This window comes from Papaver somniferum, chromosome 3, assembly GCF_003573695.1.
Source record: "Papaver somniferum cultivar HN1 chromosome 3, ASM357369v1, whole genome shotgun sequence".
NCBI classification, from domain to species: Eukaryota; Viridiplantae; Streptophyta; class Magnoliopsida; order Ranunculales; family Papaveraceae; genus Papaver; species Papaver somniferum.
Genome location: NC_039360.1, coordinates 131144151 through 131216239, shown reverse-complemented (window position 1 = coordinate 131216239; position 72089 = coordinate 131144151). Strand labels below are relative to the sequence as shown.

The following is a 72089-nucleotide window of genomic DNA, read 5'->3' as shown; positions in this document are numbered from 1 at the left end:
AGCCAATACTCCTTCCTTTCAAATGCACTTGTTCCCTTTGATTTTGCCTCAAGAAAATGCTGCTTTGCTTTAGAAGTCATCAGCTGTCAGTAATGAAGATTTCATACAACACATTAACTTGAAAAGTTTCAATGAACTACATATTTATGAGCTCCATGGCATGAAAGTTTGAAACTACTGAATGTTAAGGGTATGGCATAAGTACTATGAACCTAATAGTGATCCAGAACGTTTAGCAATACTTGCTTTACAGAATGCCAATGAGAAGATGGTGAAGTCATTTTGATCCCAAAATGTTAAGACACTATCCAAAACTTGAAAAGAGCAATACATATTTATAATTACCTTTTTTTGGAACTTCTCAGAATTTACACGCTTCATTATTCCATTTATGCTCCAGTCAATATATGATGGCATAGGAGAAGTCACAGGAAAAAGAATCTCAACACCTCGACGATTACCGTTAGCAGCTGCAATTTCTACTGGCTTTAGTCCGCGCTGTGACAAGAAAATGTTGACTATCATAAGCCACGCAACCATAGGTAACATCAATGAATCATCTCATAGTGTACCACAGCTTTTTTACATATTCAAGAATAACATAAAAAAATGAACAGAGGATCAAGAAAGTTCAGCGTTTCTAACGCAAGGACGCACTAATCAAGACAACCCCTGGGATCATTGGCCTCAAATTGGCCTATGGAACTTTGGAAAGTCGAATGAGAGTCATCAGACGCTCATTAGGTAATACTACAAACACATTCAAGTACCATTTAATGTCAGATACTGGCTTTTAAGTAACACTACAAAAACTTACTGAATTCGTAACATTTGGATCTGCACCAGCTTCAACCAGTAGCTTGACGATTTGTGTTGCCCCTGTTAAGAAATTTAAATTTTTAAATTTTGGATCAGCAGCACCAGCATCAACCATTTCCTCGATGATTTCTGTTGTTGCCCCCACTTCAGCTGCAAGTAGCAGAGCTCTTACTCCATCTGGTCCACCATTTGGATCAGCACCTGCCTACAGAGACGGCAAAATGGTAAAACAAACATACTATTGAGGAAACCCACAAGCACACAATAAACAATATTCCTTAAATGTGCATGTATGACGAAAACACCATCGCTAGTTGTAGTTGTACACACCCTAAAGACTCATTCAAAAGAATGGAACCAAGAGAAACATAAAAAGTTCCCTAATATGCAACAGAAATCAAGAAAAAGAAACTTAGCTTGAACGATAAAAGTTCACACAAACTATACATAACTTGTAAAGTAACTTCCGATGTCATACAAACTAGTCCTAAATGATGTTAATACAGTCCAACAATAATGTAGAAAAAAATATGTCTACCTTCAGTAATTGCTCTGCACACCGCGAAGAAAGGCCTTCGATGGATGCCTGAAGTGGAGTAAATGTCTCATGGAAGACCAAATTAGGCTGCAAAGATAACACAGAAGGTAGATTTAGTGATCTCTGTGCTTAGAGAAAAAAAGGGAGAAACTGCGGAAGTAGTAAAATAAATGCTACTCACATTCGCCCCATGATCTAGAAGAACTTTAAGAGTATCGTGTTTGTCACCACCAGCAGCATATCGTAGCGCTGAGCCAAAATCATCAGTATCATCCACATTGATACCTTTTGAAAGTAACAAGGGTGTGATATCCTTATGCCCTGCAACACGAAAAAACATCAGGACCTTATTTTGGCTGCTCTACAATGTCTGAATAACACATTTGAAAAGTTACTAGATCAGTTGGAATGCAACCTACCTTGCATAGCGGCATGATGCAAAGAATTCATATTTCTCTCATTTCGTATTTCAGGATTCGCACCCATTTGAAGAAGATATTCCACGGCAGCCACGTCAACACAAAGTGTATCACAACTCAGGCTCGTACTTACTGATTTCTAAGAGTATCAACTTTAACTTCAATTAAATTGGTCTTATACTCGCACCACCTTTTCTAACCATAAAATTACGTTAAACCCACTCAGCGATGTGTTAAGGATAGACACCCACCTCATTTTCATCACAATCATAAACCAGAAGAACAACAGAACAGCACGAAATTCAAAAATAGAACATCAAGCCATTTGCTCAGATTTACTCAGTTTTATGCTTATCAACTTAAATTTCCGGTACTAAAGCTTCACAATCAACAAACGTGGTCACATGCTCATAGCGAACAAAGTACATTTACCCAAACATCAAACATCCAATCTAAAAACACACTCAGATTTTACAGCACAGTAACTTAAAGCAACAATTACATTTCAGAAAAACCCCTAAACATACAACTCCATCAACCCAAAAGCAACAATTTCCAATTCAATTTTTAAAAAACCCTAACAGAGACATGAATCAATAAACAAATTTAAAACAAAATCAAGCATGCAAGTTACAAACCAAAAGAATATTCAACACCAAGAATCATCAGATCTAATGAAATCACACCCTACCTACCTCTCCCATCTTTCACATCAACATCCAGTTTGATTTCTTCAATCAAGTACTTGAGAACATCCAGTTTTCCTCCGGAAGCAGCATGATGAATAGCTCTCCTTCCGTTTCCATCTTTAGTATTCCCAAGTATTGTTGAAATTCCATCTCCAGTTACCTCGTCTAGTTCAGATGCAAATCCTAAATCCAAAAATAAAAATAAAAAAAATCAAAGATCATCATAAACATCATCCCCAAAACCACAAGACATTCCGGAAAAAAAAAAAAAAAGCATGTGAGTTGGAGGTTTACTTACTTTTGAGTTGTTCGAGTTTGCCGTCATAAGCAGCACTGAGAAGCTGTGTCCCTGTAAAGAAGAAGAAGAAACAGATTAGCGATTAGTACCTGATAAAACAAGACGAAGAAGAATCTGAAGCAGAACTAGGGTTTTGATGCGGACTTTGTCTCGGATTCATTGTCACACAGTGAGAAAAGGAGGGATTTTTTTTTCTTGTTTGGATGAGAAGAGGGTTTTGGGGAAGATGGAAGAGTGGGTTTGATAAAAGGCGCGCCAAGGACTTGACAAGTCAGTCAAGCGGTTGGGAGTAGTGCGTTGTGGTTTGGTGTGGGAGTCTTAAATAGGTCTCCACTCACTACGTCACTCACGTCTTGCCGATATACGTTAAATGGATAGAGTTCGGAAAACAGAGAGTAAAAACTACTCCAGTTTTTGACTCTTTCGTCTTTTCTCTCCAAAACTACCAAATTCTTCGTCCACAATACTTAATATGCCCGGATTAATTTAATCTGTCAAATCTGTCGGGGGCAAATCAAGGTTAATTCTATTAGTTTTTATAATATTATCGAATAAAATAAAATTGTTGATCCAATAGTTTTATATTTAGGGTTTTTTTTTTCTTTTATTTTTAGTTTGCTTTGATCAATCTAATGACTTCTAAATGTCATCTAGATTTGTTGTATATTAGCCATCTTGGCGTTTTTTGGTGGTATTGCTGCATCTTATCAACTATATCACAGAAGACTATTATCTTCTTCGACAAACAAGATTGAGATCGATCGTGATGATATTATTTTGGGCATATTAGTTTTTTACATGGAAGCATTTAACATATACGATGTTAACGATGAAGAAAAGGATCAGGAATCAAAATGGTCTGAATTAATAACCGTTAGAAGGATATCAATTTCGTCCACAAATTGTAAATCAGTACAATTCCGATTTTTCGTTTCTTTATGTTATGAAATCTGTAAACTTAGTACTAGTTGTTTCTTTCTGTTTCCTACCAATGTAATTGATATTGTTGTTATACGATTTCTGAAATGGTGATTCTCCATCATTATGTATCCCTTCAAACCTCAATTTTAGTGAGGTAATTTAATAAATTATGAGTTGTTCAAACCAATGTTTCCTTAAAATAAAATAAAATTCCTTTACACTTATTAATAATCGGTATTATCAAAAATTGGTTTGGCTAAACATACCCTCTTATTCCTCTATGGTGCGATGCATATTTCAAATTGAAGGTTGGTTTTTATGGGTAATGGTAACATCTTGCATTTGATATATCAGGTGGCCCGCCAAATTAACTGTGCCATTACGGGATTGGTTCAGCGGTAGAGATGCTTTTGAGCGATCTTGCATACAGCGCCAGCGATAGAGTCTTTATTGACGGCGATTTCGTCTATATCGCTAACAATCGACTTCATCCTGCCTATAAAAATACATACCTTCCACCATTCCTCTTCACGCGTTCTCTTTTTTCTCCTAATTTTTCTAAACAAAAATCTTTGTGATCTCTAATTATTTCTTTCCAAATTTTTGTTGTATTAATTTTTTCCTTAAAATGAAACCAAAAATATAAAGAAACATAGAATTTTGTTTATTATAAATTTTGATGAAGATAAGGTTTTTGTAAGAAAAATTGGAGCATTTCCACAAAATAAGGGTTTTAAAATAAAGAGTTAGAGCAATCGTAGAATTGTTGCTATAAGTCATATTTGGCTAAAATACGAGGCGCAGTCTCGGTTGCCAAAGTCACCATATTTTCAAAGTAGGAATTACCAATTGGTACCATTCTTATGGGCCTGATTAGTGGCAGGTCCACCCATTAAGAGTTCAATAACCGGAGGTCCATAATTAAAAGAAAAAAGAAAAATGGACCAAAATTTTTATTCCCAGGTCCTATACACGTGCGGAACCAATATGATGTATTTTAAAAATTCCCAAAACACCCTCCAGTATATAAAAGCACAGGAACCTATCTCTTTCATTTCAATTTATTTTCTCAATTTGTGTTTCAGAGAAGAGCTCCGAAGATGAAATCTTTTGAGATTCTCGCTCGATTCGTGAATTCAAACTCATATCTTGTAATTGGTAGGTCGATTTTCTTATTGCTACTCCTCAAGTTAGTGAATTTCATATTTGATTGTGTTTTTAAATCTAAATCATCTTGATCTTTCTGCTACTCATTAATCACTTATATCATCTTGATCTTCCATAGTTGGTGATCTTTTCAATCTTCACATATATATGGTCCTTTTTGATGTTTGATTAAATTTTCAATCTCCATACTTAATTAGTTCATTTTTGTGAAAATAGTTCAGATTTAGATGGAGAATCACGTTTTTTGTTTATTTTGTTACGAGATTTGACTATACTAGTTTCTTTTTGTTAGTTTTAAATTATTTTTTTTCCAGTTTTTTATGTATGAACCATCGGTATGTATATGTCGTACTGAAAAAATACCTAATTTTTTTCTTAATATCATGTAAAATTCTTTTGATTATGTTATATACGTAGATTCATTACTAGGTTTTTGAACTCAATATTAAGATGAGATCGAGATTTAGTTATTGAGTTCGGTGATTTAATTGTTAATTTGTATTTCAAGAATTAGGTTTTTAATTAGAAGAAGGAAAAATGGTGGAAAGGGGGGAAGAAGAACAAGAATATAATAAGAAGATTCAAAGAATTGACGGTTTGTATTTTGTGTTTTTCTTTTATGTTTTTGATCCACTTCCTTATAAACTCACTCATGGTTACTTAGTTTTTTGTGTTTTTTTGTTGTTTGAGATTGTTTGATCTGCTAGTACATATATGGTATACTGAAAAGAAATGCTTTGATTTTGTTTTGCATAGATTCATCACTTATTTATATGATCCAGCAGTACATATATGGCGTACTGGGAAAAAAAAGTGTTTTGATTTAGTTATATAGATTCATCATTTGTTTTGACATGCAGTTGAATTTTAGGTTGTGAATGAGCACTATATATGTGGAGTACCGAAATAACATGATTTTTTTTGTATTTATGCAATTTTCATGCTTGATTAGATGTATTATGTAGAAATTTTTACTAGATCTGATTATTTTAGCTTCATTTTGTTGGTTTGTGTTTGTTTTCAGTTTATTACACTATATTAGCTATCAATATATATATGATGTATTGTATTAATTAAGGGTAGGTATCTTTAAGATATAGACATGTATCTCTTTTGTATATATGTTTGTCATTTGTCTTGAAATCCCTATTAATTTGTTTATTTTTTGGTATCTTTAAGATATAGACCCATATTATGTCTGTTTACAAATTTGTATTTCTTCTAAACTGCGTAATATTTTTTGACTGCGGTTTAGCTCATAAATATATGAATTTACTTTGTAGATTACTAAACCTAGTTTTAGCTATCATGCTTTCATAGTGATTGTGATCCGGTAAGGAACACGTTGCTAATTATATTCCAATAGGTTTTATCTATGAGTAGTTGTCTATTCGTTTGATGGTATGCTGTCATTTTCGTATCTGGGTATTACCATTTTTATAGAGGAGTCCTCTTGAACAAGCAAAATTGGCTGAGAGAATTGGTAATGCTATTCTCTCTTATTAATTACAGTACACCATGGTTATAGGATGGTGGTGTGAAAATGTTTTACGGACTGAGTTGAGTGCATATTCGATGTACTGAGAATATATTGAGTACATATTCAGTATAATGAAAAATCAGATGCTAGTAATCCCCACACTACCACCCAACGCAGTATGTTAGAACTAGAATAAAACATACAATACATAGCAGATGTACTGGATTTTCTGAGTAGTGCATAACAACTATATTGGATTTTCGTATTCAAGTAAAAAAAATTTACTGCATACCCGTCTTCACACTACTACCAATGCAGTATGTTCGAGACTAGAATAGAACATACAATACATAGCAGTTGTATTGGATTTTTTGAGAAGTGCATAACAATTGTACTTCAGTTTTTGAGGTTGAAGATGTTTCTGATATTGCATTTGTTTCTTTCTTTACAGGCATGGAGAGATAGTCCTTGTAGTTCCTCCCTAGATGCTTTCTACATGGATCCGAAAGTGCAGCAACAACATCTCAATGTGTACTAAAGTTGTTTTTGGCAAGCCTCCATACACAGGTTCGCCTAGAATTACAATATTTTAGAAATTTGATTAGAAATTGTTAGTAATTTTGTGAAAGAGTAATGTTATGGAGTACTATCTAGGTTTAACCTTCCAATGTTGCCACAATCCTAAATCTCGTTTAGCTTACGTTCGATGGTCACAGTGAATATATATGTGTGTTTGTGAGTGAAGCCAATATGTACTGACGATTGTGGAAGGAAGAATAACCATCTTAGCATTACGCATAGGTTTTGGATGGAATTAGTTGTGTTTTTGAATGCAATATCTGTTAGGATGCTTAAAATCCACTGAAAATATGAGTGTAGTCAATATGTACTGAAAGTGGAGAACATCCTTCTTAATATTATGAATAGGTTTTGTTTTCATTTCTTTCAATAGCTGAAATATTTTGTTTTCTATTTAATAATGTCCAGGGAACATCACCAATGATGCTAAACAAGTTAAGTTGGGGTTTGGGAAGAGCATCGGGTATTACTACAGGTTCACTTGTGAAATTATGAAGAACGGTTTTAAATACGTGGAGTTAAAAGTGAATGAAAATATTTTATGTTCGTTTTTTTCCATATGTACTCATTTTTTGTATACTTTTCTCAGTATATATTAGATGTACTCATTTTTTGTATTTGAAGTTTTTCTCATCGTATATCAGATGTACCCATTTCTTGAATGTGAATTTAATTTCTATTTAGGCAAAAACACTTGATAGCTTTTGCTCAAGTATATAAATTGTTAGTTGATATCGATATATTTTAGTTTTTAGTACAACCAATATATGATATTTATTAATGTAAAATTTGTATTTTTAAGCACAATTAATATGTAATTTCAGTACAACACATACATACTGTAGAATTATACTGTAAAAATCGACATAGTTTTTGTTTTTGTTAGCCATAACATACTAATGGAATCGAAATCTATAAAATCGTCGAATAAAATTAGTATCATTCATTGTATTACTTATGTTCTTCTACACAGTTAAACATAAGAGTAAATAAAATTAGCTTACTCCAACATTGCAGCTACATTAGCAACCAATATATACATCAAGGGTCCAAGATTATAACAAAAAAGAAGAATAGAAGATAAAAAAAAGAGGAAAAAAAATTAAACATAAAACTAGATGTTCCACTCCAGTGCTACCAATACCAAAACCACCACCAACACTGCCACTACTAAACTATGTCTCCCGGCACCAATACCTGTCACATTATAAAAGTTAGTTTCATGTCAAAATGAGTATGTAATGCACTTGTACAAGATCTAAATAACTTCCTACTGGATTTCGTGACAACCTTACCTGCAAAATTAATTAGTTTTGTTTCAGTATAGCATTTACGTACTGCACATTCATAGTTTAAGCATGAACATATAGTTCTTTTTATAAGTATGGGTGTTATGTACTGGAAACTTATAGTGCTTCACACACCTACAATTATATACAAAAGCATACTGTGATGTTCAAACATTGTTTTTTATCAGTACGAGAGATATGTACTTACTCATACTATCTAACAGGTGTATATACAATCATAAATGAAAGCATAAACAAAGTTGTTCAATGAGTAAGGGTTATGTACTACAAATTTATAATGCATGACACACTTACGAATCATATAATAGTTGCTATTTAATCAGTATGGAAGTTATGTATTGCCAGTAAATAATGTCTAAAACATACACAATCACATAGGTAATCATAAACATGATTTTTTTTATCAGTATGTGAGATATGTACTCAAATCCATATTGTCTAACAAATATACAATCATAAATGAAAGTATGTTAATGCCTATTTCATCAGTATGCGAGATATGTATTGATGGATCATTCTCTCATAAACCAAAAATATCAAGCGACAATGATTTTTTCCAACATAAATTTTTTTCACCAGTATAGAAGATATGTACTGGTAGATCATGGTCTTTGGAAGCAAAAATAACAAGCTACATGTTACTTTTTCATGATTGTTTCTAGCATAATCTATCTTTTTCACCAGTATAACAGTTATGTACTGGTGGATCATTGTCTTTGAAACCCAAAATAACAAGTTGCATGTAACTTTCATGATTTTTCACCAATATGTGAAATATGTACCGATGGATCATTGTCTCTTAAACAAAAATTACAAACAAAACTGAAATAAAACATATCTAGTACCTTTCTTATGTGAAGTCGATACTCCTTTGTTGGGTTTTTTTGTTCACGAATTTGGTTTTCCGTCTTGATGATTCTTCAAAATCACTTTCTTCTGATCTAAGAGCAGTAGTATCTTCCCGTATTTCTTCTTGTTCTCATTTTCTCTAATTTTTTTTGACCTAGATCGAATCTATGTATTTTTCTGAAACTTTTCTGACCTAGATATGAAATTAGGTATCGGAAATGATATACGAGTGATTATTGATGATTTTTTAGTTGTTTGCTTTCTATGATTCAATTAAAAACATTCAATTGAACGCTTCAATATGGATTTCATTAAATGATTTTCGGTTTTGATTTTCGTTTTATGTTGTTTTTTTAATGGGTTTTGATTTTGCGATATTGGTTATGTGGAGAGGAGAAATAGGATATCAGGAGAAGGAGGCTGCTTCACACGTTTTGTTAGAAGGGCAGGAGTGTCTTTTTGAATTTCAAAGTAATTTGGACTTCCTAATAACAATAAAATCCGATAGGACCCTATAATAAATAACTAGATGGGCTTTGGACCAAAGAAGAAATTTTCCATTTTCAAATTGTCAATTAAGGTTGTTAAATATGACAACTTAATTTGGCAATTCAGCGAGACGCGCTTAATTACTGCCTGTCTGCTTGAACGCAATTATAAAAAACGTGGGAATGTGGACGCTGTTTTCAAACACGTCTCATAGTTGGACGGTTTCTAAAATAATGCCTTACGGTGTGGGACGCTTTCTTAAACAACGTTTCATGTTTTTAAACCCCTCTGCAAAAACGTTACCATAAAGTCCGTTCCACATTTCCCTTGAGACGGATCTAATAATCGCGTTTCGTTTTGGTAACTCCTCCACTACTGTGCCTAAAACGAAAAAACCCAAAAACAAAAAATGCCAAATATGGTTTAGCAATCTGGCAATATGGCAACGCAGTTGCTCTTAGGCTGAGCTAGAGGTGAACTTTGAGGAGAAAGAAAGTGATTTCTTTGTGCGGCAAAGAAAAATAAAAAAACATGGTCTCTTTATTTTTACTTGGAAGTGGGAAATTCAAATTAGCGAGGGTTTTTTAACCTAACAGCAACACAAAAGATGATGAGCCCAATTAATCGACCTTGTAGAGTAAATCAGTTGTTTATCTGTTTTGGTCATTACAGAGTCGCAAATCAATCATGTAACAAGCGTTTAAGTAGACAAATGAACACCCTTTTCGAATTAGTCTGCATAGCTACCAAACCTATGCGCTAGCCAACTTAGCTAATAACATCGCATTTGTTTGTTATCATTAAAAATTTGGAAATGGTAAATGGGAGAACGATAGGGTACGAAGCACTACACTAACTCTTTTGTTCGACAATCTGTACGGACAGAACTTAATATAATCACAACTAGGCTAATAATAAATATTTATAGACCAAGGGCCGTATACATGATTGTGTAGAAGAGTTAGTGGAAGATCTCTAAAATGAAAAGGCAGGAATACTTATTAATCTAATATCAATCTATATATCTTGTTCTTGACCTAAGTCCGTGAACTTCAATAACTAGCAGAACAAGATCTAGATATAACAACTATCAAGTAAAAAGATAATCTGAATGGGCTTCACAAATCCCTAAGTGAAGTATTCACTATCTTAACCTAATAGTATTTTGTAAAGAAACCTACATTTTAGAGGACGATCGTAACTATGCAAACAAGACACAAGAGTACTGGAAATTAAGAAATCCAGCTGGAAGAAAATATTAGGAAGCTATAATTCCATCTCTTGAGTATCTAAAAGAGAAACATAGCTCTTTAGCTTATCACTGACTGAGTAAATTATTCATAAACTCCAAATTATAATTTAATCTTGCTTTACATTGTTTGCTTTCTAGATTCCCAGAAGATTTTGAAATTAGAATCATGCATCAAATATTTCTGGTATGAACAAGGTAAACTGAAAGGCCTAATAAGAATCATGCATTGTATTTCTTCGGCTCTTCACGACATTTTGAATGATACGTCATTATAATTCGTTTATTTACTTATTATCTAAAGATGGCACAAGGATCACCAAATGAAAATCGCACACACCATCAGCCACGTAATCTTTGCGGTAGGGATGGCCATTTGCCCCATCCAAACCCATCCTCGTGGGTACCCATCCCGTTTGGGTATGTTTTATACGCACAAATGGGGATGGGATCGGGTATGGGTAATACCCGAAACCTAAGCTACGGGGATTGAGTGGGGACGGGATTCAAGGTCCCCGCCCCATACTCGCCCGTAATTTTTATATTATAGGGGTTTAGATTTTTGTATAAAAATCTGTATCGAATTTTTATACTTCCATCACTTAGTCGAGCTTTCTTTCGTATATTATATTCTTGATTGTTCTTGTATATTCATCATTTTTTCTTCTTTGCGCTGGTCAGACACATTCTCTAAAAGTTAAAATAGAGAAAATGAAGCAGATAATGAAATGGTTAACGTGGTTAAAGATCGAATGAGAAAGGGAAATCTAGAGAAACAATAAGTCATTCAAAGATTCTTTTGTTCACCTTAAGATGAATTTCTGAATTTTGAAATTTTAAAATGCATTGTTCTTACGTTATGATTTTTGTTTGAATCATATATAATTTTTGATTATAAACAAATTAATGTATTAACTCAATATTACGGGTAATCCATGGGAAACCCGCCCCATATGGGTATTCCCCATATCCGCCCCCTCCCAATTCATATGGATAACGGGGTGGGCATGGTTTTTTTTTTTACGAACGGGACAGTGATTGGGATTGACATACCCACCCCATACCCGCACCTACTTTGCGACTTCCACTTTTCACCGGGCTTGCGGGGTAGAATCGGATGAAACATTATATGAACACATTACAGTTTGATGGTTCCATCATTGGGAGAAAGTAGAGGGGAGAAAATGGTTAGCATTTGATTTTTTTTCTTCTAATTTCTTAATTTCAGTTTCCGCAGGTTCTTCTTCATTTACTTCAACTCATGAGCGATTATCTTCTGACACATTACATTACAGTTCCTTCAGGGTGGTTATCTTCTTGTAAGTGCATCTTCCCCCCCTTTAATGGGCGCAAGCCCTACAGCAACAGCTACCCAATTTGAAATTCAGTCGTTAGATTTTATAGGATTAAATATCAACCGTCAGATCCGAGAAACTAAATTCCGTGTGAACAGTATATTGTAGCCGTAGGATTCCCATGTCGATTTTCAACGGTTAGATTTAGTTTTCACGTAAGGATTTGGGCGTAAATAATACTCCCTCCATCCTAAATTGTTAGTCCGGTTTGACTAAGTCAAGATATTAAGAAAACCGGAGGAGTATAAAAAACTACCCCTATTAAATAATATATTATTACTAAAATTAAAAGGAGTATATGGAGTATGTAAGAAAAATATATTGGTAATTATAATATTTATAGAAATATTTAAATAGAAGAAAAAAATAAAAATCTTTATAGATTGATTTAGTAGATTTGTTTCCTATCGAGGAAGATATCATTTAATATTTAGATTGGTGATATTTAAAATAATTTTATAATTGTAAAAGTTTGAAGGATATATATTTGAGAGTTTGACTAAAAAATATGACTATAAACAGAAGCTGGACAGTATTTTAGGATAGACGAAAATAGAATAGAGGACATAAATTTTAGGAAAGGGGGAGTATTAACTACGGGGTCTTTATAATATTGAACATCCTTAAATTTACAGAAACACCATTAAAAAAAATTAAAAAACTTTTGCAGTAGAATCATAGAGAATAAGACAAAGAGACAGAGAAGGAGAAGGATTTCTATTCAATAGAACAAATCCGGATACATGGATATCATATCGCTTATATATTTGTAAAGGTAAGCCCTAGGTATCTAGTTGGGTCGCACATCTATGGGCCACAAGTCCTACAACACTCATCCTTGTGCGGTCCAATAGAACTTCATATGCAGTGCTTCACATATAATGCTTAGAAATGTAGTTCTTCAAATGTCATCCCCTCGTTGATGACTTGTGCCGAAATCAATTGCCTCATTAAAACTTTGACAACGAAAATCTCAATGGGACAAAACCTTGGTACAACTATTCACAGGTAGTACTTCACATGTTATCTCGTACTTTATATGTACTTCATCACATACAATACGATCTTCAAGGACTGACTAGTCTAAGTTAATTGCCTCGTTAAAACTTCGTCGGGAAAAACTCAGAGGACAAAACCTGAACTAAAGCAGGGCCGGTCCTGATAGGCAAGCAGGGTAAGCCCCACTTGCAGGCAACACAGGACCGGGGGCAACAAAAAGCCCATTTATGATGGGGGGTTATCAATAAATAAAAATACAAATGGACTAAATTATTATTTATATAAATTTGAAGGGTTAAAACACATGTGTAAATAACTTAACTATAATAGAAACGATTTTAGTTTCTTTCTCCATATGTTTCATTTTCTTCCCAGTCATGGATCCTTCTTTTTGTTCTCCATCTGTTTCATTTTCTTTTAAATAGATTTTTTTTAAAGAAATATTATTTTTTTTGTCACTTTAATTATCTTCCATAAATTTTATAAATTTTCTTTATGATCACTTTTGATTATTGATTTTTTTTTTTCATTTTAGCTTTACTTGTTTATTTTTATAGTAGTATTATATTTGTGAATCAGAATTACAAACTAACTACGCCACTCGTTCAAAAAAATTCTTCGCGGCCTACGGGCGCCTCACACATTAGTGACATTCTATCGTACACACATAAAAAAAATCTGACTTGTATAGGGGCAAAAAAAAATTGTTCACTTCGGGGAAAATTATTTTCAGCAACGGCGCTGACTAAAGAAAAAGAGTATAATATCAAGCAAACATAGAACATAGCTGGAATCAAATATGTTCCTTCATTAAAACTTTGACAAGAAAAATCCAGTGGCAAAAAATCTTGACGGATGGAAAAGAGAACAATGTGACATATGCAAGTAAAGGTGAGCAGTTGTACATGATTACTTTACTCCGTTGAAGTTGACTAGTTGCTTCACAACTATTAGGGAAGAAAATCCTCGTGGGAAAGACAATAGTCTTAGTTGGAAAATTACTTCGTGGTGATTGTTGTTGTCTCATAAAAAAATTTTGCCGAGTAACAAAACCCTCTGGGAAAAACTATCCTCGGTCGAAGGGAAAAATAGTACAACACAACTTCAATTTCGAAGTAAAATATGTCGACATCATATCCTTGGCTCCTCCCCCTGATGTCGACATATTCCCCCGATTACTTTCAGAGTTGTTCGAGACAGTTCCTTTAGTCATGTACTTTTTGAAACTGAATATCGGTAATGACTTAGAAAATAGTCTACCACATCTCCCCCTGATTACTTTCATTGATTATTGTTCCTTCATAATCAAAAACCTTTGGACTGCATTTCCTTTAGCATTCCCTTTTTATGTCTTTGTTGGGTTAAATCAAACTCATATCAATGGTTATTTTTAAGTATATGATAATGTTCCATTATACCATTCCATTGACGTTGCATTGACGCTGAGCTATATCTAGCTAACAAGTTCACTGAGGATGTAACGTTTGGTCGAGTACATTATGTTAAGTACAATAATGAGTCTATTATACTTAGACAAGGAAATTCCATCTGATAGGCACATTTTTATGTCTTATATAATCTCAATTATATATATTATTAGTGCTCGATTTTATATTTATTATGGCTTTTTATGTCCCTGTAGGTATTTTTGGAGAAATAAGCTTTTGCGGCGAAATTGGCTAAAAAAATGATTTTTGCGCTCGTGGGAGAAAATTACTATATGGACTCTCAAGTTGGATAAGGGGTACTCAATTACTAAGGGGCACCTCAGTTGCCATTTGCTATTTACACTCCACAAACGATTAGGGGCACTTCATCTCTTTAAATTCAAAAACTTTTTTTGGCGGGAAATGAAGTTCTCAACTGTTAGAGTTTCAATCAACAAAATGAAGGTGTTTTAGGGAGATTCAATTGCTCAAACTTGGTAGGAAGATGTGATATGGCATGAGGAACACATTATGGGCAGTGGGTTCGATCAGAAGTGGCTGGAAAACACGTGATGATCCTTGAGCCCAAAACAGAGCACGTGCACTGTAAACACGAGCAAAAATGGAGTTCTTGTGTGCATGGAAGAGTCCTACTAGCGTTGGAAGAGTGTTGAGGCGTGGAGAAGACATTTGGGAGCGTGCAGGATTAAAGTTAACGCGTGCATGGGATTAAAAATGGAAATTTTCGTTATTATTGGCAGCCGAGAATATTTGGATTAAATGGAGAATATATGCAATCAATAGTCGGATTTTTGGCTCCAATTCACTATAAATACAAGGCAAAACAGTTTGGAAAAGGGTGGAGGAGTTTGGGGTCTATCCAGAGCCGAGAGGAGCGAGAAAAAAAAGTTGCAGAGCTTGTCTCTGCTGCTGCCATTAAAGGAGAACACGAAGAACAAAGCACCAACAGAGGCAGTAGTTCATGCTATAGTGAAAACGACAGGCGATTGTGGGTCGTAATATTCCGTATACTACAACACTTTTCAAGTATCGTTCTTTGTAACGGTTTTTGCAACAATTAAAAACGTTGCAAACACCCGATTTTCATTATTTTCTCCTTTTCATCATTTGTACACCTCCTTTGAGCAATAAAATCAACTTTTGAGCGTGTTTCCAATATGCGGAGCTAGAACCCATCACTGGGACAACGGAGGAAGCAACTTTTCACGATTGTGGTAAATGAATTAATTCTTTATATGATTTTTTGCATAGATTTACTTGTTTAATGATTTTTATTAATTATTTGTTATTTTGTCTGATGTTGCATGCTTGGTTTAATTTACTTTTGATGCGTCATGCTTACGACTTACAGATAATGTTTTATGAAATCTAGTTTTGGCAAAGAATTAGAGTCACAACTTCTTTTGTTTGAGCTATATTGTCTAGAGTTAATGACTAAACCACAAGAATATGAAAAAGTGTGAAATCCTGCGTCCTAGTGTCTCTTCATCCTGTTAATAAATTTTTGTATAAAATCATTTATTCATTATTTTAGAAAACTTTAATCTTTACAAGTCCGAGCAACGAACTTTTACTACCACTTTCAAAATTACAACACCATCTCCGGACACAACTTCGTCATCATCCTTTAGACGAATTGGTCATTTATGTACATTTGAAACTTGACTAATCATGTGAGTGCTATCAGGATGCATGTCTTTGTTAAATTGCCTGACAACTTTAGACATATGCAAACTGGTGGAATAATATACCACAATCTCAGTATTTGGTCGAGTTGCCCAGATTTTTCGTCTCAAATTCAGATTTCAAACAGCTTTTAAGGTCTCTTATTGTTAGAGCACTGCTCGGTCGAACTCGCATGCTTTGTTATCTCAAGCATGTTTGTCAATGTTAGTGATCAAAACTATAAGTCTTGATTTCTAGTCTACTATAGCTAAGTCTCGGACTAGGATAAAAAGTGTAGTTGAGCTGAAGAACTCCATGGCGATCATCATACAAGAGGAAGAACTATTAAAGGAACTGGTGGAACTTCATCGACTAAAAGGTATGTGGAGACTTGAACTTATCTATCACTCAAAAGTCTATCTACTCTATCTCCTATCTTGAGACAAAAGTCGTTATGATATATAGATTTTGATTATACATATTTGCTATTTCGAGCCGAGTTCATCTCGCTTATCTATTTCTCGAAATATGTGTTGGTAAGCTTTCGCTTTGGCCAAGTTCATCTTTACCTAGTGAGAAAGTCGTATTATGTTTCAATTACTTGAAAATGGCTTTGACGAAAAATAGTTTGTGAATAACAACTATATAACGTTCTCTAAGAATGTTTCAATGATTGAAATGAGAGTTTAGATTATATAACCATTGTTGGATATAAGCATTGTGTGGTAACACATATGTATAAGTCCTTACTTCTTGAACCAAAGTCCGTGTACTTTGCTACTCAGAAAACCGGAAGAGAGTCCGCGAACCCAGTCCGCGTACTGTACTCTCTTCCCGAGAAAATCTGCTGGAGTTTGTCAACTATTTACAAACTTATTCCGGGTACTTAAGTACGCGTACCTAGTCCGCGTACTTAGGTTGGTTATTTTCTAAAAACGATTATTCGTGAACTTATACTTATATTAACTAAGGAATGCAAGTTTGCAAACCGTGGCTATAAATTTCATGAATCGATTCGAGTGAATCAAATCGTTTTTGCTTCGATTATGTCTTGTATACTTCTATAAGATCTAAGCAACTGAACAACTCTCTAACTAGTTCATCTGAGTCATTTGAAATAGTTATGGTAAAGAAGAATATGGTTGATATGAAAGTGATCATATGGCTAACCTTTTGGTTAACTACTGTTCAACCAACGGATGTACATGTTTGGGTACGGTTACACAAAACTAAAACGTGTATTTCATTTGTGTGTAAAAAGCTAAGTTTTCGATCTAACACTTCAAATATATTAGCTTGAATCTAATCAGGTTTTCATCTAACGGTGAATATTGAACGCACTAGTGGAAAATAACAGTTTCGCGACCGTCAAAAAAAGTCATAGGTACGAGTTAAATGAATTGCTTTGTCGGTTGGGGAAAGGGTCGCTGTTTGAGCATCTTTTTCATCTATGACATGGTTGTGTGGGTTGTTGTGTATCTTGTATCAACGACCGGTGTCAACGGTCAATAAATTATGACTGATCCAAATCATTCATAGATATAAATCTTAATATAAAAAAGAATAAATTCAAATTGGTTGTCTGGCATGACTGCGTCTGACTAAATCTCAAATCAAAACCAAATTCAATGAAACTGAAACAAAACCTGTACTATCAGATTCAAAATGACCTTTCCATTAATCATTAACTGTTTTCATTACACAATTTATAACTAAATTCAGTTTACACTTGGATTCAAGATCATACAAAATAGAATTCAGTAAAATGATAAACTGCCTGGTGTTGAACTAACCCCCACACTTGATACACATGCTGTGAAACGAATGAACTCAACACTTCGTAATGGTACACCAGCAGCAAAGAAAGTTACACAAAATGGATTCAGTGGCACTTAAGTTGGAAAGTTACAGAAAAATTAAATCCTTAGTTCTAGATGTCTGGAAGGGTCAAAAGACTACAAGTCCAACATGGAACAACAAGCACCAAAGATTAAAAAATACCACACATACAGTTCAGTATCATATTCCAGGATATCTACACTGCTGGTCATTGATAATTCCCATACCACAGGGATTAAAAAGATCATTAATTGGAGCCTCCTCTAACCAAATAATCAACTATGGTTCTCTAGATAGAATGCACTACCTGAGGAAAAATACTCATAATCTCATCACATTCTTTCTTAATCACTTCAAATAGATCCAGCACTGCTAAACATAGACTACAATTGGATTTCATAAATTACACCATTAATGAATCACAATAAGAAAAGTGTATCATGCTAGACGATGTATATAACCATTTCTTTCGCGGAGTATTAGTAACAGACATTCCAAAAGGACTTCACAAAACCTATAAAGTCGGCACATAATTCGAGACTTCAAAATGATATCTAAATTACCCATAACAAAGCTACTAAACTAGTATAAGTTTGCAAGCCATTCAAGTTAGTTTTGGAACCAGGAACCAAGACAAGAAGATGCCACTGAAACCATCCGGGTTACACAATGCAGTTAATAATTCTGAAATATATAAAGAAAGCAATAGAGAACAATTACCTCATTTTGTTTCTTTAAGGCTTTCTATCAAGAACTTGATGCGCAGTATTTGCAGTTTCAGAAGATGAGCTTACACGATTCAAGTTGATAATTTCAAATAAGCACCTTTCTTAGGTTGAGCTCCCTGTAACAAAGAACATGATTTGATTGTTACAATATGGCATGAAACTACAACGCATAACTTGTACAACAACTACGCGAGTGTAAATTGGTAAAGAAGTAGAAGACAAATGAATGGAGTAGCTTTTACATTCTTAGGTTGTACATGAACTGAATAATTTTCTAATAAACGTGAACTCATTTGATGTTCTTAGATCTTGCATGAACAAAATAAGTTATACAATCATCTTGTCGACTAGTGAACATATTAGTTGATGAAGGAAAGATGCCTGATTTCAGATTATTTCCATCACGAATCTTCACCTGAAAGATAGATTAACGATAGCATTTTAAAAGTTAAGGTAACCCATGCAAACAGAACGCTCATAAAGAAAAATTTATTCAAAAATCTACCTCACTCACTCCCATTAAGGATATAAATTTTTGCCAAACTTGCAATCAACACAAATCTAGGAATACCACCTTTGCTTGTACCTGTGATTGGATTCTCCGAAAGCCTGATTCCTTCACATGAAAAATCACAAGGAATCAGTACAGAACATAGTTGGAGGATACCGGCTAGAGAGGAAAAAACATCTGATAGTTTAGGCATGGAGATCCAGTTTGCTAAGAATAAGATTGAGCATATCTCAACCAAGCAATTAAGATGATTATGAAAAACATAAATCAAGATTATTTTCCATTCCGAAAGCAATTTCCCAGTCAAATCGAGCTCCTTCGCATCTGCGATAAACAAAAACATAGGTGCTCAGAAAGCAACTTGAATGAAGGCCTCTATGAGATTTATAAAAATGAAATGACTGTCCTGTTTAAACATTGGTGTCAAACAAAAAATTTGAGAAAGGCATGGTTGCACAAGTTAATGGTCCAGTTGAGCTTGTGTAGAAAATATGTCATAGTAAGGAAGCAAAATATTAGAGGTAATGTCCTCTTGTTGCATCAAGATTGGGATGGGACATTGCAGTTGAAACAATTACAAAAGGAACTTCACTAAGAATCTCGTAAGGCGGCCATCTTACTCCATTACCAGCAGGAACTTCACTAAGAGAAGACCCATGCTCCTACCTTTTATCCTGTTACCAAAAAAGGGTGATAGTTAAAGTTGAAAAAAATAAAATAATAATAATAATAATATTAACAAAGATTATATATTCTCGTCGAGATTAAAATTTAACATGTTAAGGTAGGAGACATCTGTGTGCTTCCTCGAAACATCAAATATGGAAAGTATGAATGCAAGTCTTATAGCTGAAGGAAGCATTAACTGGTCATAACATAGTTCTGTCGCTCGATAACCACAGATCAAACTAGTTTGTTTAAATGAAATATAATAAAGTCATTGCCAAATAATATCATATTCATTTGAATCCGTAGGTAATGGATCTGTCCACTTGGTATTATTTGGTGTGAACAGTATACCTAAACAAATTATTAAGTCTTCCCTATTCAGTTTCTCTCGCTAGGGGTATAATTCTTAGAACATGCATATACAGGGCCGTTCCTGAGATTTTTTTGCCCTGAAGCAAAATTTTTTTCTATGCCGCCAAAATTTCTTTTTTGTCACGACTAATAATAAAAGATAAGTAAGTTTTATAGGTGTGTAGAGCATTGCAGGACAAGTATATCTCTAAAATATTAGGTTTAAATATGCTATCGTCTAATTTTTGTAAGAAAAATATCTCCTAAAATGTGAGGTAGTGAGAACTTGATAGTGTGAAAGGATCCTCCTCGTGTTAGAATTACAAAAAAAATGGAGAAATGAAAAGGAACTATAAGTTACGTTTTTCAATCAATAATTTAAGACCCAAAAAACACAAGAGATTTGGGTGGTTATTTAGAGCACCTTTCTTTTAGGCTCCAAAAGCCAAAGGTAAAAAAAACGTTCGTGGAAAGAAAATAACGAGTTTGTAGAATATTCAAAATAAATCCTCAACTTTTTATGTTTATTAAATATTTGTCCTAAATATTTACGTAGTATAATCAATAAGTCCCTTCTAGAATTTTATTTTTAAGTAAACCCACACTATAAAACTGGGTTGTTGCTCCCCCTATGCCTTGCTGCCCTAAATTGGGCTTTCCCTGATTACCCTATGGGGCCGGCCCTGTGCATATATAGCCAATCATGGCAACGTCAAAAAACCTTCACAACTTAATTTAATTTTTGCTGAATATATAAAATTATGTTAAACAGGCTTCTATCTTCAAACATCTATAATAGCATGAGACACAAAACCATACAGATATATATCCAATTTATGAATCAAGAAAAGAAAATATGTATCGAAAATCACCAAGCTACAGAGCATGGTATCAATCGAAAAGAAAACACAGCATAGTACTACTGTATTATTGATCAAAAAGAAGAGACAACATGGTACTATTGATCAAAAAGAAAACACGATATGGTTTCGATAATCTGATCATCTTTATGCTTTACAGCAACAAAAAAAAACAAACACGTTTCCGTTATAACCGATAGCGACAAAACCCAATTTAAATCTGAAGCCTGCCATGTTCTAAGCTTAAGAGTTAAGTACATATTTTTTTCATACCATTTAATTGTTAAGAGAGCACCACCACCACCACCTTGTAGCAACAGCACCTCCAAATACCACCACTAATAGCGCCACTAGCGTAACCAACACCACCAACATACTCCACCGATGACATAAAATAGTATCTCATACATTGGAATCCAATCTAGAAGATGTAAAAAACTGAAAATCTTAATAAAAAGAATGAAGTCAAAATTGAAACTCAATTTTGAACACTATAATGGTACCAAGAGGGTTCAAAATTAGATTCCACTGGTTCATATTCTATCACAACAACAATTATCCAAAAAAAATTGATCCCTTAAATATTAAATCATAACAAATTCTTAGCCATAAAATTACCCATTAATCAGCACCACAAACACTACTAATAACATGAATATTCAGATACCTCGAAAAACCCCAATTTAAGAAAACCCCAATAAAAAAACGTAGGGTTTCATTTTCATGAAAACCCCAAATTTGATTTACCCCAAATTTGATTTCTATCAAAGAACAAATCTATCAAATTTAAAATAGAATTTTAACAATAAATTCGAAATAAGAAGTAATGAATCAATACCAATAAGATGGATGACCGAGTGAACTAACTGCTCCCTCCTGATGTTGATTGTTGTTGGAACCAATTGGTGATGAGTTAATTAGTGTTTGGGTCCTAGATTTTAGTATGGTAGAGTATTTGGGTCATAAGTTTGTCCAATTTTGACTTTGGGTCGTTGACGCGTTAGTCAACTATATTTTCATCGTTCACCGTTAAGTCTAGTAAATTGATCAAGAGATCTGAAATCAAAACATTTTTCACCGTTAACTTCATTGGAACACCTCCAAATACTAGCAGAGACAAATCAGCTCTTGGCTGAATTTTTGTGCACAAATAGAACCCAATCTTCCGCAAATTGGTCCCACCGGTTAACTGTTCTTCTAAGCTTCAAGATCCTTCCAACCCCATAATAAACACCCATAATACTTTTGTTTAATGATTTTGGAATTTTGGGTTTTTGTTTAGTGATTTGATTAAATCGATTACTTGTGTTTGTGTTGACTTAACATAACATGGGTTTTCAATTTTGGTGGTGGGATTTAAGGTTGCAGAGGTTACACAGAACGTCGTCTAAAAAAGAGAGAAGGAAGACAGAGAGGATGATATGAAGGAATAATTCGAAGAAAAATCAAACATTTCCACTAAATAGTTATCCCGATTGTGGATTCAATTACAATTGTTTTTAGGTAACTCATTTGTTAGAATTGATTAGATACGAAGAACCTAAGCTTTTGAAGTTGGTGGTTGTTACTGTAGTATGGGAGGGACTAAGTGAGGAAGAAGGTAAATCGATACGAGTAATCACGTTTGGACCTTCATTTCTACCAGCTTGACTAAATATCACAATGGACTAGCGGGTCAACAATCCAAACTCAAAATTGGACAAATTTAGGACCCAAATCCTCTACCCTACCAAAATTTAGGACCCAAATACTAATTAACTCATTTGTGATTATTTGTTGAAGAAGGTAAAGAAGAAGAAAAATAAGAAAAATATGTTGGTGGTGGTGGTATAAGAGTACGATCCAATTATTTTAGGGTTTCGATTAGGTTTAACTTCCCAACAAACAGAAAACTTAGATCTATCAATGGAGAAGAACAAGATTAAGAAGAAGAAGAAGAAGGTGTCACTGTTGTGATTGATGGAATTAGTACTGGATAGTGGTGGTGTGGTTTGTGGCGGTGATTGAAGTGAGCGGAGAAGAAGAAAAAAAGGTGTAGTCTCTCTCTCTCGAGTAGAAGAGAAGAGAAATATGATAGGGATAATAGATGGATTAAGAGATAAGGGGAGTGGGGAGGATAGCCACCTAGAAAATTGAACCATAGAAAACTCTAAGTTTGTCCGTCACAGTGTGAGTCGATGAACTCGGGGATAGAGAGGTAATAAAAAATTTCATTCAATGACTGTTTTTAACTCTCCAGGTATTTCTATCTGATCTATGACCGGTCCACGGTCAACTTACCTCCATTGATGGTCGAGGATGTGAGTCATTGATACCCCATTTTTCACTAGTGATGCTTTGTTACTAAGCTAACATTGATTGCAAACCCTGATTTGAAAGACTATATAAGGGAGAACTCTAGCAACTGGGAAACCTAATCCCCACACCTCTGTGTGATACTAGTAGTATAAGCTAGAATCGATTATCCTATAACCTTAGGTTTCTACCGGGACCCTGTAGGTTAACAACTTGAAGACTTCATTGGGATTGTGAAACCATGCCGCTACTACTTTCTTGTAGTTGTGTGACTGATCTTGTTGTTTCTATCGTATTGAGTACAATCGTAAGGATTGGATTGAGATTGATATCTCTGATAGGAAAAATATTAAAGCAATCACAAACATCTTCGTATCATCGTTTTTGATTCCACAATATCTTCTTTCGCCGTGTCGATTAAAATTATTGTGAGGTGATTGATAATACTATACTGTTCTTTGGGAATATAAGTCCGGGTTATCAACTGGTTCCTGTTCACATTGATTTATCAAAATACAGAACAAAACTCGTAGGTATTTCTGTGGGAGACATATTTATCTATTACCGTCGACTTTTCTGTGTGATACAGATTTGTTCGACTTTGGGTCGTTGCAACTCTTAGTTGTGGGCGAGATTAGCTAAGGGAATCAAGTGCATAGTATCCTGCTGGGATCAGAGACGTAGGATCATAAATATACCTTGGATAAGTGTGAGATTGATTGGGGTTCAACTATAGTCCAGACCGAAGTTAGTTTGTAGTAGGCTAGTGTTTGTAGCGGCTTAATACAGTGTGTGTTCAATCTGTACAAAGTCCCACGGTTTTTCTGCATTTGCGGTTTACTCGTTAACAAAACTTCTGGTGTCTGTGTTATTTCTTTTTCGCATTATATTTTGTTATATGATTGAAATATCACATGTTGTGCGTTAGAATCAATCGATTGGAAGTCCGACCTTTGGTTGTTGATTGAAATTGATTGATACTTGAACATTGGTCTTTGGTACCGTTCAAGTGATAGACTTTATTAAGATTGGGTCTAGATGATTCTCTTGAAATTATATTAGAGTTAGTCCATACAGATTGCTAATCTAAATATTGGGTATGATTGTTGTACCCCCGTTTTTTCAATTGGTATCAGAGCAGGCAAACACGCTAAAGACCTTACAAGTCTGTGTTTGTAGCGATCTGACTCTATGGACAGAGGTGCTATCTCTATTAACGTACCACCAGTCTTCGATGACTTTAGTTACTTATGGTGGAAAATTGCTATGCGAGCTTTTCTTCAAGCACGTGATTTTCAATCATGGGTATATGTTGTTAATGGCTATGATGCTCCCGTTGTGGAAATAGGAAATGTAAACGTTCCCAAGAATATTGGTGAATACAGTCCTGCCGAGATACTTGCTGCAAAGCAAAATTCCGACGATTTGAATGCCATCATACATGCCATTACCCTAAATCTTCAGCACCATGTGTCAAATTGCACTAAGTCTAAAAATGCGTGGGATATCTTAGAAACCGTATTCGAAGGTAATACCAGTGAAAAAGAAGCTAGGCTTCAAAAGCTTAATTCCGATTAGAAAAACCTTCGTACGGCAGATGAAGATTCATTTGGTGAGTTTAATCACAAAGTGTCTGAAATTGTTAATGCATCTTTTGCATTGGGTAAGACTATTCCTAAAAAGGACATTGTGATGAAAATTCTCAGATCGTTGCCATCTAGGTACGATTCTAAGAAGCATGCCATCGTAGTGGGAAATAACCTTGATAATCTATCCAGGAATACGCTGGTTGGGAAACTTAAGATCTTTGATCACGAGCATTCATCCAAATCTAAGGATGTTGCGTTCAAAGCACTAAAAGACACAAAGTTACTTTATAAAAGTAATAAAGTGTATATCTCTGAAAACGATCACTCTGAGACTGATTCATCAGATGAAGATCTTGAAAAATCGGTCTAGATGATCACAAGATATTTAGGGACCTTCTGTTGAAGATAAGTAAACGGTTCTCCAGAGATAAGCCTAAAGCATCAGCCAAACCTCATAATCGTATTCCTCCTAAAAACAGGGACACTGATGAAACTGATGACGAGGATATGCCTCGGGTCTTTAAGTGTAAGGGATTTGGTCATTTTGCAAACGAGTGCCCAAATCGTAGAAAATACACTGGGAACAAAGGTCTTGCTGCAACTCTTGATGAAATGTCTGATAGCTATGATTCTAATGAAGACGAGAAATCGAGTGTTGCACTTCTTGGTGAAAATATTCATTTTGATAATTGTAGCAGTACATACATCAATCTTGATATTCTTTCAGAAGAAAACCCAACCAATCTGGAAGAAAAAATTGACCAATTCTTTGGAAACTGTATATATAATGTTTCAGGTTCCACCATGTGTCTAGATGCTTGCACATCCCAAAAGACCGATTTTTATCCAAGATTGACGTGCTCATATTTTTCTCTAAAGGGTCATGAGCTTTCAAAGTGTTACAAGTACAAACACCAATTGAGGCACGTCAACAAACTTCAACGAAGAGCAAATCAATTAGCAAATACGCTTAAACTTGCTCAGAAGACCGCTGAGTTATGTAGGATTTTATCTTTGTCTAAGAAGTTAGTTTTCAAGAATAAAACAAGCACATTAGAGAAGAAAGTATGGTCAAGTCGTTTTGTTAGACAGAGGTCTGCGGATTCCTCTCAAGAGGAAAATGATGGACAAATTGTTGTTCACCGCAACGTAACTTGATTGTGTTGATTTGGAAATCTTGTCTCATGTGCCTGATCAAAAGAGACAAGATTATGTAGATCTCAGGCTTTAAGAAAAAGTTGTTCTCTTCTTTTCTTAGTTTTGATTTTTTTAATCCATGTCTTTTAATAAAGGAGGGTTATTCTCGATAATTATACTCTTTTCAGGGTTCAGAATTGTGCGTGCACGAACCTGTTAAAGGTTAACCCTACATTCCTTTTTCCTTCCTTGAAACTTCTTTTTTCTCAAGACCACTTGTTGAGATTGTGATTTCCTCTCACAAACCCATACGCCTATGGATGCTCCAAGTACCATGTCTTCTGATGGAAAGGATTATAATATGATTGTCGAGCTATCAATCATGAAGGAAAAAGATAAATCTCCGTTAGCTCCGACATTGAAAAGAAATAAAAGGAATGTGAGGAAGCCTGGAGTTGTTCCTTCAAATTCTCAGAAGTTTTCTCATGTTCTTGGAGTGTTGAAGGAGATGCAAAGGATATTCATCAAATAAAGGCTTTTGTGTTTAAGACTCATGAGATTCAAAAGGCCTTGGTTCGACATCCATCAAGAAGGTCTATTGATATTAACTCCTATCTTCATGAACCTTATGTCCCAATGACTGTTGACGACAAGGAGTTTGGGGACGATAAAGAATTCTTTAAAGGTCTTAACGTCTAGTAAATATTCTATTTTCTTGTTTTGTTTAGAAGAATAACTACAGTTTGGAATATGCATTATTGTGATTACACATAGCTATGTCCAACTTTTTCATCTTCATGTTTTTAGATTTATTGGTTTAAATTCTAAAATTATTTGGAAGATGATTTTTGCGGTATTAATCTTTATGATTTTACAAGGCCTTTTCATGCTCGTGCATTTGGACGGCCTAGGTCATAAAATTGCTTCACATTCTTTGGATTGGGGTCGGTAAGGCATGTTCAATGACGAATCTGCGAAGTCAAAACACTGAAAACCTTATATATCCTGTACTCATGTTAATCTTACTTACGGCATGCAGGTTAACTATTAGGTTGCTAGAGACTAAAATGTTTCTTTAGAGAGCAATTCATAATGTTCTAGCAATTGTTTTCTGTATCATGAAAATAAAACCAAAATTCTTTTGGATAGCCTCGACTTAAGTCGGACATGCAAGACCTTAAGCCTGAAAACACACATGCATTTATAATATTTCTGAAATCTCGACTCAAGTCGTACATGCAAGACCTTAAAGATCGAAAACACACATATGCATTTATAATATTCCTTATAACTACTGTACGAAAATGTTGCATTAAAATCTCTTTGAATTACATCTTTCTATCGATCTACCTTTCATGGTTAACAATGGGTGTCTTAGCGACCCATACACTAAAAAGTGAACCTTATAATTCATTTTCGGCATTTCAATATGATGAAGATGGACTTAGACAATGTAGTTGGGGTTAGTTGTTGTCTTGTGCTAATCGTCATAATTTCCTCCTATACGGAGACTTAACCCCTCTGACCTGTTTGGTAGTAAAAAAGTCAAGCAATTTGTGGCATTCTGCAGCATCATCATCTTAAAGTAGTCCGCCTGAATATCATCATACATGACATTATATAAATATGACATATTTGAAAAATTTATGAGTGTTAGTCGATTGTTGTAAATCAATGGTTGAAATAGTCCGACGATTCTTGCACAAGCATTTCTAAAAGTTTCACAGGGTATAATGTTTCTGTTATACTAAAATGACTTGAATAAGACTTCATGGTACTAACTTAGTGGTGGAAACTCATGTCTTTGACGATATTATAATATAAGTGTATCATGTTGTTGGTGTCTTGCAACAATAGAAGAAACGTCAGATGTATCAAACAATAAATATAAAGAACCGTATCAAACAACTCTATCACGAACAAATTGATGAGGGCAGAATCACAGGTTCAACAAGCTGTCCTTAACACATTAGTTTACGGGTATACTCTAAAGTAATGCTAAACCCCAACGTGCGAAGATGTGTCCAGGATAAGACTGCCCGATATAACTTGTATTAGCACAATACAAGTTACCCACTCTTAAACTCAGCAACGGGGATGAAAGTAAAACTCCGATGAAAATAAAAGCAAGAAGATGAAGAAAAGAAGACCTAGAGATGGTCGCTTCTTATGTGTTTTGAAAAAAGATTTTCGAGTTGTATTTATAGGAAAATTAACTTGCAAATCAAGTTAGGTTTAGGTTTTTCTTATAAAACGAGTTTTGTTTCTTGTAAAACAATTAAACACAAAAAAATAATTTTTCCATAAATAAAACTCTTAAATAAATTATTTATCAAGTTAAAAAACTTGCAAAAAATAATTTCAAGTAGACACGGACTTGGTGCTTGGTACACGCGCATGGGCATGGGTCGAAACATGTATTTTTCGCCCCACCTGCTACACCCACATTGTTTTACAACATATCCATGAGAACATGGTAATATAGTGGAGCACCTCTTTAGTTTTCCACAATGTGGGACTAAAGGTTCTATTTCATTCACTCAAAAATGAGTGAGTATCCTTAGACCCTTAGGTCATGAGATCAAACCACACCAAGACCAAAAAATCATTTATTAAATAACTCATTTTCTCCAACAATCCCCCACATGAATGAAATCTCGGTAAAAAACGAAAAATCAGAGTACGGAAAATACCATTTAGGCAAAGATGTCCATGAGATCTTGAACCTTGCTTAGTGAGAAGTTACCGGAACTACTAGCTAGACAGTGAACTATGTCTTGAACTGCTAGCGTTTGGTGTAATTCTAATAACATGCATGCATGATATCCTCCAAGTGTTGCTAAGTTCGTGCCGTTTTGTCCATTTTGGCCCTGGACATATCCTGTTTCTCAAAATGCTTTAGAGAATCGACTCCATTCTCATTGGAAGCGACCCACTTCCTCATTCAGATAGGTGAGTTCCATCAAGAGTGTTTACTGCTACACCCCACTTCAATCTTAAATTGAAACTATATAACTCATTAAGACTTAATTAAAAGTCATCCTCCACATGCAGTCACACTATCACATCAACACCATAGGGAAGGGACAGAGAATGAAATTCTCTGATAGTGTTTACCTTTACCCACCATAAATTAGTTGTCTCATTCAAAACCTTGTTATTGGAATCTCCAGTCAGCAAGGTTGAGTATCCTTCATGGCAAGTTTAATTATTTGAGCCTAAGCCCCATCCCCTTCAATGCTTTACTAACTATCTCCTTGGGCAAACCTTTCGTTAAATGGTCCGCGATATTCTCCTTGGACCTTGTCCAATCTATGGAAATAACGTCTGTGGAGATTAGTAATTTCAAAGAATCATGTCTTCTACGCATATGTATAGACTTTACATTATAGAAGCTATTCTTAGCTCTACCTATTGCAGATTTGATGTCACAATGTATAGATATAGCTGGCACAGGCCTATGCCAGAGAGGAATATCTTCTAAAAAGTTTCTTAGTCATTCGGCCTCCTCTCCTGCTTTATCTAACGCAATAAACTCCGACTCCATTGTTGAGCGAGCTATACATGTCTGTTTGGAACTCTTCCAAGATACAGACGCACCTGCTAGAGTGAATACATATCCACTCGTAGACTTAGACTCCTCTGAGTCCGCTATCCAGTTCGCATCGCAAAATCCCTCAAGGACGGCCGAATACCCTTCGTAATTCAAACAAAAGGTCATTGTATACTTCAAGTACTTTAGTACTCTATTAAGTGCATCCCAATGTTTCTGCCCTGGATTACAAGTATACCTGCTTAACCTACTCACAGCATAAGCAATGTCTGGTCTCGTACAATTCATCAAATACATCAGACTTCCTATGACTCTCGAGTATTCAAGTTGGTTAACACCTACACCCTTATTCTTCGTGAGTTTGCAAGAAGAATCATATGGAGTGCAAATAGGTTTACAGTCAAACAAATTATATTTCTTAAGTATGAATTCAACATAATGAGACTGACTCTGACTATAGCCATTAGAAGTTTTTTCTAATCTTCATCCCTAATATGACATCAGCGGGGCCTAAGTCTTTCATGTCAAAGTTCTCATTCAACATTTTCTTAGTGGTATTAATAACATCCATGTTTTTACCTAGTATAAGCATATCATCAACATACAAGCATACAATCACACAGGCATCCTTGACAAGTTTAGTATAAATACACTTATCAGATTCATTAATTCTAAAACCACTAGAAATCATCACATGATCAAATTTCTCATGCCACTGTTTAGGTGCTTGTTTCAATCCATACAAAGATTTCTTTAGTTTACAAACCTTCTTCTCACAACCTTTAACTACAAAGCCTTCGGTTTGTTCCATATAAATTTCTTCATCTAATTCACCATTCAAAAATGCTGTCTTTACATCCATTTGATGTATCTGTAGGTTATGGACAGAAGCTATAGCAATTAACATCCTAATAGAGCTAATTCTACTTACTGGTGAATATGTATCAAAGAATTCTATACCTTCTATCTGTTTATAGCCTTTTGCTACCAACCTAGCCTTGTATTTTTCAATAGTTCCATTTATATTATGTTTTCTCTTGAAAATCCATTTACAACCTATGGCCTTAGACCCTGGAGGTAAATCTACAAGTTCAAAAGTACCGTTTTCTCGAATGGAATTCATTTCACTAATTGAAGCTTCTTTCCACCACGGAGCTTCAGGACAAGTCATGGCTTCTTTATAAGTCTAAGGATCAGACTCGGCTAGGTATGTAATGCAACCAGGATAGGTTTTCATAGTTTTAACCCTTTTACCTCTTCTAGGTTCTATTTCTGGTTCATCTTCCTCTAAAGGTAATGACTGACTGGATGATGGAAATTCTAGGGGATCATCTAAACATCTCTTTCTAGAATCACGTTTCATAGAAAAAACATTCTCAAAGAACTCAGCATCCCTGGACTCCATGATAGTATTCAACCCTATGTCAGAAATTTCAGAACTCACAACCATAAACCTATGAGCACTAGAATGCTCAGGATACCCTATAAAAACACAATCAACGGTTTTGGGTCCTGTCTTATTTTTCTTAGGAGGAGGGATGACCACCTTTGCCAAGCACCCCCACACTTTGAAGTAATCGTAAGATGGTTGTTTGCCTTTCCATAACTCATATGGAGTTTTATCTGATCCTTTAAAGGGTACTCTGTTCAGGATGTAATTGGCTGAGAGGATAGCCTCCCCCCACAAATTTGAAGGTAATCCTGAACTAATCAACATGGCATTCATCATGTCCTTAAGGGTACGGTTCTTACGTTCAGCTACACCATTAGATTGAGGTGAATAAGGGGCTGTAGTTTCATGTATTATGCCATGTTCTTCACAGAAATCTCCAATAAGAATTAGATACTCACCACCACGGTCAGACCTAAAAGTTTTAATGGTAGCATTCAATTGGTTTTCAACTTCACGTTTATATATCTTAAAGGCTTCTAAGGCATCGTCCTTCCCTCTAAGCAAATAAACCTGACAGTACCTCGTACAATCATCTATAAAAGTGACAAACCATTTCTTACCACCTCTAGTTTGAACTGACTTCATGTCAACTACGTCTGAATGAATCAATTCTAAGGGTTTAGTGTTTCTCTGGACATTTTTCCTGAATGATTTCTTAGCATGCTTAGATTCTACGCAAATCTCACACTTATGACTTTTATCTAAAGTGAATTTGGGTATGCAGCCTACGTTATCCAGTTTATACATTGATTTGTAATTTACATGACCAAGTATACCATGCCAAACATCTGATGACACACACACATGTACGCAGAAGAATCATTCAATTTCACTTCAGGACATGTTATATTAAGTTTGTAAAGACCCCCAGTATTATAACCCTTACCCATATAATCATTGCCCTTAGTTACTATAAGTTTTCCAGACTCAATTGAAACTTTAAAACCATTATCATCTAAAACAGAACAAGAAACAAGATTTTTGCAGATGTCTGGAACATGAAGAACTTCATTCAATGTGAGAGTCTTGCCAGATGTGAGCTTCATACCGGACTTTCCTTTTCCTGCAACCTCTGATGCAGATGAGTTACCCATATAGAGTTTCTCGCCTTCCCCTACCCTCTGGTAGGAGGTGAACAGGTCTCTGTTCCCACAAACATGCTTGGTAGCTCCAGAGTCTACCCAGCAGTCCATCACATTGGTCACCAAATTAACTTCAGACACTACAGCAGAAAACTCATCCTTGTTCTTTTCAACCAAGTTAGCATTATCCTTCTTGTCCTTACGATGTCTACAGTGAACTGCCATATGGCCAGTAACTCCACACGCATAACAAGCACCCTTAATTTTAGTAATGCTAGACTCTGGTTTTCGAAACATACCTTTCTTGGGAGGACCACGCTTAGAGTTACGATTGTTACTCTCACCTTTTCCAGCTTTGGAAGATCTATGTTCAGTCATGTGAGCTTTATTACTCATGTCCCTTGCAGAAGACACGTTCTTATCTTTGGAGCACAACAACTCTTCTACTTGAATCTTCTTCCCTAATTCAACCATGTTGATCTCGCCAGTTTCATGTCTTAGCTTTTTCTTGTACTCAGACCAGGAAGTTGGTAACTTCTCAATTACCGCAGATACTTGAAACGTCTCATCAATGACCATACCTTCAGCAAGAATCTCATTAATAATCTGTTGAAATTCGAGGAATTGATCAACAAAAGGCTTATCATTCGTTATCTTGAAGTCCATAAACTTCGCCACCAGAAATTTCTTGCTCCCTGCAGTCTCCGCTTGATACTTTGCTTCTAACGCAGTCCACAAATCATAAGCACTGAAATTTTCTTTAGCATTGTAAAAATCATACATCGTATCTTCCAAACCATTCATGATATGATTTTTCGCCTAAAAATTACACCGCTTGTTATACTCGATCACCTCCTCAGTTAAAGCTTCAACATTCATCAATTCATCATGTGGAACAAGTACATAATCCAGTCATGATGGCTTAGATAAAACAACATCTTGGATTGCCATCTCTTGAAATCCTTTCCATTAAACTTCTGCGGTCTTTCAACGTCGTTCTTTCCCATTGTTGCAAGGAATAATCTAATGTGTTAAGATTGTTGGTGTCTTGCAACAATAGAAGAAACGTCAGATGTATCAAACAATAAATATAAAGAACCGTATCAAACAACTCTACCACGAACAAATTGACGAGGGCAGAATCACAGGTTCAACAAGCTGCCCTTAACACATTAATTCGCGGGTATACTCTAAAGTAATGCTAAACCCCAAAGTGCGAAGATGTGTCCAGGATAAGACTGCCTGATATAACTTGTATTAGCACAATACAAGTTACCCACTCTTAAACTCAGCAACGGGGATGGAAGTAAAACGCCGATGAAAATAAAAGCAAGAAGATGAAGAAAAGAAGACCCAGAGATGGTCGCTGCTTATGTGTTTTGAAAAAAGATTTTCGAGTTGTATTTATAGGAAAATTAACTTGCAAATCAATTTAGATTTAGGTTTTTTCTTATAAAACGAGTTTTGTTTCTTGTAAAACAATTAAACACACAAAAAAGAAGTTTTCCATAAATAAAACTCTTAAATAAATTATTTATCAAGTTAAAAAACTTGCAAAAAATAATTTCAAGTAGACACGGACTTGGTGCTTGGTACACGCGCATGGGCATGGGTCGAAACATGTATCTTTCCCATTGTTGCAAGGAATAATATAATGTGTTAAGATTGTTGGTGTCTTGCAACAATAGAAGAAACGTCAGATGTATCAAACAATAAATATAAAGAACCGTATCAAACAACTCTACCACGAACAAATTGATGAGGGCAGAATCACAGGTTCAACAAGCTGTCCTTAACGCATTAGTTCGCGGGTATACTCTAAAGTAATGCTAAACCCCAACGTGCGAAGATGTGTCCAGGATAAGACTGCCCGATATAACTTGTATTAGCACAATACAAGTTACCCACTCTTAAACTCAGCAACGGGGATGGAAGTAAAACACCGATGAAAATAAAAGCAAGAAGATGAAGAAAAGAAGACCTAGAGATGGTCGCTGCTTATGTGTTTTGAAAAAGATTTTCGAGTTGTATTTATAAGAAAATTAACTTGCAAATCAAGTTAGGTTTAGGTTTTTTCTTATAAAACGAGTTTGGTTTCTTGTAAAACAATTAAACACAAAAAAAGAATTTTTCCATAAATAAAACTCTTAAATAAATTATTTATCAAGTTAAAAAACTTGCAAAAAATAATTTCAAGTAGACACGGACTTGGTGCTTGGTACACGCGCATGGGCATGGGTCGAAACATGTATCTTTCCCATTGTTGCAAGGAATAATCTAATGTGTTAAGATTGTTGGTGTCTTGCAACAATAGAAGAAACGTCAGATGTATCAAACAATAAATATAAAGAACCGTATCAAACAACTCTACCATGAACAAATTGATGAGGGCAGAATCACAAGTTCAACAAGCTGTCCTTAACACATTAGTTCGCGGGTATACTCTAAAGTAATGCTAAACCCCAACGTGCGAGATGTGTCCAGGATAAGACTGCCCGATATAACTTGTATTATCACAATACAAGTTACCCACTCTTAAACTCAGCAACGGGGATGTAAGTAAAACGCCGATGAAAATAAAAGCAAGAAGATGAAGAAAAGAAGACCTAGAGATGGTCGCTGCTTATGTGTTTTGAAAAAATATTTTCGAGTTGTATTTATAGAAAAATTAACTTGCAAATCAAGTTAGGTTTAGGTTTTTTCTTATAAAACGAGTTTTGTTTCTTCTAAAACAATTAAACACAAAAAAGAATTTTTCCATAAATAAAACTCTTAAATAAATTATTTATCAAGTTAAAAAACTTGCAAAAAATAATTTCAAGTAGACACGGACTTGGTGCTTGGTACACGCGCATGGGCATGGGTCGAAACATGTATTTTTCGCCCCACCCGCTACACCCACATTGTTTTACAACATATCCATGAGAACATGGTAATATAGTGGAGCACCTCTTTAGTTTTCCACAATGTGGGACTAAAGGTTCCATTTCATTCACTCAAAAATGAGTGAGTATCCTTAGACCCTTAGGTCATGAGATCAAACCACACAAAGACCAAAAAATCATTTATTAAATAACTCATTTTCTCCAACACCTGTCACTGCACATGGAGACTCAAAGAATTTGGATGTGTAAAGATAATTAGATAGGATTGTTCTAAACTAAAAAGTTCATTACCGTCTGTAAGTTAAGTTTTGCAAAGATGATCTTCTAGCATGTTGTATCTCTCCTTTCTTTGTCATATATTTTTTTTATCTTGATTCTCCTTCTGCCAGACATATTGATGGATGGAATAAATCTATGGTAATATTAACGACATTATAAATATCATCTCTGATAAAAAAAAAAGAAAAGACCTTAGAAATAATACCATGTAAGTTGGTGTAGGATTTATACTTAGCTGTCATTTTGTAATCAAATTTCAAGGCTCGAATTGTACTCCCGGTTTATGATTGATTGCTCCATGAAATTTCCTTTCGGATTGAGAAAAAATCCATTACTCGTATATGTATTGCAATTTAATAGTTGTCTGATTGGAAATTAAATGTGACTCCAAAAATTCTCATTTCTTATAACCAACTATAAGGTTCAGGACCATATCTTGGAACTACGCTTAAATAAAAGACATTAACCATTTCATTCTTAAACCATGCATCACCAAAATATAAGTGGCGCAGACATCACCAACATAAGTGGCGCACGCATCTAGCATTACAGGGATTACAAACTTGTCACAGAATTCTGGCCAATTTTTCTTTTGCTTCATGATTCAACTACTTTACAAAGTATTTCATAGCTCTTGTCACATCCCATGTGCAAAGGTGAATTGGAGGGCATATTCAAGCTGCAATTCATAAACATGCATCAGCATCTCTTCCTCCAATACAAACGATACCGTAAAAACCAACAAAATTATTCCCAACTGTCGATACCCCATCCCATCATTATCCGCGCGCAGTTTCTCAAATGATTAAACATAAACCATGTTTCGGAAGTAACCATTTTCTTATGTTTAACTTTCTCTGCAAAAACCCATTCTTCTGGCCTATATGTAGTTTCCATTATGACCTTAAAGGAGCTTCTGGATATATTGTTTCTTAAATGAACACAGATGCGACCCAGTTTCCGACTCTAAGCTTATAGATAAACCATTTTGATATGTGAAAGTTCCAAGTTGTTGGCTTCCGCCCTCTCGTGGGTAAGTCTTAACCACGGGATTGAAGCCGTTTCCTAACCCTGGTGGAATCTTGCTTGTTTGCTTGTTTTTGCGATGAAATAGAAGGAAAGCCGACATATACTTGATCAGCATTATTTTATAAGCATCAATTGTTCTTTAGGTTTACAGTGGTGGTTGATTAAGAGGTTCTTCATGTGCTGCAAAAAATATATGATTATCACCAACTGCCTAACATACAAATCTATAAATATAAGAAGATATCGAAATGTTTAACATTGAGTAGTCAAATTGCGAGCACTTACTTCAGGCCTTGACCTAGAGACATATATGGATCATCTAAAATGCAGTACATTGGTTGCCAGGTGTAGGAAAACAAACATCGCCATGATATCGAAATAGCTTTGAACAGTCAAATTAAAAGGATTGCGAGAACTTACTTCAGGCCTTTACCTTGGGAGGTTGAGACTTTCAATCCAAAATTCTTTTTATGTATATATGGATCAACTAAAATGCACTATATCCGCAGGACCGAATCTATGAATCACACTTATAACAACCTCGGGAATTGGCCAGCCTACAAGGAAAGACGCAGAAGAAACTTAAAAAAAGCCTTCGTAAAAGAAGACTAAATTACCTCAAATGTTGGCGAATTTTTCACAAACATCTAAAACACTAATCAAAACTTTTCATTGCATCCGTTTTTTCACAAACCTAATGAACCTAAACCCACATAAACTGAGAAACATGAATTTGTTAACCAAGTCTGGAACCACTTCCAAGAATTTCTCATCTAATTCAAAGGGCCCTCCTTCATTTAAAATCATGTCATGTTAATCCGTTAGTGAACACATATTTCTTCTTTCCTTTATCCTGTATAAGAAAACTCAAAACACTTAATCAAATAGTGGAGAAAACTGTCGTTGATCATGAAGTACGGTACGCACGACATAAGCATTTATAATTAAGAATTTGGAAATTTGATGGAACACTTTATGTGCATCTGAAACAGTGGTCACACAACATTAAACAATTTAGATACTTCAACAAAATAACAGGAACGACAAAGCTCTACACCTCTGTATTGTTGGACTACAATCAAAGCTTTAACCGGTGCGTAGCAGAGTGCCAACCATGTAATCATTACACTTGTGGAATTTCCAAACTTGAAGAAACTTCCCCTGAGAGGTGTAAAATGGAACTATCAGTTTCTTTCTGTTTTCAATTCCTATTCGTTCTATATTTAGTTTCAAAACCTAGCTTCTTTTTTTTTTCCGGAAAACCTAGTTTATGAAAAGACGCACATCTTGTCATTGGATAACAACTTTTAACCAACAGACGTATCTATCGTACGCTTTCTCTTGACTCTCTCCTAGAGCGTCTGTTTTTGGTTATGTCCATCAATGCAAGCCTTATCACAAACTATAGAGGAAGATAATTACATCTCGATTCAATCTTTGGTATTTTAAACTGTAACTTAGGTTACCGATCAAAAAAAAAACTGTAACCTAGGTTATCTGTGAAGGGCACTCTTTGTATGCAAATTGACCAAGAGGAGTGTCTTTTCCCTAACTTTCTGTACACATTGACCAAGAGTGATGTCTTTCCGTAACAAGAAGTAACCCGACATGGTTATTGTACAATTCTTGAATCATCATCAACAAGTAAATTTTTTTTTTGTTAACGATATAGACTAAAATCAAGAGATCTCAAAACTGCAAATCTGCAACATGACATGAGGTTTTAGAAATCGTTATATATAAACCACACAATTGAATGGACGCACCTGTTGGATACGGCTGAAAGCCTTTCGTTTGTAACTTCTCGTTTTCAAACGACGCGCCTCTTTTCCAAAGTTGCTTATTTGAAACTACCAACATGGCATTTGACGTGGCGTTCTAGTTTTTCAGTATTTCTGAAATTGAATGTGGCAGCGACACATCGGATTAAAGATTCTTCTTTATATAAAGAAGTATTTACTGACAATATATACAAGATCCTGAGCAAAACAAAAGTGCTGAAACGGTGATCCAATCTTAACTTCATGTACAATATGCTTCATATACTTCACGATTTATATCACACGCAAATATAACAACATCAGGATCTCGATCAGGATGATACTTTATCTTATTCATCTCATCAAAGTATGGTTGCAAGGCAACATTACAATCTCTTTTAGGATCATTTGCATGTTTCAAATCAGGATACAATATCTGTAAGGCAAACATCTGTAAGGATAGACTGGAGGGTCCCCAAGTTAACTAGTCTAGTTTGGTCTTATCCATCTCTTCGGATAGACTGGAGGGTCCCCAAATGCTTTGTCAGGCAAACATCTGTAAGGATTCGCGTCGTAAGCTTCGTCATCAAGGTAATCTTCCCCGCCAAAAGCTTCCATACAATATATTCTTCAATTTCACTGCCATTATAAGTAAAGACCAAATTAGACTAGTTAACTTGGTTTCTTATGAATGAATAACTAATCACAAAATAATATTACGAGAACTACCGTAATACTCCTTCTGTCCCACAAAAATTGATACTTTTTTCCCCTTTGTTTTTGCATAAACGAAAAAGAGAAAAGACAACACTTTTTACGGGACCGGGAGAGTACATGTTTTTTTCTTCTTCTAGTCCAAAACAAGTTGGGTAGGCTAGAAAGAAAACACGAGGACTTCTCAAGCAGACACCTATCTTGGTACTGCTCTTTCCTATGGAAATAGTTGGTATTCAACCAAACATAGTTACACGAATATTTCCTTCACCAACCTTGGTACTGCTCTCACCCTCTATTGGTCTACGGTCTAGGCTGGCTCGCCACGCCTATCACGAGCCTATTTTTATATGGAAATGGCTGTGTTTTCTACCATTGGCTTGCCAGACCAATCACGAACCCTCCTCCTTTATCCTCGTGCAGAAAAATTACACATGTGGAGAGGAAGTATATGTGTTTGATTTATCAGTTTGGCATGTGGTTTTTCTTTTTCTGTTTTTGAAATAGCATGTGGTTGTTCTATAAAGACGGTCAGCGCCGAAACTTGAACTTCTAACCTTAAGTATGATAGTTTGTCCGCTGACCAACTAGGATATATATAAAAGGATAAAAAGCGATAGTGATAATAATGGTACCTTTCAGTAGCATAGTGACCCTTGCTAGGAACTTCAATCCACAATAACGTCTCACTACTGTTGGCACAAGAACAACATAATTTAATTGCTTCAGAACAACAACAACAACAACAATACTGATAAAAATAACTACCATAAGTTTGCAACATTGTTTGGCTCACTCTTATGGATGATTCACAAAACCTTCAGACTAACTCTTATGAGGCATTCAAAAGATCTTTGCACCTTTAAAAATGTAATAAAAGGAACAGACTCACAGTTTGACTCCGCAATAAAACATAACAAGGTCATAAAAGGGCACACTGAGAGCTAGATCATTTTATGCTTTCATATTTATTTCTACACAACTATAAGAAGCAATCCTACATTTATAGTGATGTAGTATAGGATAGCGAAGTCATTGTGTCTTATATGCACAAGCTAACAATATCCTTACTTATTAGTTAAACGCACAACAATTAACAAGTCCAACTTTGTGCACGCTACTTAATGAGGGGGCACATTGCTAAAATCAAGGTAGTAAATAATACCAATGATACGGATATGGAATCCAAATGAAGTCCTTGGGATGCTTTCCGCTATTGCGGATATCCTCAGCATTGCCATCAACAAAAACCAAAAAAAACACTAATGAATAACAATAAGCAATTAAAGCATGACCAATGAGCATCGTTTAATTTATTTTTTTAAACATGCGATGATAAGATTTTTCACTTGATTTTTTGACTTCAAAAAAGTACTCCCCAACGCATCCTTGTGAGTTGCAAATAAAACATTTCGACTACGAGTTTAAGTAGAAAGTCATATCCAGATTTCCTTCATGATTATGATCTGGATTAAATTATTTTGGAGATACATCCTTATGCCAAATATTATGGTTGGGCATTTCACTTGGATGTAGCTTAAATATAGCCAAGTGAAATTAGAGTGACCTTACAACCTCACTATGGAAGAGGGGCTTGGCTTAGCCTATTGAGACGGAAACTCAGTTTTCGTCCAAAAAGTAAATCTGGATATACGATGACTCAGGTTCCATATACTGTTTTTTATATCTGATATTTCGAATAAATAGGGAAATCCCTAAAATTAAGGCACCATGTAAAGATTGGATACGGAAACTCATCTTCCGTAAAGTATTTTTGTAAACGAAAACTCAGTTTCGGTGACTCTTTGATTAGCTTAAAACGAGGATTTGATCTGTCCACTCTTTAGCGAAGCCAAATGGATTCGCCACATTAAAGCTAAGCGATTCCCCATAGTACTTGTGTTTTGTTTTAATTAAGCTGTAGCTAAGAGAAACATGCTATCATAGTGCTTGGCTTTAAAATTGAAGATGCATTTTTGACAAAATTCTATTTTTTATTTGTTTATACGACATATTAATGACCCAGAGAATTAAATAAAATTTGACCTCCATAAAGATTTTTCTTTTCATACTAGTGTTTTCTATTTCTAGCTCATACCACATACCATGCAAGATTTTTTTGACCCTAACATTGGAGATGCTTTTAGGCGTGATGAGAAATAAAAAAGATGATGAGTTAATAATGATACCTGAGAAGTGGATGTCCTCTTTTTCTATATACTTCTGTGTAAACCATAATAAATTCAGTAAGAATCAATAAATATACTCGTCCAACAAATGGAAACATTAAGCAATATTACCTATTGCAGGGTCGGCAGGAATCCCTTCGTCATTAAGAAATGGGGTTAAGAGGGATTCAGGAGTGATCTGGTCAGTAGGAGTAGGAGAATTGGATGACTCTGAAGAGTACATGCCTCTGTTAGCCATGTACTCATGTGAGAAGTTGGTGGTGCTGGGTATAATCCCTATGATCTTTAAACGTCTGTGAAATTATTTCTGCAAGTTCTTATCTAATTTTCTTCAACAAAAAAAAATATTTAATTAATTAAAAAAAATAAATCATGTAGGAAATAAGAAACCAATGATGCAAGAGAACTCAACAACTGATACAAATCGATTCTAGTAACTATACTTACGCATAATCAGGTACTTTGTAATATATATTTTCTTCATCTCGAGAACATGCATACTTGACACAGAAACTGTCTATGGAAAAGTCATCTGGATAAGCAATGACACCATACACCAAAGTAGTTCCGCGGAAGTTCGTATTGGTTATAACTAAGCGTATGCTGGACTGTGGATCATTAACATTATCCTTGTCTTGGTTATTCTGGTCATCCGATTCCTCACCATTTTCCTCCTTGTTACCATCAGTAGAGAAATCAGGCCTGTGAACAATGACTTTGATATAATTACCCATGTAGTCTCTAGTCAATGTTATATTTTTTTCTCCTAGTTTATCTTCAATTTCGAAGGGAAACTCACTTGGTGTCTCCACAACCTACCAAAAACCCATAAAAACAGCAGATTTGGTCATCATAAAAATCTTCATATACAGCATAACTACTATTGCAAATCAGTTTGTGGTGCTGTAATTGTAATGTAAGGAGATAAATAAGTGGAGCTCATGTATTGGTGTAGGCTAGCTACTCACATATACTAACAAAAAATTTAAGGGATATTTTGACTTTGGTGCCCATAAAATGGTATACCTTTGCGTTTGGTGCTTAACTTTGTCCAACTTTGAGTTTGGTGCCCAGTCAACTGATTGACCTTTTTTAACCATGTTGACCATCCATTTTACACTTGAAATTGTGAAATGACTAGATAAATACATAAAGGTTATTTGTTGGCCAAGAATGGTTGAACGTAGATGAATGCAAAAGCTATTTGAAGGACCTTGAATTTTACAATTTTAAGTGTAAAATGGATGGTCAACATGATTAAACAAAGTCAATCGGTTGACTGGACACCAAACTCAAAGTTGAACAAAGTTAGGCATCAAACGCAAAGGTATACCATTTTATGGGCACCAAAGTCAAAATATCTCAAAATTTAATTCGAAAGATGTAATTTTATAAAAAAAAATAGAGCATACGTTTTTAAGAAGAGCTTCAGCTTCCTTAGCAGCAGCACATGCGATTTTATCAGATGCAAACGGTCTCTTCTTATCGGTAGAAGAAGAGAAGTGAAGAGTTGGAGTACGAAATGATTCTTGTCTATAAATTAAACTTAAACTACTATTCTTCTTCTTCAATTGCGGGGTGATGAAGAAGATGGAACAACTTTCTTCGTAATTCTCGTTCTCTCTGTACAGGGTTGGGGCTTTGATTCCGATTGATTTGATACAAGAGAGGAGAGGATTTAGGTGTTGGTTTTTTCAATTCTGAAAAATGCTTAGACAAATGGGTCTGGATCTCCTTTCTTAATTCCGTCCAGCCCAAAGAAATTTACGGTTACTATAATTATATATGATAAGGGCAGCCAACCAATTTTAAAGCGCTCCCTCTTTTTGAACAAACATCCAGTCTCCTTTTACGGTAAAACTTCGATAAATCAATCCCGAAAAATTAATAATTTCACTAAAATAATAATTTTTGTCATCTCCAATTTGGGACACTGTGTTCAAATAATAACCCCGTTTAATATAATAAAATTAAGTATCCGATGCATTTTGAAACATTATATAAAAACATTATATTATTTCATCTTTAACAAATTTCTATAGTGAATAGATAATCATCGGACCTATTTAAATTCCCGAGTACTCACTAGGTCTTAAGAAAACTATTTAAAAAACCTCAAAACTATACATAATTCTGTTTTTGGCTTGGATTTAAATAATTTTTATAAAATTTTATTTTAAAAAATATCATCAATCTTCAATAGATTCATACAAAATTTTGGTTGATAGCCTAGCAACAAGTTGGGCACCGACAACCTTTTGAATGGCAACCCCTTTTCTTTAAAAAAAAATTACCTACACCACTATTAGCATCGCTACTAACTATAGAGTTTCTTAATCTCTTAAGAAAAAACACAGTATCATCGCCAAGCTATCCCAACGTGGAAAAGGATGAAACCCCAAACCATAACCATGTGAAATGCATTAACTCAAATATTTATTTCGTTTGCGCAAAACAACATTCGAAATAGCTTGGCCTGAAATAAAAGCATGAATTCCTTGACCTGTGAAGGGCGAGACGCATGTAACATCCATACACGCATCTTGGCCATTCTCCTAATTATGAACAAGAATATCAGCAGGGCGCAGATCTTTATTATCATCAGACAAAAACCAAGGGAAGCTTATTTACGTGGAGGCACGCTAGCTTTGTAACAGATGTCAGCAATTACGTCGTTTACAAGGTCGTGTAGAAACTTGATCCCGACATCTTTGGCACAATGAAGAGAGTGATCACCAAAAATATCCATGGGTCTATTACAACAGGAACATATACCACCTTTTACAAACAAGGGGATACCAAGGAGATAGCAAACTACGACTCTTAATTTTTTTTTCCCAAGGCATTGGTTCAGACCGCGAATGGGTACAGCCAAAAGATAATATGGTGCATGCTTAACACGATTGCATTGCCATAAAATTAAATTTGGTGTAGACAATGAGAATCAGATAGGGATTTGCTTCTAAGCTGCGTCAAAATAAGTGACTGACAGGGAGTGCATAGAAGGGGGCAGTATCATCAATGCAATAGTTAGAAGGTAGTCCACATACCTGGATGAGTTATGAAGAGCAGCCTGATAAACAATCCTTTATCTGATGAGGATAAGCTACCAAGGATCACCTTTTGCATCGAAGCCTTCTGACTCTTGGAAGCCAGATACCAATAGTTACGGGTGTCTTCCATGGTGTAAATGTGAAGGCCACCCTCCTTGATAGGTAGAGTAGATACCGTTGTTGCAAAGGCCCAAAACCAACCCCATCACCCGTGACTAGAAGTCTCAAATACTAAAATAAATGGTCATCAAACAAATCAGCGGCTTGTTGTAAAGCTGCAGGGTTGGTGGTACACATAGAAAAATATAGGACTTGGTCCCCAAAGATCCATATGCAACAATTGTAATGATTTATTTGACATAGAAATAGACATAGAAAAAGGCAGTCCGTGACATCTTCCAAACTGACATTCACTACAAAAGATAGGTGTTTTAGATAAAGGGAACGACATAGAGTGACAAATTCTCTGAAAAGATTGAAAACAAGGATGGCATAGTCTTTGATGAAGCAAGAAACTGGAGAGTGTATCGGCAGATAAAGCAGTATGTCCAGTGGCATCATCAGTTGGATCAGTTGAAGTAGTTGGGGTGTCCAAAAGATGCATGGGATAAAGTCTATTTCTACTCTGTCCTTGGAAACTTCTCCTCCCAGAGTGAAGATCCTTCACATAGAGTTTGTCACATTCAAATTTGACACTACAATTATTGTGCTTAGTAAACTTATGCAATGAAAGTAGTTTATGGGAAGCAGTAGGAACATGAAGTATATTTGGTAAATTGACTTAATTATGCAATAAAAAATCTAGTAGAATTACCAATATCAGTGATTTTCATACCTTCTTCATTTGCAGTTTGAATTTGTTCATTGACATTGTAAGAGTAATCTGTCAAATCTGAAGTATCAGAAATAATGTGATTGGTTGCTCCAGAATCAGCATACCAATGGTTTTCACCAAGAATATCTGGTGTGGCTAACATGGCATGAAGATTTAGAGGGATTGGTCTGCCTTGATAAGAAAAGTTCATCATGTGATTCCATCAATAGCATAATGACCATATTTAAAGCACATCTGACAATTCGGTTTTGTTGAGCCATAGTAATTGTAACCAGCAGAAGTAGAACCAGTATTTTGATAAGGTGGAGGTGTTTGATGATCCAACAACAAAAGGATTAGTATCAACGTATTTTTTAGGAAACGAAGATGCAGTTGTAACTGAAGGATAAGATTATGGTGGTTGAAATTGTGGTCTGAAAGAATATGATGATAAAGATCTTGGTCTAAAAGATGAGTTGAAAGATTTAGGTCTTGTAATAGGATTGAAGAAAGGTCGATTAGGAGGTCTATATGATGTAAATGATTTAGTTTCATCAGAATGAATCGACGATTTAGATCTTTCAGAAAAGAACAATTTCTTTACTCAGTAAGAGATTATGTAATATGCCTAGAGTTATTGTGGCTTACGAACTCGAATAGAGGTGGAAAAGGAATCAAAACTGGAGTTTAATCCACTAAGAACATAGACTAGCATTTCACTTTCATTGATAGGAGATCCAGCTGCTGAAAGTGAATCTGAGATTTTCTTGATTTCATTAAGAAAAACAAGAACTGGAGAGTTACCTTGTTTAAGAGAAGAAAGTTTGTTACGCAATTGAATAATGTGAGTGGTTAAAGATACAACATACCTTTCTTTAATATCTTTCCAAAGATCAAAAAATGTTTCTGGACATGCCACATAAGAAATTACATTCTCTGAAATTGTAGACTGGATCCAAAGAATTAGGGTTTGATCCTCTTCATTCCACTTGATCCACTCAGGATTGATAGTATCTGCTGGATCTGCATCTCTTGTAGCATAAAAAAATTTGAGTGTACAAGGTTTAGTTTCATTAATATAAGGAAGAGCATTATAACGTTTGAATAAAGGTTGTAGAAGAGATTTCCAGGTAAGATAGTTGTGATCTTGAAGTTTGGCAAGAACAATGTTAGTTATAGTATTCAAAGGAACTTTGGTTATGATCAAATCCATTGTTGGTGAAAGAAAAAATCAAGAAAATTTTGCAGTAAGAAAATTTTGTTGCTGGTTTAATGGCGGAAGAAAGAAACGTGATCAGGCCCAGATAGGCTCTGATACCATGGAGAAATCTTATAGAAATTGAAAAGTAAATTCAATACATTACAAGGGACATGTGATTAGCTTATATAGCTGTCAGTACAAAAGAGGAAAAGGACTGACAGTTAAGCAACTGACAGTTAAGCAAAAGAAAGAGATTGTACAGTTTGTTACAGAATGATAAGAGCAGACTATCATATTACATAGGGGTTACCTAAGAGTATGTAAGCAAACATAGCTTTAGTAATTTCTACGAGGAGTCTTCCTCGTATATAGGCTACTAGTATTGGGGTTATTATTGAAGATGTAACAACTTTCTTGATGATTCTCGCCATTTTAATAATCAATTTGTAGTAATAGAAATCTCCATCCACAGGTTATGGGGTTTAGTTCGATTTCAAATTAGAGAAAGAGAGAAGAGAACTTAAGGATTGTTAGTTTGTTACTATGATCACTTTACATTTGGGCCGAACTTGAGATAGGAGATCCATATCATTTGCCCCACAGGTCCACTGTTTTCATAAGTAATAACCTGTTACAGGGGCGGAGGGGTTTTATTAGAGGGGCTGAAACATGATAATAATGTCCCTCCAGTTGGTTAAAGGATATCTATTGGTACTATAAATTGACAAGATTACCCTTTTAGCTTTAAATGGATTAATCTATCCTTCCTTTTTTTAATTAAAAAAATTAAATTGTTCTCCACTATTTTTAAACCTAATGAATCAGAAGATAGAAAACTAAATCAGTCTTCTTCATCCTATCTTCTTCTTCATCAACAGTAACCTCCATTAAAACTGAAAATTTCATCGTCTTCGATTTAAGACTTATGTGAGGTATGTTTCGAAAAACCCAGTTAGGGTTTAGATTAATTTTATTGATTTAAGTTAAATTTGTATCAAAAATTAAGGTTTTATATGAAAATTAAAATTCAAAATCCTGGTTTAATGTGAGTTATAGTTGCTTTTAACTCAATTATGAACAATAACTGGAGATTTTGATGTTGTTATGGTTTGTAATAGTTCAATTACCAACCGTATGTTCTTAGATCTGAGAATTTTGTTTAGTTACGTTTTTTTTTACAATCGTAACTTCACTTACGGATATCGACAACACGATTACGAACCGTAATTTAGTTACGGTAAGTATTTATATTAACATTATCAACTGTAAATATTCCTGTGTCTCAACTTAAGTTCAAATAATGTTTACGATTCAGCATTTTAGTTGATATACCAACCGTAGTTTAGTTACAGTTGGTATCGATCCTCAACTTACGAACTGTAAGTGTGTTACGGTTCGTATCGAGTATTTGGTTACCAAACGTAAATGGTATTACGGTTGGGTTTTCCCTATTTAAACAGTTACAGTTGGTAGTTCATCTTATACGAACCGTAACTTAAATTTATGGTTGGTTACGTACACAATTCCAACCGTAATTAGCTCTGAAAATGTAAAAGTATTGATTTTTTACGTATTTTAGATAATTTTGAGCAACAAAAAGCTTATTGGAATTAATTTAGAAGTATATCTGGAATTTGCAACTGGAATCACTCATTTTGGTTGAGTGAATCAAAATCTAGGGTTTCACAAATATCACAAAAAGTTTTCTTTTATTTTCTCCTCTACACTCTTTTTCTTTCTAAACTTTAAAATCAAATTTTATTTTGTTTTAGAGTTAATATAAGTGAAATTTGATTAGCAAAACTAAACTAAATTATCAACCACTAAACTAAATTATATATCAACACTAAAATTTCTAAATTTAAATTATGTGATTGTTCAAATACACAACAAGTTTTTTGATGGAGGGATTTGTTCTTAAATTTCTAATACCCCTTTGTATCTGATTTTTAAGTAAATAGATTATATTCCACTTTTTCGTTGAGAGCTGATAAATTTCCTCTGTTCTTTAAGCTAATTTTTTGTTCACCCTGTTTTCTGCAATTTTTTATCTTATTCAGAAAGAAATAAGGAAAGTAGAAGGTTGCTTATTGTCTTTTTATAAGGTAACAACTAATACCAAGATATGTTATTTTTGGTTGCAGGTCTTAAATGGAAAACTATAAAGAAAATGTATAAGCAAATTAGATTCTAAAGTTACAAAACCGTGTGTGCTGTGGGAGATAAAGTTTAAGAGATTGTGTTAGTGAGTGAGTTGGTGAAAGAGATCTTGGTGGTGGGTCTTTTAGTTTGTGAAACTTTAAAAAGGCCCTCTCCCTCTTCCTCCTCCCCAGTTTCTCTATTAGAAGATTACATGGACAATCATAAGAACACAAGTGAGATGGTACTGTTATCAGTTTTCAGACAGTTTTACGCCCCGCTTAGAAAACCAGATGAAAGTCTGAACAATCTAGCAGAATTGGTGGACAGGAAATTCCGTCCAAACCTACAACCTGTAGATGGTGTATATTCCTTCGATTTGCGTATTGGAAAGTCTCGGGCTTCTCATCAGGGTTTACAGGCTCCATCAGGATGGGGAGGTTCAACCAAATCGTTTGAACTGTCAAAAGCCTCTGAAATCAGATGTGTTTGTTCCCGTGATCATCTTCTTTCACGGGGGGAGCTTCGTGCACTCTTCCTAAAATTTGATATTTACGACATCTTCTGCTGCCGAATTGTGAAAGTCAGTAGATCTGTGGTCGTAAGTGTAGGCTACCGGCTTTCTCCTGCAAATAAGTTCCCATGTGGATATGGCGATGGTATGGAAGCTGTGAAGTGGGTGCAGTATAGGCATTGGCTCAGGAGCGGTAAAGATTACAAGGTTTCTACGTACTTGGTTTTGGAGACAGTTCTGGGGGTAATATAGTGCACAATCTCGCTTTAAGGGCTGCACAATCAGAAAGGGAAAGAGCTTCATTCAAATAATGTTTACGATTCAACATTTTAGTTGATATACCAACCGTAGTTTAGTTACGGTTGGTATCAATACTCAACTTACAAACCGTGTTACGGTTCATATCGAGTATTTGGTTACCAATCGTAACTGGTTTTAAATTTAACCATTTATAACCTTACGATTGGTAATTCATATTTTACGAACCGTAACTTTAATTTACGGTTGGTTACGTGCACAATTCCAACCGTAATTAGCTCTGAAAATGTAAAAGTTTTGATTTTGTTTACGTAATTTAGATAATTTTGAGCAACAAAAATCTAATTGGAACTAATTTAGAAGTATACCTGGAATTTGCAACTGGAATCACTCATTTGGTTGAGTGAATTAAAATCTAGGGTTTCACAAATATCACAAAAAGTTTTATTTTTTTCTCCTCTACACTTTTTTTCTTTCTAAACTCTAAACTATGATTTTGTTTTGTTTTAGAGTTAATATAAGTTAAATTTGATTAGCAAAACTAAACTAAATTATCAATCACTAAACTAAATTATCAACACTAAACTATGTAAGGGTTAATTAGTCATTATATATGTTTTTATAAGGGACACTTGAAATTACTATAATAATGACCCTTTTTGTCCTGTTAGATCATCCCCTCTAATAAAACCCTCCGCTCATATAATAGGTTACTTTCATAAGAATGTGTAATTGGGGATACATAATTAATTGGGGATAAATTACTATTCCTATTCAATGGTGTCTGCTAAGGGGTGTTTTTTGGGGCGGAAATATTAAAATACCTTTTGGTTAATTAAAAGACATTATGAAAAAATGATTATACCCTTCTCACAAAATGCAGTAATAAAAACCGATTGCGTCGAGGAAGATTTTACATGATTTTGCAAGGCTACAATCGGTGTATGTGGGCATTTCTAAAAACCGATTGTGAGAATTAATTTCAAAAAAAAATGGTCGTTGAGCCTTTTATTTATATAAAGACAACCCCTTTGAGCCACTACCATATCACACCCTGAGCCTAGAAAATGGAATGGGATCCGGAAGAAGATATGCATCTCGTGAAATCGCTCATCCCCACCTTCCACAAACGTCCCGACGAACTATGTTCGACTTTTTAGAAGATAGTCAAAGAGTTATATTAGGAGCGCACCACGAATGAAAAAATCGTAGATGAAGAGACTTGGCTTTTTGATTCCAATACATAAAAATCTCAACACGAGTAACGAGAGTATGTTAAAGTTAGCAAAATGGTGAACAACCATCATCCACAAGCTCCACCTACTGAAAAAGGTGAATAATCCGATATCTTAATACCTATCTCATGGTTTAATTTTCGCATACAACATTGAATAACTGATTTAAATGCAGTGGAAACGATTTAACGAACTATGGCAAATCCATAATGGGGAAAAGAAGTTCATTCATCATAAGGAAAATGCGGGTGTTGTACCGTTGTGCTCGGAGGATCATCAACGATGTATTGATGTGCCACATTCAAGAATTCGCATACTGAATTGTCTTATATACGTAATGCGTTAATTTCCTGAACTATGTGATATTTTGTTTCTGAAAGTACGACACAATCGGATCATATGGACACTTATAAACTCTGTTTCCTACAATCGATTTATGTGATCATTAACAAAAATCGTTTATGGGTTTTATTCGTCGATTGAAAAAACTCAACCCCAGAATCGGTTTATGTTTACATTGTAAAAGACCGATTCTGGGGTTTCTTCGTCATTTGGAAATATTTAACCCAAAATCGGTTTATGTGTACATTAACATCAACCGATTTTGGGCTGAGATTTTTCAGAAAAAATCAAAAAATTTCAAGTTTTGACGATGAATTAACGGTTATTCATTCCAGAGTTAACTTGATTAAACATCAATTAATCACCAAATTAACACTAATCAATCAGGTGTAATTTGGGCATTATGTAAAATAATTAAATACGTGATTATCCATTTTGCTTCTAAATATTTTTTTTTGTCTTGTAATTATAGGCCCAAATAATATACGTAGGAGCGAAACTAAAAAGGTTAAATTTTACTCAACGATTCCGAATTTCATTAGTCAAATTGTACTCAACGATTTCATGGCGTGCAATTTAAAAAAAAAGGGTTAAAAAGTGGTCCTTCATTTTTTTCCAATTTACACCATGTTTGTTTACTCCTGACTCATCTGAGTCGTCCGGATCTGAATCATCTGGATCTGAGTGAAATCACCTGACTCATCTGGATCTGAGTCGATATGTTTGTTTTGAGTCAGATCTGACTCATCTGACTCGGAAATAAGTGAGTCAGTGGTTTGGTCTCATGAATCAGGGGTATTTTGTTACCTGACTCAAATGAGTCCGAGTCAGGGGTTATGTCTGAATCAGAGGTCGAGTCAGATCTGACTCAAAATGGAAAACAAACGGTCTGACTGCTGACTCGGTCCGAGTCAGGGGTTGACTCAGATTCAGACGCCGAGTCAGCTGCAAACAAACAAGGGCTTACTCTTTTTTTTTTTACCTCTGTCTGAATTGTGTGTGTTTGGGGCCATGTGGAAATGGCGAACTAGCCAAGGCCTCACTCACACTCTCTTCTTCTTCTTCTTCTTCTCGCTCAATTTTTTTTTTCCACCACCGCCGTCTGAAATTGGAAACTAACTCCAGATCTAAACGGAGTAATCGATTTTAAGGTTCAAGTGCTATCAGATTTTAGTTTATCAGTTTTCTTCAAGCCAGGTATGATTTTGATTTGTGTTGATCTTTGATATGGATTTGATTTTGGATTCTGAGATTATTTCTGGGAATGCAATTTTATGATAAAATCGGATTCGATGAGCTTATGTACTTGATTTGAATGCCTTTTAACTAGTGAAAATCTAAGAACTGAGGTACTAGTTATAGGAACCTGAAGATCTCTTTCGGTAACTTATCTGATTTTTCAATTTCCAAAACAAACCCTAATTCCTCAGTAACAAAAGTAGTAGTGAGTGAGGGTATGACCATGAGTGTGGATGGTGATTCTTCTGGTAGTGAGGATTTTTCTGCACTGATTGATGAAGAACTAGCAGGGATTTCTTCTGATTCGGATATGTTCGACGACGACGAAGAGGAGCTCCACTGCTCAACTTCTGTAGAACCAGTTGCACAAAGCTCAGATTATCTGTCCACTTGGAGACATGTGCACATCCATCACTTATTAAAGGAATGTGTGTAAAATGTGGGCGGATGGTGGACAATGCATCTGCTGTAGCACTTGGGTACATACACCAAGATTTAAAAGTTGACAGTGATGAACTTGCCAGATTACGTGACAAGGATCTCAAATCGTTGCTCGGCAAGAAAAAGCTATACTTGGTCCTTGACTTAGATCACACCCTGCTTAATTCAACACATTTTCATCATATCTCACCAGACGAGGAATATCTAAAGAGCCAAATAGATTCACTTCATGATCTTCCAAATGGAAACCTTTTCAAGTTGGACTCTATGCACATGTTTACAAAGCTGAGGCCCTTTGTACGGACCTTTTTGAAAGAAGCTAGTAACATGTTTGAGATGTATGTATACACCATGGGATAACGCCCTTATGCAATGGAAATGGCTAGGCTACTTGATCCTGGAAAGATCTATTTCGACTCGAGAGTTATTTCACAAGCTGATTGCACCCAGAAACATCAAAAAGGTCTTGATGTGGTGTTGGGAGCAGAGAGTGCTGTCATTATCCTTGACGACAAGGAGTACGTCTGGGGGCAGCATAAAGAAAACCTCATTCTCGTGGATAGGTATCATTACTTTGCTTCTAGCGGGAGGTCCTTTAACTTGAACAACAGGTCCCTCTCAGAATTAAAGAGAGATGAGAGCGAGCCTGATGGTGCACTTGCAACCATTCTCGAAGTTCTTAAGCTTATACATCATCTGTTTTTTGACTTGGAGCGGGGTGATGATCTTATGAGGAGAGACGTCAGACAGGTGCTTAAGACAGTCCGTAATGAAGTTTTGAGGGGATGTAAGTTGGTTTTCAGTCGTGTTTGGAAGAAGGGAGAGCTGGTTGAGAAACAGAGACTTTGGGTGGTTGCAGAGGAGTTGGGAGCCATCTGCTGTAAAGAGCTCGATGCATCTGTCACACACGTTGTCGCTACTGATTCGGGGACAGAAAACTCTCGCTGGGCTGTGAAGCATAATAAATTTTTGGTTCTCCCAAGTTGGATTGAGGCTGCCAATTTCTTATGGAAACGTCAACCTGAAGATAGTTTTGCTGTAAATGACAGTAAGAAAGAACACTAAACATGGGGTTCATCTTTGAAATATTTTGAGCAAATTCGTTATGCCATTTGTACATTCATAACAAATGAACACGAATATCACAAGTACTTTTGGTTGCAGGGTTACATTAATCAATGTTCAATACCGAACCTTTAAAAAGAAAAGAGGTAAAATGATACGGAGTATTTTTTTTTTGTTTTTTGTAATTCAAGTTTTCTGGTTTGTATGGTATGATCTGTGCAAGAATACCAACACATCCTCCCGGACGGCCTAAGTTTGTGGGTGTAGGATTTAGAGGAGATTTTGAAGTAAATGAGATTTAACTTTTCAGACACTAAGTGTGAATTGTAGTAAATTCACATTACACATTTTGATGGCAAGCCTTTATAGATTATATGGACTAGAAACTGAACTTGAAGTACACAGTTAGCTATATTTCTATAGCATGGCAATTGGTAATACGGAATGAAGTATTTCACAACTCTTAACTATATTTGATGATCATTATATTTGGTGCAGGGGAAGTATTTAAAGACTTTGAATTGATGGTAGTGCATATCGTGTGGCTCCTGACAGCATTACCTAGCAGAAACTGATATCTGGAATGTTGGTGTGACACTGAACAATCTTCTTAGTAGAGTCCCACCCGCATGGCAATGCAATGTCTTGGTTATGAATTATGTAAATAGAAAGCAACACAGCGATTTCCAGTTTTACGTACTAATGGATCAGGGAATAAAATACTATAACTTATTTGTGTTGTTGAAGAAGGTGCTCAAGTTGGTGCGCATATTTTTATCTTATCTGGGAATGTTCTTGAACCACACTGGAAACAGCAACATGTAAGTACACTCTTCTGCATACAATGTTTTGTATTGCATTGATTTTTAAATTTGTCAATGATTTGTTAGATGAAATGGTAAAGTATATGGATGTAACCTTGGTTAATTCACAGTCATTTATCCTAGGATCTCTGTAGAATTGTATTTTAGGGCGAAAGGTTGTAGATGTAATCATTACAAACCCCCTAGATGTGCCCTTTTTTGCCCCCACATGGTGAGACTCTTTTTTGGGGTCCTTTTCTAGCTTCATTCCTGGCCCCACCACTGATCTTGGTAACACTGCCTAACATAGTAAAATTTGGATGATCTAAGTCATGCGGGCATATGTGCAGATTTCTTTTAAAAGTGCCAATATGATGATATTTAGTATCTGAAGATATTGTGTGCAACACTTCATATCTGTGTTGCAATTTGGAAAACGAGACACATGTTTAGATCCATATTTCATGGATATGGACTGTTTTGTTTTTTCTTTCCTTGAAATTTTGTTCTTAGTTTCTCACTTTTTTTATATAGTAAACAGATCATTTGAAGTTGGCAGTAGCAAAAATAGTTGCTCATCATCTCAACCTCTTATTGTTAGAAAAATCAGTTTGATTATCGCTCAAGAATACCTCTACGAAAAAGACATATCTCTCGTGCTCACTATCAAGAGGCCTTTGTTAGAACGTATAGCACGCTGCACAGGTGCACAAATAGTTCCTTCGATTGATCATCTTTCTTCTCAAAATCCGGGTTATTGTGAAGCATTCAAGGTGGAGAAGTTCTTTGAAGCACATGGGAGTGCTGGGTAGGGAGAAAAGAAATTGGTGAAGACACCTATGTTTCTGAAGGGAGACCCAAGCTAGTGCGTTGTACTGTAAGTCCTGTAACTCATTACAGTTCATTTTTCTTAATTTATCAAAATATTGTCTGGGTCTTGTAGACTTCAATCCAATCCATAAATTGAGCCTCATCTAAAGAGCCTACAACCATTGGAATCTTTGATGGGGTTTATATACTTTGATCAGGATTAATGATAGATTTTGTATTGAAATGCAATATCGAGACGAAATTTTTCTGGGACGTGTGCATCAGTTTTCCCATTCTTTTTTTTTCCTTTTCTGAATCACATTTCATTGATATTAAAATTGGAATGATTTTTCAGGGACCATGGTTTTTTTGAGGGGACCATGGTTTTATTAGGCCACCTTCCCTATAGTTATAAGGGGTGTCCTAAAGCGTTGAAATGACTAACCTACCCTTAACCTAATTTAATTTAAAACCAATTTAATAACCACCTATATATATATAACCACCACCTCCTCATACCGCCGCCCACCACCTCCGATTATCACCACCACCAACCACCGATTACCACCACCACCACCGTCCACCACCGCCGATTACCACCACCACCAACCACCGATTACCACCACCTTCGATTACCACCACTTCTATATATAGCTTAATTTAAAACATTAACAAAGATATTCACACAAACCCATTACTTGTCATTCGTTTTTTGTTGAATAAATGAAAAGTAATCATCAAAATGAGTTGAAAATGGAAGTTGCAGAGAGGTTTAATGGAGGTTTTTTTCAGAGAAAAGTTCGGTTACGTCGCAAAAAACAAGTCTCAGCCGAACTTTTAGTTCGGTTACGTCGCAAAACGTTCGGTTTCGTCGCAAAAAGTTCGGTTATCACGAGTTAATTTTTTCTTAACCGAACTCAGAGTTCGGTTGATTCGCAAAAATACTTTTAACCGAACTCCTTGTATTAGAAGAACACAAGTCCATAAGTTCGGTTCCTTCGCAAAATAATATCACCGAACTTTAGTTTACGAAAATAATGAGAAGTCCAAAAGTTCGGTCCGTTCGCAAAAATGTTAAGTTTTCTTTGTAACCGAACTCTACCTTTGAAACTTCGTAACCGAACTCTACCTAATTCGCCAAGAAATATATTTCGTAGTAACCAAACGTTTGCCTAATTGCATATATGCATATATAAGCCCAGTTCGGTTGATTCGTAAAATATGTTGAAGTTTGCGAACCAACCGAACTTCTAACACTAGGTTACTTTTAACCTCCAGTTCGGTTGGGAACTTGGTTGCGTTGAAGTTTGCGAACTAACAGAACATACCTCTGTATATCTTATTACTAAAGTTCGGCTACCTGCGTGTTTGAAGAAAGAAACCGAACTTTGTGTTCGGTTATATGTTCTTGACATTTATTAACCGAACTCCGTGTTCGGTTACCTGTTCTTCACACTTGGTAGCCGAACTACCTGAACCTGCAGGATTTTTTTATAAAAATTTATAGTTTTATGAATATTTGGACCAATTCAACCACCATTATCTAAGTTTGAAGCATACTTGGGTACCCAAATATTCTTCCTTCGGTTATGGTTGGTAAAATCCATCATTTTCATCTTGAGATTGAGTTCGTGGAAGAATACATTCACCATCTAAGAAATAACTCATATCTAGATCATTGCGACGATTAACAAATACTCTAGGAGAGGATGGAGATGAAGAATCAGATGAGCTATCATCACTTGAATACTCAAGCTTAGTGAGTTGGAAAAAAAATTATTTTCCATGTTTTTCATCTTCATCTTCTCTAACTTTACTCTCTCAATAATTCTACTTCTTTAGCTTAATGATTTCACTAATGATTTCACTAATCATTGCCCAAAATTAATTAGGAGGGTAGTTTAGGTATTAATATAAATATCTAGATAAGGGGTGACCTAGATTTACTTCTAAATATCTTACTAAAAATAGAATCATGGTCCCAAAAAAAACCATGGTCCCCAAAAAATTGTTCTAAAATTGAGATTACAAGAGCAAAAATAACCCACCACAAGCATCCCACTTGTACAGGCCCAGAAAAGAGAAAAAGTTGTGGATGAGAAAAAGTTGTGGATTCAATTACATTTGAAACTTAATGGAAAAAATGAAACTCCCCTTCAGCAGAATCTGTAGTATGTCACTCCTGGTAGTTCAGTTCTTTTTAAGAAGGAAGGTTTCCCCATGATGATTTGCCTTTCACCAGCCCTAAATTGGCACCTTTTTTAGCTGCAGGATCAGCAGAAAAATTTGTTTCCCTGAAACTATGCATATATATGATATGATATTTGTTGCTTTCATCCATCTCATGTGAAGAAACCAAGGAACCTTTCCCCAATCACTGTCTTTGAATCTAAACATAAGACAATTTTTTTCCATGCCCCATTCCACTTCTAATTCTGATGTGAAGAAATCAAGGAACCTTTCCCCAATCACTGTCTTTGAATCTGAAAATAAGACAATTTTTTCCATGCCCCATGCCACTTCTAATTCTGATGCATATACCACTCCATACACTTCTGCAATGTAATTTATGCCAATACATATACCCCCAGATAAGACTCCAAGCACTTGACATGTATGATCTCTCACTACAACACTAAAACCAGCTTCTCCCGGGTTACCAAATGATGAGCCATCACAACAGAACATAAGATATTCAAAAGGAGGAGGATTCCAGTAACAAGTCTTGATACACCGAAATTTACCGTGTCTTACACTAAGATTAACGAAGGCAATTATTTGTAGATCATAGTTCTGGTTCCACTTATTGATAATCATTCTGTATCCACCTTCAAAAACCATCTTCTTTATTTTGGTTTTGAATTGCTTCGCAATTGATATAATATCTTCAAATATTCTTTTATTCTTTTTGAAATCACAATTCTTTAATAACAGAAAATGCTGCAGTTATCCAAGTCTCTCTAATTAGAGGACTACAATTTATTGCATTTGTCAAAATATCATCAAAAGCAACAGGCATACTAAAACCAAATATAGAGCATATCCATCTCCAGATTTTGACACTAAAACTACAATGCCACGGAAGATGATTCATGCTATCTTGTTCATTTTCACAGATGCACCATCTTGATGCTAACCTATAATATCTATCAACCATAACTGAATCATCAATAAAGACTCCCTGAAATATTTTCCAAATATTACTTGAAGTACTTGGATGTTGATAAGAATTCCATTTTTTTGTAGAACAATGCATTTTAGGTTCTTTATGTCTTAAAAGAGAAATGACTGAAGAAGTGGTGAACTTACCATTCCAAGTGCCAGTCTAAAAAAGTTTATCTTGTCCCCCTCCTATGTCAGGTAAGCTGAAAGAATGAAATAATTGTTGCAGTTCTTGAGGAATGCTCCAATTGCCATCTTGTATAAGATCAACTACCTTCATTTTCATATTATTCCTCATATAATGAGTCACTTCAGTTTGATCTATTAGAGGAGTTTCATAAATCCAATTGTCAAACCAGACATTCACATTTTGACCATTGCCAATGCACCATTTGAAGTTATCTTTTAACACATTCCAAGCCCACTTCAGACCAGGCCAAATAGAAGAAAGCTGCAAATTTTCATTCCACTGTCCATTTGAATTTTTGAATTTAGCCTTAATGAATAATGGCCATTCATCTTCTGAATTTATGATTTTCCACATCATCTTCACTATAAGAGCTTTGTTAATGAAATTCAAATCTTTGGACTTCAAGACCACCTTCACTAAAGGAAGTACACACTTTTTTTCCATGATAGAGTTTTATTTTTTCTCACTTCTACATCCCCAGACCAAAGAAAATTTCTTATGATCTTTTCACAAGTTTTAATTGCAGAAGAAGGCCATTTATAAACACTCATATTATATATTGGAATGTTGCACAAAACTTACTTGACAAGTACTAGTCTATCTTGGAATGATAGTAACTTCCCTTTCCAAACTGCTAGTTTCTTCTGAAACACTTCCACCATAGGTCATATCGTAGATATTTTAACTTTTCCAGGAGAAAGAATACTCTCAAATCCATTTGCATTAAATCCCTTATTTGAGTTCTTCTAAGTGTTGAAGTGTCATTTATAAAGAGCTTACTTTTATTTTTGTTAATAATTTTCCTTGTACCCTTCTGATACTTCTCCAACAAATTAAGAAGATTTGTAACATTTTTCTTTGCACCATCACAGAAAAAGAGCACATCATCTGCAAAAAAACAATTGAGTTGGATGAATACCTCTTCTAAACACCATTGGATCTAATGAGCCTTCCTCCACCATTTTATGAATGCATCTACTAAGCACATCTTCCATTATGGCAAAGAGAATTGAAGACAGATGGTCTCGTTGTCTGAGCCCTCTACCTACTGAGAAGAAACCTTGTGTACCTCCATTAATCATCACTAATATTCTAGCTGATTCAAAAAGAGTTTGCATCCATTGACACCATGAATTTGAAAAACCATATTTGTGAAGTACTTGAAAAAGAAAGCTCCAACTCACTGAACAGTTTTCCCATTCATGCCTCTAGGATGATGCTTTTTTGAATTATTTAATATGTTAGATTTTGTTCACTGAAAATGGTGTTTCATTTGAGTGGAAATTTTATTTTCAGATCTTGCTAAAGGGCGCCAATGGCGATGAGCGGAAAAAAAAAGTTAAACATGTTTTTAGTATGGTGTTTTGCAGCATATCACTTGGTATTGGAGACTACTTTTCTTGCTGATGAAGGTGCCTCTCTTTCATAACTTCTATTAAAGTATCCCATACTATTGCCTTGCCCGATAAACCTTTCAGTATTGATAGGTCAATATCTACTATACCTGGATTCGCGGTTGTCTCTACCACATCCAAACCTCAGGACTCCTCGTCGAACATTGATTCACAATCTGACAGGTTTGCCACATCCAAACTAACCTCCGCTAAATAAGCTTGGTTTTCCACATCAAAAGTAACCTTCGCTCAAGTTATGAACATTGATTCACAATCTGAAAGGTTTGTCCAAGGTCCCAACGCCTCCCCCCTCTTTGTTCCTTTTAGCGCCTTTTTGATTTCAATTTCATAGATGGGACGAATGAACTCCTTGGACGGGTCTACGGGTTCACCATGGTCCTCCAGGTTTACAGTTGGGTTGTCGCCACCCGCATTGAAGAGTTCGGCGAAATAGTCCTTCCATCATGCCTTTATCTCCGCATCTTCCTGTTATAGTTTTGAAAGTGGTAGTAAAAGTTCGTTGCTCGGACTTGTAAAGATTTAAAAATAAAAATATATACAAAAAATATTAACAATATGGGCAAGAGTACCGGGACTAATGATTCGGCCAATCTTCATAAAATAGGGCTCAGTGAATTATTCTTGACAATAATCGCTCAAAACATAAGTTATATGGACTCTTATTTTGCCAAAGTAGATTCTCAAAAAATTGGTTGTAAATGTTAAGCATGGAACATCAAATCACCTAAGCTAAGCATGACCCATCTAATCAAATAACATCCAATTTAATCAAATCATATTTCAATTAATTTTTAATGCAAAAGTCTTAAAAAGAATTAATTACATTACCCATGTATGAAGCTCGGTCTCCTCCGTCGTCCCAGTGTTGGGTTTAGCTCATCATGATAAAAACACGCTCAAAATATTTATTTATTGCTCAAATGGTGTTTACAATGAAGAGAAAAGGAGAAAATGGTGTAAAACTGTAATCTGCGACCCACAGTAAGCGTCACAAATGAACGATAAAAGAGAAGTGCTATTGTCGCTGTGGTTCTAAGACCCACACCTACGACCCACGCCTGTGAGTCTTTCTCACTGTTGATAAACCACTGCCCTTGCGAGTCCGTTCTTCATGTTCTTCATCTTCATCACGAACAGCAGCAGCAGCAAAGAGAATTCGTGATTCTTCCTATGCAACTTCCTCTCTTCTCCTCCCAACTCTCGACACCCTCTATTCTAACCCAAGAGTTATATTTATAACCTTTGGACCAAGAATAACTTCTCATTAATCCAAAAAATCTTCCCATTACTCGGCAGTGAATGAAAATATTCCCAAGAAATTTTCTTTCCATGCACGCGTCTACTGGCTTGTTTTAACCTCTCCAAATCTTCATAGTATGTATTCAAATCAAACATGATAACTTCTTACCCATTTGGTCACGTAACTTCCATATAAACAAGAAAATGCCGAGAATAACTCAACTTCCCTGTTTTCGCATCCCACAATTACCCAACCCAATCTAACTCGATTTGAACACCCATACCAGCTCTGTCTAGGCCCTAGGAACAAACCCAATCAATTTGGGTCGTTGAGTCTCCTTTAATCCCGTCCAAACTGCCAACCCTAAATCTGCCAGTTGATAAAAAAAAATCCCGCCAATTTTGGTTTTTGAATTTGGGAAGAAGATGTCCCCCCCTAACCAGAACTGGGGTGCGAATAGCAGTTGCCTTGGGGTGACCTTGGGGGTCCCCCTTAGTAATTAGGTTACCCCTTATCCAAAAGCGAGAGTCCGAATAACACTTGTCCTCCGGGTGACAAAATCAACTTTTCGAGCCGAATTTTCCAAAAATGTTTATTTCCTAAAAATACATAAAAACACAATATTAGTACAAAAATAGAGTTCCAACAATACAGACATTGAGGACAAAATAGACACATAAATGCGTCTATCACTTCCACCAAAACTCGACCGTCAGCCGCCTTAACGCATTTGACCTTGAGTAAGTCTCGTGTTTTATTTTCCCGCATACGGAAAATCTTGTAGATTTCCTTCTTCACCTCTTCTGTGCCTAGGTTTCGGTAGAAGTCCTCATAGGCCCTTCCATTCATGTGTGACACAATTTTCTTGCATGCTTTATGGTAGCCTTTTAATTCTGGAGGTTTTCTTCGCTCGTTAGCACCTACGCCTTTTTGAAGCGGTCTTTCTCCCGCTTCACCTCTATGGACCATCACAAGGTTTTGGTCTTATTTTAATCTGATTTCGAAGATTCATATCTATTTCTGGAAGGTGATTAATAATGAAATAGCGGTGAAACACAATATCAACAGGTTCATCCTCAATATTGATACACATGCACTTTCTGTCATGTTCAAGAGGAAACTATCTCCCATATATTATTTGATTGCCCAAGAACAAGAATGTTATTTAATAGATCCAATTGGATTTGTCTTATAATTCTGATGAGGTCAACATTAAACATATTCTTCAAAGTTGGATGGAAGAAGATATAGAAAATAGTTTCATTTTCAGATTATGTATTATCTGAAACCTGTGGAAGATGATAAATGACATTGTATTCTCAATAGAAACTTTCTCGGAGACAATTGTATTCTCAATAGAAACTTTCTCGGAGACACTGATAATAAAGAATGCATATCATGATCTCAATATGTGTTATGTGTTTGACTGAAGCCGAGAAAAACAGAAGTATCAATATCCAGCCTTGTAGGAACGACATTTGGACTCCTCCAGATATAAATTACATTTAAATTAATGTATATGCTGCTTTTATCCCAAATAATGGTGCGGCAGGTGCTGTGGCGAGGGATCACAATAGGATGTTTTTAGGGTGTGGCACAATCATTTTTGATGCCGCATCTCCGTTGTTCGCTGAAACTAATGCTTGTGGGTTGGGAATGGAGTTGGGAAAACGTCTACATTTCAGCAACATTATAATAGAAGGTGATGCTTCCAACGTGACTGATGCTGTTCTAGGTGACACAAGGGAACATCCCATGGAGTATATTATCTGTGGTTTTACAGATTAGAGATGTTGTTTAGCCTTTTGTAAATGTAAAGTTCCAATATGTCCCGAAGAGTGCTAACAATTTGGCGCATTCTTTGAGCCAATATACAATGCACAACCATGTAAATAACTTGTGGGATGAAAATTTTCCACCCTTTTATATCATTGCAAACCTCAATGTCCGAGATAGTTTAATAACATGGACTCTGTAGAGTCCTTTCTCCTTTGAGAAAAAAAAAACTTCCACTTCTAATTGTCGGATCCTGCAGTTTCTTTCCACGTGTTGTCTACTTCGCCCTCCTCACATAACATACTTTCTGGAAGTACCATTTTTCTTGAAACAAAACAATTCTCATTTTGAGGTGATGGTGAGATAGCAAACTTGGGGCCAAGGCCTCGGTGCCTCACTCACACAGGCTTGGAAGGTCCTCGAGGAATGGGTTTGAATGCTGCCTTCTAAAGGGTAAATGAGTAATTTCAGTTCATCTTCTGTGGTTTACATCTACGTTACTCTCTCTCTCCACCACCCTCGACTTATCCTCTTCTTTGCCTTTTCACTCAAAAAACATTTCCCGTGCCGCCGCCACCACCACCGCCGTCTGAAATGGCATACCTACTCCAAATCAATACCCCAGGAGGATTACTCGATCTCAACGTACGCCTATCTAATCACAAAAACCATCTGCCAGAGAAATATGCTTGGAAATCAATGATAGCCAAAATGAAAACTGTTCAGTAAATGGAGATGATATTGAAGAAGATCTGAGAAGACAAGCTCATATCGTTTGAATGGACATATAAGTGCAGTCGAATTGAACTGAAATCTGTGTTTACGAAGAAGATCGTGTGAGATGTGAAGCTGAATCTGATGTATGGAGATGAATTTTAAAATTATCAAATTTGATTGGTAGTGTGAAGATTCTCCACTTAAAAGACTAGTGATTTTTGGTTTGTTAGGTATGAATTTGATCTGTGGTGGTGATTTTTGATATGTATGAATTTTGATTTTGGATTCTGAGATGTTTCTGGTAGAATTTGGGAATGCAATTTTATGATCAATTCGGAGTAGACATTAGTCGATGAGCTTATGTAGTTGATTTGATTGTATCAGAATGCCCTTTAACTAGTGAAAAACAACTGAGCTAGTAGTTATGGAAAAATGAGTTTTCTTTGTAATTTTTTTTTTTTTTTTGAATTGTAGCGCAGACGGCCTAGATAGGTAGGTGCATAAGCGTATGAATTAGGAATTAGCTTCAAATGCAAGGCTGTTTTAGAGGAGATCTTGTTTATGTATAATGAGATTCCATATTTCATTTCAGACACTAAGTGCAAATTATTGTAAAATATTCACATTAGACATTTGATGGCAAACTGACTAAAAAACATACCTTTGTCCATTGCCAAACTCATTTTTCCGCAACTACTAGAATCTAAAATTGCCCATATGATGATATACACAAATAAGAATAAGAAGAATTTCTGTTTTATTTTACACTGACATTACCTTTTCCTTTCTTTCTTCTAGTATTGTTGTTAAAGGAGTTACTTGTAAGAAAAATGTTTCCAGCCGGTGGATGATTTCTAAAATTGAGAAGCCCCATTTTCTTATCCTCGGAGGAGCTCATGTGTATCAACTGGCTATCAAGTTTAGAGATCATATGGCAGCAGGTTGTTACCGTTTACATTCTGCTATCACTCATCAGTTTAACGTACATGGGAGGAAAGATCTTTAATATACCTTCTAAAGTAATTTAAAAAGATAAAATTAAACTCAAACCAAACATTTCATCATGGATTGTCAGTATCTGCAGATACTGTGTCTAACATTTCATACCTGTGTTGGAATTTGGATAATGAGGCACATGTTTAGATCCATATTTCGTAGATATGGACGGGGTTTTTCTTTGTTTTCCTTGAACTTTTCTTCTTATTTTCTCACTTCTTTTATACAGGAAACATTTCATTTGAAGCACATGGGAGTGTTGGGCAGGGAGTAAGGAAATAGGTGAAGACACTTATGTTCTTTCAAGAGTGCCCCAAGTCATTGGGTTGTACTGTAAGTTCTATAACTCTATTTTCTTAATTTGTCAGAATATTGTCTGGGTCTTGTAGTCTTGTAGACTTCAATGCAATCCACAACTTGAGCGTAACACATCTAAATTGCCTATACCCATTCACTGGAATCTGTCAATCTGATAGGGTACATATACCTTTGATCTGGATTAGTGATAGGATCTTTTTTATATGGACACATTATGGAGCCGAAATTTTTCTTTGACGGGTGCATTAGTTTTCACATTCATGCCTGTAGGATGATGCTTTTTGAATTTTCTAAAATATGTTAGATTCTATTGACTGAATATTGAGTGGAGATACTATTTTAAGATCTTTATGAGTAGATAAAGCAGTTGGATAAAATGTAACTTTTCCCAAGAGAAGTTTGGTGTTTTCTCACACTGATCCTCATTCACCCAGTTCCACTATATTGTGCACACGCAGGTTCCATAACATTGTCGCTTGGTTTCGATATGCGTTGATTGACGTTCACTCAGTAGACCTTCCACCCTCAAAACTTGATTTCAGCTACGGAAATCCAGAATGGGTAAAGAAAGAGGTCAATCCGGTTCAGTGACTACAAACCGAGATAGCGACGAATATACTTGAAATTAATCGATTGAGAGTGCAGTTGCTCTTCCATTCGTATGTGTGGGACCAGCGACTGATTCCTGCAGCAAAATTATAGAACAACAGACACCAGGAAGGGCTCAACAGCTCTATACAAGAATATATGGAGGAGTCTATAAGTACTGCAGATAAGCTTGTATCAACAAACTCAACTTCCAGGCAAGGTGGTAAAGATTCTCCCAGTTTTGACTCCGTACTTACAGATCAAGATGTGATAAAAAATTGCAAGCTGGAAGGAAGTGGTGAGCAGGTGGATTCATTCCAAATCATAACACCCCAGGGCCACATCTTTTATCTAGCTTAAGTTTAAATGCCCAGGCCAATCCTTTGGAACCTGGAATACATGTGCGGAGGGCAAATTGAGAAAGTCAGTTCCCGATTGTACTGAACCTTGATGCAGCATGGAGTGGTGAAAACATGCCAGGGAGTACGATATTGGAAATTAAGGGTGAAGTGGCAGCAGATTCAATCAGTGCAAGAAGCCCAACTTGGCTGGCAAAATTTTTGGGTGTCTATCAGGTATCTTTTTCACTGTTTTTTATACTAAGTCTAACATCGAACGAGTAGCTCAAATTCAACAGCATTCACTAAATTTTGATTTGCTTATTCTAGTAGAATTCGCCATTCGAAGCTTAGAAGTTTCTACATTATAACAATTATACTAATAATATTCTAGGAATGACAACACAGTATATCTAGTAGAGAAGGAAACACATTACAATCATTCAGCTAGATGTAGATTAGGAAACAATTATGCTAATAATATTCTAAGAGTGACCTTGTTTTTAATAGAAAAACAAAGAAAGTGCTCAACAGAGCAACAGACTCACTGGTACAACAGGTGGCCATCTGGGCATATCTAGCACCATGATGAACCCCCAAAGTTTGATGAATGTTATTTCTAGTTATCCTTAACAGTGGGAATATGAATAGACCGGTAAGGCATCCAAAAAGCAGTTGAAGGTTAGGAACTTTCCAATTTAAGTTTTGAAGTAAAGTAGAGTGACTAGATATGTGAGCGAATCTAATAGCACTAGAGTTTAGTTTGCTTAGTGCAAAATCAATAGCTTCCACCATAGCTGAGGGTGAAACTTCCTTGTAGTGTTACTTCATCTTCTGCTAGATGCGGAAACTCATTTCACTTCTGTGCTTGTAGTTTTCTGGGTTCAGGAGGAACCTCATTTATCTTCAACGCTGCTGTCTTCAATCTCTTGGCAAACTCAGAACGTTGCACTGCAGCTTTATGATCCATCTGTACGAATCCGCCAATGCGGTCCCTGCCTAGAATGTGGTTAAGCAAGAAATGAAGCTGATCTGGGTCGATAATCGACATGTTCTCCCTGGGCCTGGTGATTTTGCAAGTCCCATTTACCTTGACACTGTTGGCGAGATAGTCAGTTGCGAAGTTGGCTTCCCTTGGCAGAGGTGTGAAGCTGATGTGATGATCCCAGTTCCGTCTCTCATTTGAGTTTACGATCTGCGCGTCAATAGATTTCATAATGCTTTGGTATAGGACCAGATATTTCTTCTCATACAAGTTCAACTGTAATAGGGCATCCATGTCATGTATGTGAGGTCGTAGTCTATCGTCATCCAATATTCTATCGTCATCCAATATTTTTATCACGAACCTATTATCGGTTGAAATTTCAAGTGGTAGCCAATCTGGCCCCATCTCTTGAGAAGCTCTTTCAACTGTTAACAACTCATAGAAATCGATCTCTTCTGCTGGGTCATCGGATACCATGTGTTCGCCAGTGCAAACTGGTTCCAAAGAACAGTTTCTAACCATCCATCCACACCCTGTCCTGGGAACTACTTTTCGACGAGATGGAGTTGGATCTTCCTTCTTCTTGGATAAGGATGCATCAGTAGTTAATCTGTACCAGTTTTTCTTGGCTGGGCGATGAGTAACAATGTACTTTTCGTTTGCTGGTGTTACTGGTGGTGGAGGCCAGTATTGGGGTTTTGTCAAATTCATTCTGTAAAAAGCCCAATGTGTGAAACGAACTTTCTCATTAAACAGCGGCTTCGATCCAGTTAAAACCGGAATTAGATTACTGTCCTTGCGGAGATACAAGTAACTCAAAAGATCATTTTCTTCTACCACTTTAGGATACTCAGAGCCTATGTAAATGCTAGTAGATTTCTTCAGCGAAGAAGAAGAAAACAACAACTTGGATAAAGAAAAGAGAGATGACAATTTCCCATCTTCAAACCCTAATTTTTTTCTTGTTGAAGAAAGTAATAACGAATAAGTAAATTGGTGAAACCCTAGGTTTTTCAAGACCGATCTTAAGAACCCCATGATAGAAAAAGGTACCTGTGATGTTTGGTTGATGATGTTGTTGCTGTGAATTCATCCACGAATCCGGTGCTCCTGATTACCCCCAATTTGAAGAACTCCCAATTTCACGAGACGAGATGTTCTTCTTCTGATTTCCCAATTCCAGGAGATGATCTTTTTCAAATTCCTAATTCCTTCTGAATGTGTTATTGATTCTTGTGTGGGATATTGGGTTTAGTTGATGGGGATGGGTTTAATCACGCACTCTGATCTTTATCTGATTTACCAATTTCAAGCGACGAGATGGTGTTTTTCCGTATTCCAGTTTTCAGGTGATTTGATTTTTTGTGAATTCCCAAATTTCTCTCTCTCTCTCTGGGGTGGGGTGGGATTTTAGGGTTAAGTTGATTTGATGATGGTGTCCGCGTATTTATAGAAATAGATGATGTTGCAGTTTAGATCTAATTTTCCTTGGTTTCGTGTAGCAGGTTGTGTTTTTTTCTTTCCTTCTGATTTTTAGAAACTTGGGTAGTTTCTAAATCCTACATCCGGCAAGTTTTTTTTTTTGAATGGGTTTGTTTGCTCTGTTTGTGTAGTACATGAGTTTGTAGTGGACTGGCTCAATCCTCTATTTCAATTTCGTTATCTGTATGTGATTTATTGTTAGAATACAATTTTAGGAGATTCAATGTTCTATGTTGGTTACTGAATATACAGACATGGTGTGATCGTGTTGACAACTGGCTCACTTATCATGTTCTAAGCACGACGATTTTCATAGTTAACGGAAATCCCTCAAATCTTAATTTTGGATTGATCTAAATTTTACAGGATGCGGATGAAAACTCGGATGCTTTTCTTACAACCCTAGAGGAGTGGTAGAAAAGGAATTTCTTTCTTCAAAAGCCCCCGAAGGACTTGGATGCGAATGAAGTCAAGAGGAAATGGTGCTTCTTTGTCATGACATTCGCCGGATGAAAAATAGCCTACCGCACAAATCTCCGACACTGGGAACTCATTAATGCAAGTTAGAGGTATGCATTTTTAATTAGTTTACAAACTGAACTCAATTCATTAAAATATAGTGCCATGACAACAGAAAATTGGTTTTGGGGGATTTTCAAAGAATGAACATGAATACTTCTGGCTATGTTATAATAGGCGCTAGGCGAGGCCCTAGGCGAGCGCCCAAGATTTAGAAAACAACAAATGTAAGAATAACTTGGCGCCCGGGGGCCTTTTTTTCCAGGCGCTAGTCTAGCGCTTAGTTAAGCGCCAAAGGCGCTCGCCTTTTACAACGTAGATTTCTGGTTCTTTGGTTTTCGACCACTTCCACGATTTCCTTGAAAATTAAAGTTTGACTAGTTTGGGGTATGTTCTGTTTATGTCGTTTTGCAGGCATCTAGGATAGCTACAATCGATTTGAAGAAGCTTAAAGATGCTGGTCTGTGCAAGACGATCTGTTGCTTACTCTCCTTGGAAATAATTACTTCATGCACAAATGAATTGCTGAAGCTAAAGTTGATAAGATCATTGAAGCAGTGTCGAAGCTGGTTCCATTGGGTTTTACTGGTGCCAGTCAACTCCATACAGAAAGGCAAGAAGGTATTACAGTAGATCATGAAGCATTTAACAAGGGGGGGCTTAAGGAAAAGCAATGTACATTGATACCTGATAGACGCATTTATGTGTCTAATTTGTCCCAATTGTTTATATTGTTAGTACTCTATTTTGTACTTATTTGGTTATTTTATGTCTTTGTAGGTGTTTTTGGAGAAATAAGCTTTTGCGGCGAAATTGGCTAAAAAGTGGTTTTTGCGCTCGTGGGAGAAAATTACTATACAGACTCTCACTTTGGATAAGGGGTAACCTAATTACTAAGGGGCACCCCATTTCAGAGCATGTACTAAAGGGACACCGGAACTGGATAGGGGGAGGTCATCTTCAAAGTTTCAAAACTGGATTTTGGCGGGAAAAAAGGCAGCAGCGTCAACAGTTTTGGATCAATGATATGAGCGACCTAGGAGGCGATTAAATGGGCAAATTTGGTACCCACGGACTCTACAAGACATAAGGGACCTGTTAGAAGCGATTAGACCCATCTAATTGGGCTGGATAAGTCAGAAAATCCACACAAAGTCAAGACAGTGCACACGGTTTCTGTTTAGGGTTTGAGATTAGTTTGAGAGATTTATGGGATATCTTGCGTGGGATATACATCAAAACAGTTGGGTAAAAGTCCTAGAAGATATTTGAGACGAGAGAATAGCTAGAAACAGCCTGTAACGCAACAAGAAGAAGATTATTCTTCAAACAACCCGTAAAGAATAATGGAGATTTCCAAGGGGTTTGATCGAGTTTCAAGGGGATTTAAAGCCTATAAATAGTTGGTTTTATGTCAGAGAATGGGGATGAAGAGTTTGGGGTCGATACAGAGCCAGGAGGAGCGAAGAAGAAGGAGTAGCAGCAATGTTCACCTGCTGCTGCTGCCATTAAAAAGCTTCAAGAACACGAAGAACAGACTCTCCAGGACAGTCTTATTATCAGCAGCTTCAAAACAGTCTTATTTTCAGCAGCTCAACAACAGAAGAGAGGTGTCGCAGTTCGCTGCAGTTTTCTGTTGTCGTTCTTTTCTGGACGTGTTTTGTGAGTCTCAGAACTACTATTTTATAACTTTTGACTCTTTTAATTACACTTTGAGCTTTGAATTAATATGTTGAGTGCGTGATTGATATGAATAGCTAAACCCCAATACTGGGATGATGGAGGAAACCACTCTTTATGCATGAGTAATTTTATTTAATTCTTTTATGACTATTTGCACTATTATGAATGGAATTATGATTTTTATTGATTATTTGTGATTTTGTCTGATGATGTATGCTTAATCCATGAGATTATTGATGCATCATGCTTATGATTTACATATAATACTTACAAAATCTATGTTTGGCAAAGTAAGAGTCGATATTTGTTATCAATATAAGCTTTAATTGTCTAGAATTAATAATTGAATCGCATGAGTATAAGAATTGGTGAAATCCTGAGTCCCAGTATCTCTTGATCCTGTGACAATTTTGTATATATTTTTGTTTTTAATCTATTCAAGTCCGAGCATCGAATCCTTATTTACCGCAATCTTAATATTACAACAATACCAAGGGCACTTCCAGGCCACAAAGACTTGCAAATTACGGACAGGTATTTTGTGAAGCCTATCTGTGGTCATTTTAGCTTAACATAAACCGTGGCTTAATTATGCTGAATTGCTGATGCTAGCAGGTTTATACTAAATGGTGCTTATGTTTTGGCAAGTGTGGTGTATGCTGGAACCCATCAGTCAAAACTTCTTCTTGAACCAGCTCAGAAGATGGTAGAGACGGGGTATGTTACTTTTTTGTATTGGATCGCATTCTCGTGATTTTTCTGAACAATGATGTTGAACAACACTTGAGACAAATTAGGGTGAGAGACAAACTTGATAGATTCTGTTGAGTACATATGACTGGTAACACGACAAACGTAGGTTCAACCAAGTTTCTTGAGCCGAACTAATTATTGCATATTATTATGCTCATTGGGTAAGATAAACCTCCCAAGTAAGCTTACAGCGTGTTCATTTGGGAGACTTAGAAACCTAGTAACCTGACCAATTCTCGCAAACGAACGCACTGTAAAATCTCAGAATCCGATTCTTTAGGAGTGGGATTACCCCCAAAACTGAAATTTGGATTGCATTGTTAATCAGATGCATGCAATGGAATCAACTGAAAAATGACTAATATGCCCTTTCAAGACTAATATATTCAGTTAGAATTTAACACTCGATAAACATTCAATTCAATTTGTGGTTTGATCCAATCAATTGGGATTTAAGAATCAATTGAATTTTCTGAAACCTTGTCCCGTATCTGTACTGTAACCTATTGAAACTTAATTGAGGAGGTTAAAGATCAAATAACCCAAAGCTGATTTTTAAACTTTTTTTTTTTGAAGGATGCTAAAGTCACAATATAATATCTTGATTCTTTTAGCAGAAAACTTGAAACGGACACTAAATTTCTCAAGTCAAGGAATGGATTCCCTGTAATCCCATTATTGGAACCATATTACCCTGTAATTTGATTATTTGTCTATCCCATTCTCCCAAACGAACACGCTGTTAATATCTTTGGTGTACTGCATCAAATGATACTTTATACAGTTGAATGTGCCTACAATCTTATCTGGATG

The 72089-nt window shown here is 35.7% G+C and overlaps 3 protein-coding genes, 2 long non-coding RNA genes and 1 pseudogene across 6 annotated transcripts in view; 3 read left to right on the top strand and 3 right to left on the bottom strand.

The window, feature by feature from the left end:
- Positions 1-3053, bottom strand: part of LOC113357386 (ankyrin-3-like) — a 5006-nt gene extending 1953 nt beyond the window's left edge. Inside the window, exons 1-9 of one of the 2 annotated variants that reach the window (XM_026600760.1) lie at positions 2908-3053; positions 2764-2814; positions 2472-2648; positions 1777-1908; positions 1539-1678; positions 1358-1444; positions 818-1024; positions 346-498; positions 1-83 (exon numbers count right to left, since the gene is read on the bottom strand). The exon at positions 1-83 is cut by the window's left edge and continues 22 nt beyond it. In XM_026600760.1, the coding sequence (XP_026456545.1) occupies positions 1-83; positions 346-498; positions 818-1024; positions 1358-1444; positions 1539-1678; positions 1777-1908; positions 2472-2648; positions 2764-2814; positions 2908-2923 (1046 nt within the window). In that variant the 5' untranslated portion in view covers positions 2924-3053. Of the gene's footprint in view, positions 84-345; positions 499-817; positions 1025-1357; positions 1445-1538; positions 1679-1776; positions 1916-2471; positions 2649-2763; positions 2815-2907 lie in introns of those variants that run through there. The other variant, XM_026600761.1, reaches the window with a different exon arrangement.
- Positions 3054-36017: 32964 nt separating this feature from the next.
- On the bottom strand, positions 36018-37919 carry LOC113361638. Its single transcript, XR_003365242.1, has 3 exons — positions 37592-37919; positions 36955-37091; positions 36018-36714 (listed from the first exon to the last, which is right to left on the bottom strand). It is a non-coding gene; the product is annotated as an uncharacterized LOC113361638 (long non-coding RNA).
- Positions 37920-48645: 10726 nt separating this feature from the next.
- On the top strand, positions 48646-49170 carry LOC113359992 (gibberellin receptor GID1B-like). The gene has a single exon (XM_026603545.1). It carries the CDS (start codon positions 48646-48648, stop codon positions 49168-49170), a length of 525 nt encoding a protein of 174 aa, XP_026459330.1.
- Positions 49171-51767: 2597 nt separating this feature from the next.
- LOC113357384 lies at positions 51768-55384 on the top strand (annotated as a pseudogene).
- Positions 55385-58436: 3052 nt separating this feature from the next.
- On the bottom strand, positions 58437-58907 carry LOC113359990. The gene has a single exon (XM_026603544.1). The coding sequence runs from the start codon at positions 58905-58907 to the stop codon at positions 58437-58439; it is 471 nt and encodes a 156-aa protein (XP_026459329.1).
- A 9787-nt stretch (positions 58908-68694) lies between these two features.
- LOC113361637 lies at positions 68695-69661 on the top strand. Its single transcript, XR_003365241.1, has 3 exons — positions 68695-68890; positions 69255-69461; positions 69621-69661. It is a non-coding gene; the product is annotated as an uncharacterized LOC113361637 (long non-coding RNA).
- Positions 69662-72089: the final 2428 nt, after the last annotated feature.

Coding starts and splice junctions, on each gene's coding strand:
- LOC113359992 (XM_026603545.1), top strand. CDS start 48,646: ATGGTACTGTTATCAGTTTTCAGACAGTTTTACGCCCCGCTTAGAAAA.
- LOC113359990 (XM_026603544.1), bottom strand. CDS start 58,907: ATGGAAAAAAAGTGTGTACTTCCTTTAGTGAAGGTGGTCTTGAAGTCC.